General features: G+C 38.5%; 5 protein-coding genes, 1 non-coding gene and 2 pseudogenes across 8 annotated transcripts in view; 4 read left to right on the plus strand and 4 right to left on the minus strand.

The window, feature by feature from the left end:
- Nucleotides 1-317: 317 nt before the first annotated feature.
- On the plus strand, nt 318-2,320 carry LOC121809367 (39S ribosomal protein L47, mitochondrial-like). Its single transcript, XM_042209946.1, has 4 exons — nt 318-476; nt 794-982; nt 1,569-1,726; nt 1,996-2,320. The coding sequence occupies exons 2-4, from the start codon at nt 820-822 to the stop codon at nt 2,101-2,103; spliced, it is 429 nt and encodes a 142-aa protein (XP_042065880.1). The 5' UTR covers nt 318-476; nt 794-819; the 3' UTR covers nt 2,104-2,320.
- A 7,052-nt stretch (nt 2,321-9,372) lies between these two features.
- On the plus strand, nt 9,373-20,058 carry LOC121807143. 3 transcript variants are annotated; one of them, XM_042207339.1, is made up of 4 exons: nt 9,373-9,616; nt 9,713-10,177; nt 15,153-15,524; nt 15,606-20,058. In XM_042207339.1, exons 2-4 carry the CDS (start codon nt 10,004-10,006, stop codon nt 19,878-19,880), a joined length of 4,821 nt encoding a protein of 1,606 aa, XP_042063273.1. In that variant the 5' UTR covers nt 9,373-9,616; nt 9,713-10,003; the 3' UTR covers nt 19,881-20,058. The 3 variants fall into 3 exon arrangements, with proteins under 3 accessions (XP_042063273.1, XP_042063274.1, XP_042063275.1); XM_042207340.1 differs by having other exon boundaries at nt 9,373-9,603; XM_042207341.1 differs by having other exon boundaries at nt 9,373-9,553.
- Nucleotides 20,059-22,602: 2,544 nt separating this feature from the next.
- On the minus strand, nt 22,603-23,967 carry LOC121806756 (annotated as a pseudogene).
- A 3,792-nt stretch (nt 23,968-27,759) lies between these two features.
- LOC121809174 lies at nt 27,760-30,127 on the plus strand (annotated as a pseudogene).
- An 8,945-nt stretch (nt 30,128-39,072) lies between these two features.
- On the minus strand, nt 39,073-39,748 carry LOC121807682 (transcription factor bHLH168-like). Its single transcript, XM_042207949.1, has 2 exons — nt 39,389-39,748; nt 39,073-39,302 (listed from the first exon to the last, which is right to left on the minus strand). The coding sequence occupies exons 1-2, from the start codon at nt 39,659-39,661 to the stop codon at nt 39,225-39,227; spliced, it is 351 nt and encodes a 116-aa protein (XP_042063883.1). The 5' UTR covers nt 39,662-39,748; the 3' UTR covers nt 39,073-39,224.
- A 24,651-nt stretch (nt 39,749-64,399) lies between these two features.
- Nucleotides 64,400-67,551, minus strand: LOC121807126. The gene is made up of 5 exons (XM_042207323.1): nt 67,513-67,551; nt 66,835-67,073; nt 66,641-66,762; nt 65,052-65,204; nt 64,400-64,855 (listed from the first exon to the last, which is right to left on the minus strand). The coding sequence occupies exons 1-5, from the start codon at nt 67,544-67,546 to the stop codon at nt 64,765-64,767; spliced, it is 639 nt and encodes a 212-aa protein (XP_042063257.1). The 5' UTR covers nt 67,547-67,551; the 3' UTR covers nt 64,400-64,764.
- Nucleotides 67,552-68,038: 487 nt separating this feature from the next.
- TRNAD-GUC lies at nt 68,039-68,110 on the plus strand. The gene has a single exon. It is a non-coding gene; the product is annotated as a tRNA-Asp (tRNA).
- Nucleotides 68,111-69,765: 1,655 nt separating this feature from the next.
- LOC121809175 (putative late blight resistance protein homolog R1A-3) overlaps nt 69,766-72,089 on the minus strand; it is a 2,736-nt gene continuing 412 nt past the window's right edge. Inside the window, exon 1 of the mRNA XM_042209715.1 lies at nt 69,766-72,089. This exon is cut by the window's right edge and continues 412 nt beyond it. Coding sequence (XP_042065649.1) covers nt 69,766-72,089 — 2,324 coding nt within the window.

Consider the following 72,089-nt stretch of genomic DNA (forward strand, 5'->3'; position numbering starts at 1 on the left):
AGTGCGTTTTATAACTTGTTTAACCTGGTTTGAATTACTGAACCGTAGTTTGGCCCAACATGAAATCTCACCTAGAAGGGCGGAAAATTAATGTCAATTAGTTGAATTTTTATATGTACGGTTGGGCCTTTTTATTTGATGAATTATAAGTTTTCGACAGCCCAAAATGTAATGGGTCGTTGTGACTTCTAACTCTTGGGTGTCGAAGATGAAGAAATCTTGGTCCAACAAAATATTTAGCATCAATATAGCCGGAGTATTTTTTATTTTTTGTACATTATAAAAAAAAGAGAGAGGAGTAGTATTTTTTAACACCAACAAAAATTGGAAAAAAGGAATAGGAAAAGGAAATAAGCTTCGGAGCTTGCAGCAATCATTTACAAAAAAAAACAACCCTTCACTTTTATACAGTTCTCTCGAATCTGCTTTCCTCCATCTCTCATCGCTGCGCTAAACTCATTCCTAATTCTTTCGAGGTATGTCTTCTGCTACTGGTGTAATCACTATTTTACCTATTGATATGTGAACCTTTGCCTATATATAATAGGCTCTGTGCAAATGGCCTACTCAACTCAGGGGTTTTGGTAGGGTTTAACTTTAATCCCCTTTTCTCTATGGATTTTTTTATTCCAAATCACTCAATCGTTTTGATTTAGTAACTATAAATTGACACAATGGCTATTACTTTGTGTCAATTTTGCCGTGTTATGCAGTGATTTTCAATATCAGTTGTTCAAATTGCTGTCTAGATTTGCGATTTTAGGTTATTTATTGGTTTACTTGTTTCCTGTAGATAGTAGTTAGATTTGTAAAATACCAATGTTCTTGACGAGGGTGTTTGGGAGGGCACTATTTGGTGCTGCAGCCAAATCCGAGGCCACAGCTTCCGCAGCTGCGGCTTATTCTACTGGTGCACGCAACCCGCTTGAGGAATTCTTTGAGGCCGATAGAAAGCCAGATGATGAGAAGCCTGTTGTCTATGGTAGAAATAATACATTTTCTTCATACATGCTTTCATCGCTTTTTTTTCATTTATCTTTTACTGCAAAAGGTATACTCTCTTGGAGTTGAGAAATTACAAGCTGATAATTTTGTTAAGCTGGTTGGTTGATAAGCTTAGTTGAAGATATCCTTTGAACAGTTCTCTTGCTGGATTTTACTATTTTGGTCCGTGTTGTTGATCATTTTCTGCGGTTAACCTGACCAGTGACCTTGGACCGTAGCTTGCTTGAGATAAAAATGGTGAAACCTTTGTTCCTATGAATAAAATGCGAGAGAATAGTGCATACTAGCTCCTTTAAATGAGTTTTGATATCCACTTTTTTGTCTATTACTCGAAGGTTTGTATTTTACAACATAACATCTACATCTCAAGTAGGAGTATTTTGGAAGCTTTAACAGACTCAGTTCAAAGTGAAGAATGTTTTGAAATTGTAATGTCTCTATTTGCACGCAGATTTTATTTAGCAAGATTTCTATTTGTTCATTTGGATATCTAGAAGTCATGTATTACTTCTTTGAACAGACAAATGTTGCAAAAAATGAGTTGCCTTCCAACTTTTTTTCAGGTCGGAGTTGGAAGGCTTCTGAACTTCGTCTCAAGTCTTGGGATGACCTTAATAAGCTCTGGTATGTTCTCCTGAAAGAAAAGAACATGTTAATGACTCAGCGACAAATGCTGAATGCTCAGAACTTGAACTTTCCTAGTCCTGAGCGTATTTCAAAGGTTTACTTTTGCTTCACTATTGACTTTATACACCTTTCTATTCTTGAATCTTGATATAATCTACTGCAATTCTCCACCAACTTCAGCTTTGAAAACTATGTAGTACTATATGATATGTTGGCAATTGACTACGTGCAATTCATGCGTGTTTTTTGTCAGTGTATTAGTTGCATCTGCTGGTAAGATGATAGCTCCATTGCTTGTCCTTATAGGATTTTTTCTTCTCGTCGTTCTATTTCTTGTGCTTAATTATACTTTTGATTAAACAGGTACGCAAGTCAATGTGCCGAATCAAACATGTCCTAACTGAAAGAGCCATCGATGAGCCGGATCCCAGGAGGTCTGCTGAGATGACGAGAATGATCAATGCCTTATAACTTCCAATTTCGTGTTTGGTTTTTAGCTAAATTCGAACTTCTGTCCTTGATTATTTGATAGATCCTTTGTATGAGTGCAAGTTAGTAATCTCTCAACATTATGGATTATTTTGCTGCAGCATATCAGTCATGTTTCGCCTTTGGAGGTGCTTATAAATGGAGAAATTAAGCCCTTTTGAGTTTTGACAGGCATATTAACATGATTTGGATTCTGTTCCATGGCCAATGTATCCATTTCTTACATTTATGTTCATCATTAATCCCTTACTTAAACATGAGACCTTCAAAATCATTTCGTATAGTTAAATGAGAAAATTTATACTACCTCCGTCTCTTAAAAATAAAAAAATATTTCCATTTTGGGCCAGTCTCTTTAGTTTCTATTTTAGGAAGTGGACTCCACAATCCACTAATTCTATTTTTTTTTCTTTTTTTTCTCTTACTTTATCAATTCTTATCTTATTTGACTAATTATGCATTAAAATTCGTATCGTTTCAAATGTTTCTATTTTTTAAAAATGAAGGTAGTAAGTTAGTGTAGTAATTCGAATTAGACTATTAGACTAAAATCCACGGTCATTTATTTATTTATTAGTATTTTGGATCCAATTCAGTGATGTTTGTTTGGCATGAATTTGGCCTAATTTGATTGTTGATTTTTAAAATTTTGTGTTTGTTTTCTTATATAAGAAAGTGAGTAATCAGAATCTCAAAACAAATAGGTAAATGTTACTTTACATGATTTTTATTCCATAATTTTTCTTTATTATTTTCAAGAGTAAATGTCAATTTTGGATCTAAATATATGGCCGATATACGAATTTGGTCTAAAACATTCACTTTTTGAAAAAAGGTTCATAACAAATGAAATTCTTGTCAATCCGGTCCTTTTTTGATGGTCCCGTCAATTTTCGAGGATCAACTTTTAATTAGTGTTTTGTTGACCGGATTAGCCACTTTTTTTTACTATAGCTAATTTTTTATTTTTTTAAAAATTTCTGAAATATTTGTACAATAGAAAACCCTTAAATAAAAACATGAGAAAAATGAATCAAAATCATTTTTTTAATTCTCCCTCTCTCTCATTTCTTCTTTCCCACGCCACAAAGAACCTAATTTTCTTTGTCTGCAACTTGATCCAAACCCGTCGAATATGGAGAGGTTGCACTGTTGCAGGAGTTCCAGCGACAGCGGTGGCCCATAGACGAGATGAAGCCATCACCGTCAACCTCAGTTTCCGTTTCCGATGAAGCAATTGAATTTCGATTTTGAATTTTGAATGTAAGCCTCTGAATCTATGTTTTTGAATTCCGACAATGTTGAAATGCATATTAAGGTTTTGAAGCTGGATTTGAAACATCCACATAGCATTATGGATTACAATGTCGTCGAAGATGAAGCAGAAAAATAGATCAAAATACCGTCAAACTAGTCATTATCAATATCAAATACGTCCTGAACATTTGCAATATGTAGATGACTAATAATCCGAGATTAAGCCTAATTGGGTCAAAATTTTGCTAATCGACGGTTGACCGTAAAAAATTAACGAAACCGTTAAAAATGGACCGGATCGACATGAATTTCATTTGTTATAGACTTGTTTTTTAAAAAATGAATGTTTTGGACCAAATTTGTATATCGGCCATATATTTAGGACCAAAATTGATCTTTACTATATTTTCAATTTCAAGATTCTTACATATTTACTTATTTAGCATTTTTTTCAATTATTATTATTATTATTATTATTATTATTATTATTATTATTATTATTATTATTATTATTATTATTATTATTTCTTCCTAGTTGTGGAGAGAGGTTGATAAGAGTGGGTTGGGTTGGGGGCTTACGATTCCTCCGTTGAAGACGTAGAAAGAGTTAGACCCGTGGTTTCTGAAAGATGGAAGGGAGAATGATTGTATTTAAAAAAAGGAAAAATGAGTTTATTTTAATAAAATAATATCTTTTAAGTTGTTGATTTTCTGTCAGCCACAATAGTCACCTCGATTTTCCTGAAACCGGAGGCTCTGGGCTCAATTTGATAATAAGGTTAAAATTCATGATTTTTTCTATCAATATTTAACGTTGGATATACTGAACCCTGATCAGAACTCATGATATAAAAAATAATTTACCTTCTAATTTAATGCTTTTATAAAATGAATTATTTGAAAATCACACATTATTGCTATAGGATGGATCAATGAACACTTGAAATTTAATGTAGTTAAATTAGAAAACTATCAAATTAATGTTGTAATTTAAGAGAGTTCAGGGTTACTTGCTTATTTTGTACTCCATCCAACTTTTAATGATTCTATATTGTGGATCGATACAATTTGATGATTCAAATTTCAAAATTTATGATTCAGAACCAAAAACACGATTTAAAAGAAAAACTTTTGATAGGCTACATTATTATAATAATAAATTATTATTATTATTATTATTATTATTATTATTATTATTATAAGGTGACAATGACACATACTGGTATGCAATCAATTTACAGCAACACTGGAAGCCGACACAATCTTTGGAAAAGTAAAAGTCTTTAATAAAGCTTGATTACCTAACCTTTGTTTTTTGATAAAGGAATTGTGAATAATAGCGAAAGGGCAAAACCATATTTTAAGGAAAAAGTCCAATTACATGATTGTCCAAAAAATAAAATGAAGGGTGCAGACATGTAAAGTGAAGAGTAATTGGGCCAACAACTTTGTTTTATGCATAGCATAACATAACATTCCGAAAGCAGTTCACGTGACTGTACCTAGAGACAACCTTAATGCCACGTCAGGCGACAGTGTCTACCTGACAAAAAACTTGGTCTACCGAATTTACCCCTGGATATATGACTTTATCGGTTATGGATTGGTGGGCATTTATGACTGCTTGCCAAGCATCCACTCTCTAGTACGCTCCATTATTTAGTACTTGCAATTATATAGTATATTTTTATTATTATAATTAAATTTATTTATGGATGTCAAATAAATGAAAATATAATTTCATTAAAAAATTAAATATTACTAGTATATAATTAAAATATAAGTAAATAATTAAAATAAATCTTTGTACAATTCTATTAATTTCCAAATTCTCTTTGAGATTATGCAAAAATTGACGATAAAATTCCTTTGCATCCTTGTTTTGTAAGACGTATCTTTGCATAAAAGTTTTTTATACAAACTTCATAATGCATTATTCTTCGATTTCTCATTTCCTTCATCATTAGTAGGCGTATTCCTCTTTCTTTCTGCTTATGGTTGGCGTATTCCTCTTTCTCTTGCACTTCGCCAAAGTTGGTCGCATCAAAGACTTTTACTCAATTGTGCATCAGTGCTCCCACTCGTGGCATTGCTCGAAACGAGGTCAACCTCAATGCTTGCCATGAACTTGTCGTCATAGGTCTTTGGTCTCTTATATCTAGCCGATCCTTTGTTGTTTGGCTAATTTCATATGACACATCTTCTCCCACTTCTTGAAATGTTTCTTATTCTCTTCCACATAGATATCTGGTGCATATTTCATAATAGTAGGTTCATTTGCATGCTCCTTAATTGGGACTCGACATTGTTGCATAGGCTCAGAAAACTTTGGATTCTCATATAACTCATTCAAAATGAGCATGATTTGCAGGTAGAGCATCTAATGGGCATATCGTGTTGTAGTACCACTCCGTAATTTTCTATTTTCTTCCAAAAGCTGAAGCATTTTGGGAGTTGACTGTATCATCAGAGATATACATGTGCACTTCGAACAACGCTTAAGTTTAGAGCATCTCCAGTGAGCGGATGTCCCACTCGGACATCCACTAGGACATCCCGAAAACACCTCCCGCCACGTCACTAGGACTTCTCATCCCACTGCCACGTCACTAGGACATCCCCTTCACAATCCGCCCTTCCCATCGCCCTTCCCACTAGGACTTCCCGCAATAAAAAAAATCACAAATTCACAAATAAAACAATTTATGTTTACGGAAATAAAATTTCAACACGAATACGAACGAGAAAAATTAATAACTTCATTTAAAAAAAATATACATGATTTGAAAAAAAAATTACATAGTAATTACATAGAGTTTAAAAAAAATTATAAAAAATTTAAAAATCGGACGTCCGACCTGGACGTCCGACCCACGCCACAATGGCGGACGTCCGCCCGCCCTTCGCACCTACGTCCGAGGACACCCGACGTCCTCACGGGACGTCTGTATCCGACCTCCCCTGCCACAATGGCGGACGTCCCGGTCGCCCGTCGAGCACGTCCGACCAGACGTCCGCCATTGGAGATGCTCTTAGTCAGCAGTATAGAAAACTCGGACATCACGGGTGGAAATATTTACTTTATCTGCAGTCAAATGATTTCTTAATTGTCATATCGTCTGCAGCTTAGTCAGTCGAAAACTCGGATATTACAGGTGGAAATGTTTACTTTACTGGGAGATGGATGCAGTAAAATAATATATTGATTGTCATTATATTTTTTGTGCCCATGAAAAATAGTCTCATTTGTGGATGATACAAGTTTTAATGAAAAAAATGGTAAAATATGAGAGAAGGAAGAAAAAAAAAGAGAGATAAGAGAAAAAGTAAAAGAGAGAATGAGAAAAGGTGAATAAAATATGAGAGAACAATTCTAATTTTAAAATGAGACTATTTTTCGTTGACACCTCAAAATGATAAAATAAGACTATTTTTCATGAACAAAAAGAATAAAATAAATATGAACAAAGTTACTTATTAATCATAGTTATGAATGAATCGGACTTCGAATTTTAAAAATTCATAACTCCCTCCGTCCCAACTAAGTAGAGTTTATTCCTTTTTGGAATATCCAATTAAGTTGAGTTGTTTTGTTTTTTGACAAAAAATAAAACATCTGATCACTGCTACTTTATTTCATCATTTGTTTTACTCACTTTTTATCTCTCCTATATTATTTATCTCTCAAATTTGTTAACATAATTTCTTAATCTCAGTATCCAAAAATTTTGACTCAATTTAATTAATACGAAAAAAATACTTTATTCTATCGTCTACTCTACTTTTTATATTTTATCTTTTCTACTATTTTATTCCTCTATTCTATTTCCCAACCCAATATTTTACTAATAATTTGGCCTCCAAGCCTCCAATTTAAATTAAACACAATATTTTACTAATAATTTGGCCACAGATTTAAATAAGCACACAGGCGACTGATGGTTGGTGGTAGATGGTGATCTTATCTAGGGGTGGGAAATTATACCGAAATACCGTAATACCGGACTTACCGTACCGGAAAAATACAGAAAATACCGAATTTTCGGTATACCGCAGTTTCCGGTACGGTATGATACCGTACCGCAGTGTTTCGGTATGGTAACGGTATCAATTTTTCTATACCGCGGTATACCGCGGTATACCGAATCCACGGTATACCGAAACTTCGGTATATACCAATCCACGGTATACCGGTATACCGATAGATTATTATATATATATTAAAAAAAAATTAATACATCAATTAATACAATAAAATTAAACATTCAAATGATAATTTATTCAAATAAATTCAAAATTAACCTGAATTATTTTTTTATCAACTCATCCTATTAAATATAATAAACACAATAGCACATAACACCGAAAGAAGATTGGAAATACGATATCGGGAATATGTTTCAACAGAGCACATTTGAAAGAATTTGTATTAACTCACACCATTTAGTATATGATTCTTTGTGTAATGTCATATTCCAAATATACAGAGTAATTAAAAATTTTGTTTTATTCTTCGTCCCACTTCATAAAATGTCAATTAAAAATATGTGCAGCTGAAAATGAATCAAATCGTTTGATTAGTGTTTAATTCATTGTATGTTATCTTATTTTATATACTACTTAAATTGAAGGATGAATAAATATGATACTGATCAGTCATTCTTAATTCTTAAAGAGAAATAAATGTCCAATTTAAATTACTAACTAGTGTCACGCCCGTGTGATTCACAGGTCATTTTAATTTCTTCATATTTATTTCATTTTGTGAAATAAAAGTTGTGAAATGATAAACAAAAGAATATTCGACATCCTCTTACTTTGGATTATACTTTTTCAATCACATTAACCCCACATAGACACAAGAGTGTGTTTAAATGCTACCTTTTCTTAAAAATGTCAATACGATCACATTAAAATTTCAACACATATTTGTGTTGACATTTTAGTAAACTGTCTTGACATTTAAATATCAGACTTAAAATTAAAAAGCATTTTAAATATGTGAAAATATGAATTAACCGTTGAGTTATAACTGTAGGAGCAAGTTTACGTTGCAATAATTTAATATTGCACTGGTGAGACACTTTCTAGTCGAGATTCGTTTCATTGCAATATAGCGACCCTATACACTAAAAACCCAAACCTTGAAACCTAAATCCTAAACCCTTAACTTTAAAATATACTCATCATAACCAACAAATGAGCCAAATTTTGATATATGTTGAATTTTAGTATTTTCACATTAAAAAAATATTATTTGCTAGTATTTTAAAAATTTATTCAAATCAAAGGAAGACCGTGCCTTGTTAATATTTTTGAGAATTTGTATGCATGTTTATAATGATAGATTGAAATTAAAGTCTAGGGGGAAAAATTGAATCTTTATTTCATTACATTTGTAAATCTATTTGGAGATTTTATTTATAATACCAATTATTACTACTATTGGTCTAAATAGCCAAAAATAATCAATAAGTACCTTCATTTTATCATTAACCACGATTATGGGATAAAATTCTGAATATATGTAATCAAAATAATCCATAAATATATATTAAAAGACACTTAAAGATCAACATCATCGGCAACAACAAATATGATATGATACTTGATAACATGCTAACCAAAATATAAAATTGAATAGAGTGATGGACGAATTACCGATAGCAAAAAATAATGAACAATCGAGAAACCAATTAGTAAATGAACAAATCAAGAAACCAATTATTTTTCGGTATACCGTTACTGTTACCATACCGTAATAACGGTATGGTAACAGTATCAAAAAATATCATACCGAATTTCCGGTATACCGAAAATTCGGTATGGTATCGGTATTGAATTTTGTCATACCGTACTTTCCGGTACGGTATGCGGTATGGTATACCGTACCGACCCCCCTAATCTTATCAATTATGAATTATCATTACCCAGCACATTGATGATGACACTTCAATTCAGGAAAATAAAAATAGGGAAAAAAACACAAGTGAAATCAGATGAGTCAACTGACGAGGCGGTTTTGCAGTGCAGTCACGATATCCCGCCTCCACTCAAACTCAACACGACGCCGTTCTGCTTTCATTTCTCTCTCTCTCTCTATCTACTCCTCTTTACCCCGCTGCTTTCTCTCTCTAATATCTCACTGCTTTCTCTCTCGATAAAAGTTCCGCAGGTTTTACTCTCCCTCTGGCTCTCCCTCTCTGCGTTCTGTACGCCGCACGTGTGAGTGTGCGATGTGCGATTTCCTTTAATCTTGTGCTGTTTGTTCTGGTTTACTTGTGCTTTATATCGCTGATAGCTTGGCTGATGTAGTTTATTTCTCGATCTGAAGGTTTTATACTCGAATCGCATTTGTTGGAGATTTGAAGAACTTCGTAAATAAGGGTTTCTGTGGAATTAGAGAGATCTGTTTTTCGGTGGCTGAATTGACGATTCGAAGGGTTTCTTTTGCTGGGGCGAATTGACGATTTAGGGAAATGATATAAACTTGTGGAACATGAGTTGGGGGTTTTGATGGATGCTGTTAATCTGGTGAAGAATTGTAATTGAAGGGTTTGATGCTTGAAATTGGGGAATCGCATGGTATAAAAATTGGGGAAAATGCAAGGCACCGTATCTTATTATGCATGGGAGGTTTCAGCTTGACGAGGATAGCTCAAGGAGTTTAAAGAGTAGTAGCAGTCAGCACATGCGGTCAGTCCCTCCATTGGCGACCACCGACAACTCTTTGGGTGATAATCATTCTGCTATTTCTTCTTCTATCACAATCTCCACCACTGGCGATTCGTTCTTCAAGGTATTGATTTGGTGGGTTTTTTTATTACCTCTGTTTGCTGCACTCAGTATGAGAAAATGTTTGTCTGTGATGAGAAATGTTTTCTGTTTAAAAGTGCTTTTGCCAGCATGGTTCTTTCAGTTCTTAATGTTACCTTTTGAAATGTGATGCATACATTTGCCTGACTAATGGGCTGGTTTATCCGGATGAGGAAGCTGAAATTACATAGATATTGGGACAACAAATTTGATACCTGATGCACTATTGTATCCAAGTGGTCGTCACTATTGCCACTTTATTATTTGAAACCTTGTGGACGGTCTCCGTATTGTGGCTGGTGTACTTTACTTGTCATTTTCTCCCTCAGAAGGGATTATGCTAGGTGCATAACATTTTAAAATTTTTTGGTGCAAGGAGTATTTTTATCAATCCATTAGATCACCTATTGATATTTGTAGATTAATAGCACATTTATTTTATCATAGTGCTCTATTGTATTATTATCTGGCACTCATTGGTATCTTGTAAGCATGAAAATTGCATCCCATTTATTGGCAAGAGTTTATGAGATGACATTAGGATTTATAAATATAATTTGCAATTGCTGAAAAGTAGCACACCTTGATGAGCGCAATGTAAAGTTAGTAAGTTGTCTTTCTTTTTCTATTTCTTTGTACTATACAATCGTTTTTTTTAAACAAAATGATAGCATGGTGTTGGGATTCAATACGCACAAGACTTTCACACACTCAGGTGAATCACACACACACTCACAGTTGTATGATAACTCACAATGCAGAAGAACACACACTCACACTTAGAGTATCGAAGATGGTAATCTTGGAGAGAAAACTTGAAAACTCTTTATTGATTTTTCACTACTAACTACGTACATGGTTTTGAGCTATTTAAAGCTCTACAATCAAGTAGCAACTGCTACTAACTAACTACAAGAAGAATCAAGAAAGCAAGAAGAATAACTGTTACATCTCGGCTAACTAACTGCTGCACCAACGGCTAGTTTCTCTAGGCCGAACTTCCTTCTCGGTTCAAGACCGAACTGTTGCTTCTTCTTTTTCGGCTCAAGACGAACTCTATTCTTTTCGGCTCACAACCGAGCACTCTCTTCGGCTCACAACCGAGCTCCCTTCTCGGTTCACAAACCGAACTCCTTTCTCGGTACACAAACCGAACTCCTTTGCTTCTCGGCTCAAGACCAACTGTCTTCTCGGCTCAAAGCCGAACTCAAAGCCGAGCTCAAAGCCGAGCTTCCTTCTTCTTCTGCTAGTTCCAAGCTAGTTCCAGCTCGGTAAGCCGAGCTTACCGAACTCCTTTCTGGCCGAGCTTCTTCCAACTGAAATGAGCACTCCATTATTACAATTCTCCACCTGAGGGCTCATCTCAGTTCTCGCACAAACATTGATCAACTTCTTGCAATGATCAAACTTGTCTCTACTTAGAGATTTAGTTAGCATATCTGCCGGATTGTGCAAGGTGTTAATCTTAACCACCTTCACCCTTCCCCTTTCAATCTCATCTCTAATAAAGTGCAATTTTATGTCTATATGCTTGCTCCTTTCATTTCCATCTGTAGTCAGTCTGGATTTATCCACCAAAATCCATGTTTTGTTCTTGAGTAAAGATTCCATTTCCTCATTCATGGCTTCAATCCACCTTTCTCTGTCTTTACTCTTCATGGCTTCTTTATATGTGAGAGGATCTGCAATATCAATGCCCTCAGCAGCACAAAGTGCATAGTAGACCACATCAGAAAACCTTTCAGGTGGTCTTGTATTTCTTCTGCCTCTATCTCTTGCTATCTGGTACTCTCTGGCAGAATCTGCTGTAGGCTCATCAATTTTTCTACCTCGAGCTAGAGCACCATCATCCTCTGGTTCAGACTCACTTTCTGAGTCAGAGGCTCCACCTGCTCCTTGGCAAAGTCCCACTGGCTCCACCTTGAGGAAATCACTCTCAACTTCATTGGAGTCCAGCTTCCTTTTTAAGTATGGCATCTGATCCTCCAAGAACACAACATCCCTACTCACCACCACCTTCTGCCTACCAGGCTCAATGCACCAGAGCCTATACCCCTTAACACCCCTCTGATACCCCAGCAATATGCATTTTAGAGCCCTAGCCTCAAGCTTACTTTGCCTAGCATGAGCATAGGCTGCACACCCAAACACCTTGTATTTTGAGTAGTCACTATGGGCTCCATACCACATGTAATCAGGAGTCTCAGACTTAAGGGCAGTAGATGGACACTTATTTATGAGATAGGCTGCTGTATACACAGCCTCTCCCCAAAATCTGTTGCTCAGACCAGAACTGAGTAACAAGCACCTTACTCTCTCTAGGATAGTCCTATTCATCCTCTCCACAACACCATTTTGCTGGGGGTTACCAGGAACAGTGCGGTGCCTCTTCATACCCTTCTCTTTGCAAAACAGATCAAACTCAGTAGACAAGAATTCCAAGCCATTGTCAGTTCTTAGGCATTTAACACTCCTTCCCTTCTCTAGCTCCACCTCTTTACACCATATCTTGAATTTTGTGAATGTCTCTGATTTTTCTTTCAGTATATACACCCACAGTTTCCTAGTGTAGTCATCAATAATAGCAAGGTAGTATTTCCCACCACCAATTGAGCTTACAGGTGAAGGGCCCCAGAGATCACTATGTATGTAGTCTAATGGGGCTGTAGAAGAGTGAATACCTGTAGGATAGGGTGCCTTCTTTGCTTTTCCAAGTATACACTGCTCACAGGGGTCCATCTTGTTGAAATCTCCAGAGATCAGGCCCTTCTTGATGAGTTCTTTCAAGCTTCCTTCTGCTGGATGGCCCAATCTCTTGTGCCATAGCATTATGGAATCATCTGACACTGCATTGCTTTCTCCATCAACAGCCTTAGCCTTCAGATAATAGAGAATGTGCTCTCTGTCAGCCTCCATCATCACTGCATTCCCAGATTTCACAAGCATCTTTCCCTGACTCATCAATATGGTGAACCCTTTCTCCTCCAGCATTCCCAATGAGATGAGATTTCTTTTCACTTCCGGAATATACCTCACCCCAGTTAGGATCTTTATAGAGCCATCTTGCAAACTTAGCTTCACTTTCCCTATCCCTTTGATCTGACACACATGGTTATTTCCAAGAACTACAGTCCCTGATGCTTCCTGAAGATCATGAAACCAAGATTTGTTGGGGCACATATGGAAGCTGCACCCTGAGTCCATTATCCACCTGTGACTGATCCCATTATCACTTACATTCATGAGTTGAGCAGGGGGATCAGTACTCTCTACACAATCAGAAGTGTTGTGGCCCTCAGAGGCTAGTTTTCTCTTCCAGGCATGGCAGTCCTTCTTCAAGTGCCCTGGTTTCTTGCACCAAAAACATGCTCTGGTTTCCTTCTGAGCATCAGAACTTGAGGGTTTAGAGCCCTCAAACTTTTTCTTGAAGTTCTGCTTTTTGAACTTCTTCACATTCAAGGCCTCTGCAGTTTGAACATTGGAGCTTGCAGAGCTTCTGCTGGTAGTCTTCTGGAGTTCCTTAGCCATCAAGGCCGAGTAGACTTCTGCATAGGTGATAGCCTTATCTCTGCCATAGATAATTGCATCACTCAACTGGTCATACGAGCTAGGCAAGGCATTCAATGTAAGAATGGCCTTGTCTTCATCTGAAATTTTAACATCCACAGAGCCCAGATCATCAATGATCTTATTGAACTCCTCCAACTGCTCTATGATAGATTTTTCACCAGAAAAACTATAGGCATAGAGCCTCTTCTTGAGATACAGCCGGTTAGCCAAAGATTTTGCCAGGTAAACTTCATCTAACCTGTTCAAGATCTCCACCGCAGTCTTGGCTTCTTGAACTTCCCTCAAGACCTTATCTCCAAGGCACAGAATCACTGCAGAATGTGCCTTGAGCTGCATCTCCTCCATCTTTGCCTGAGCTTTATCATCAAGCATTGGAGCCTTTCCTTTCTCTTCTGTATTTGCAAGAACTGCGGCCAAGCCTTGTTGAATCAAGACCGCCTTCATCTTCATCTTCCACAGGCTATAATCATTCTTGCCTGTGAACTTTTCTGCATCAAGCCTTGCTGCCATCTCTGAAACCGTTTGATCCTCTGCAAATCAGCTTCAATATCCCCTTTCCCACAGACGGCGCCACTTGTTGGGATTCAATACGCACAAGACTTTCACACACTCAGGTGAATCACACACACACTCACAGTTGTATGATAACTCACAATGCAGAAGAACACACACTCACACTTAGAGTATCGAAGATGGTAATCTTGGAGAGAAAACTTGAAAACTCTTTATTGATTTTTCACTACTAACTACGTACATGGTTTTGAGCTATTTAAAGCTCTACAATCAAGTAGCAACTGCTACTAACTAACTACAAGAAGAATCAAGAAAGCAAGAAGAATAACTGTTACATCTCGGCTAACTAACTGCTGCACCAACGGCTAGTTTCTCTAGGCCGAACTTCCTTCTCGGTTCAAGACCGAACTGTTGCTTCTTCTTTTTCGGCTCAAGACGAACTCTATTCTTTTCGGCTCACAACCGAGCACTCTCTTCGGCTCACAACCGAGCTCCCTTCTCGGTTCACAAACCGAACTCCTTTCTCGGTACACAAACCGAACTCCTTTGCTTCTCGGCTCAAGACCAACTGTCTTCTCGGCTCAAAGCCGAACTCAAAGCCGAGCTCAAAGCCGAGCTTCCTTCTTCTTCTGCTAGTTCCAAGCTAGTTCCAGCTCGGTAAGCCGAGCTTACCGAACTCCTTTCTGGCCGAGCTTCTTCCAACTGAAATGAGCACTCCATTATTACACATGGAGTTGTCCTCCCTTTCCAAGCAGAGTCTGAACTTATGCCTTCCCATTCGAAGCAGTTTTATGTCATTCTTTATCTCTTTTAGACTAGGATGCTTATCTTTGGTTCAACTGTACCTCTGTCTTTATTTTAATATTCTTTTGCAGGATGGTCGTAAGATTAGTATTGGCGACTGTGCTCTTTTCAAACCACTTAACAATTCTCCACCCTTCATTGGTTTGATCCGTTGGTTGGCATTGGACAAAGAGTATAACCTGCAGCTGGGGGTTAACTGGCTTTATAGATCATCTGAGCTGAATCTTGGAAAAGGGCCTTTACCTGACAGTGTCCCGAACGAGATATTCTATTCCTTTTACAAAGACGAAACTCCGGCTGCATCACTTCTCCATCCTTGTAAAGTTGCTTTTCTTCCTAGAGGTGCAGATCTTCCTTCCGGGAAATCCTGTTTTGTTTGTCGACGTGCCTATGACATTGGGAAGAAGTGTTTATGGTGGCTAACAGATCAAGACTACATTAATGTTAGTTATCATATTTGAATAACTCCTCTATTTCTTATCCTTATATTCATGTTAAATATTAATAGATGTTTGGTAATGTAGGAGCAACAAGAAGAAGTAGATAAGCTTTTACAACACACTAGAAAAGAGATGCATGTGACATTACACCCTAGTGGTCGTTCTCCAAAGCAGGCCACAACTCCCACTTCAACCTCACAACTGAAACCAGCTTCTGATAGTGGTCAAAATAGTGGGACTTCTATACCTTCTCAAAACAAGGGAAAGAAGAGGGAAAGAATTGATCATGGTGCAGGTCCTGTAAAACGAGAACGATCCTCTAGGACTGATGAAGGTGATTCTGGTCAGTGTAAAAAAGAAAGTAATTTAAGATATGAGATTGCACGAATAACAGAAAATGGTGGAGTTGCGGATGTGGAGGGGGTTGAGAAGCTCGTTCAGTTGATGCAATCAGATCGAATGGACAAAAAAATGGACTTGGTTAGTCGTGTCATGTTCGCAAGTGCGATGGCTTCCACTGATAAAGCTGATTGTCTCAGTCGGTTTGTGGAGCTAAGAGGTGTGACTGTAATGGATGAGTGGCTGCAAGATATTCATAAAGGGAAGATTCCCAATGGTAACCTAAAGGATGGTGATAAATCTGCAGAGGAGTTTCTTTTAATTTTACTTCGTGCACTGGATAAACTCCCAATTAGTCTTCATGCCCTTCAATTGTGCAACATAGGCAGATCTGTGAATCATTTAAGATCACATAAAAATACAGAAATTCAGAGAAATGCCCGAACCCTAGTCGACACATGGAAGAAGCGCGTTGAATCTGAAATGATGAGCATTGATACAAAGTCTGCATGGTCTTCCAAATCACGACTTCCAGAAGCTTCTCATGGTGGAAGCATCACTCCTAGTGGGTCTGATGTTGCCATGAAAAGCTCTATCACAACGAACTCTGCTATGAGACCTACTTCTGTGAAGTCTTCACATGGGGAAACTGCAAAGTATGTCTCGTCCCCTGGGCCTGTGAAGCAAACTTCATCTCTTGCATCTGGAAAGGAGAACCAGTCAAGAACTTCTGTCGGGGGTACTGCTGATACCCATCAAAATAGAGAGGACAGGAGTAGTAGTTCGAACCAGTCGCATAATTGTGGTCGATCTTCCTCATCCAAGGAAGATGTAAGGAGTTCTGCTTCTGGTTCGGGGACGGTTAATAAAGTATCATCTAGCACACGTAATCGAAAAATTAGCAGTTCTCCAGGAAGGTCGGCATCTGGAAGCCAGAAAGAAACAAACTCTAAAAAAAATTCTTCTGCACACAAAAGTACTGCTATACAGAAGTTGACTCACTCGGCATTACCTAGTGAAAGGGTTATTGAGGGGCCTATCAATGAAGGAAGTAGTCATAAGCTAATAGTTAAGATACCGAACAGGATAAGAAGCCCCACTCAAGGTGTCAATGGTGGATCTCTTGAAGTTCCTACAGTTATGAGCAGTCGGGCTTCCTCTCCTGTGCTTAAGCACAAGCAGAATGATGATCCTTCAAAGGGAAAGAGTGATTTACATCAACGTAATGCTGTTGCAGACGTGAAGACGAGTCAATCCATTGATCAGAAAGACACTTCGACTGGATCAGAAGGTGCTGGGTCGCCAGCAGTTCCTCCCAATGAAGAGCAAAGCATGACAATTGAAGACTCCAAGAGAACAATTGAGGGCCCTCCCGCAACTTTATCAAAGTTGGTGAAGTCACATTCTTCTTTCAGTCCCATGAATGCTTTAATTGAGAGCTGTGCTAAATATTCCGAAGAAACTTCTTCTCTGTCCCTTGAAGATGATCTTGGAATGAACTTACTTGCTAGTGTGGCTGCTGGTGAGTTATCCAGATCTGATGTAGTTTCTCCTACTAATTCTTCGGAAAGAAGTATGCCTATTGCAGATGAAGTATGCAATGGCGATGTAGAAAAGTTTTCCATTGAAGATTCTGTTGCTTGTGATGGCAAACAACGTGCTGGTTTAGAAGGTAGCTCCTGGTCAAATGATAGGCCACATTTGTCCAAAAATGCATCACCTGAGTTTTCTGGGGACAGTAAGTGTTCACCATCATATTCTTCCAGAGATGTACCAGCTGGAGAAGGCACAAAAGACTCTGGCAATTCGAGTACAGATTTGACAAGCAATGCTGATCTTAAGTTGGAGGCTGAGGAGAAGCCAAATAAAAAGACTGTCACTGTTCCCCTCTCATTGGAGAAGGTGGGAGATAGTGAATCTGCTCAAGGAAATCCTGAGGAAAAGGCCACTGCCAGCAAGGTGATCTCTGATCTTCCAAAATGCAGAAGTGGTGGAACTGATGTCATGGTTACTGAGGAGAAATGCAGTACTGCTCATGTTACTACTAATGAGTGTAAGCCAATGGTTAAAGATGATGGATTGGATCCTTTGATTCAAGGTGACCGCATCAAGTTTGAGAATGAAGGATTGAGCAAGTGCAATTTCCAGCAGAAAGTAACAGTGGAAAGTCTGCCTGGAGATAGTAATGAAAAGCTGTACCAAATTGGATGGGGCCATAAATCAGTTTCTGAACCTGGTGACACAGTAAAGGTCAGAGAACCAGAAGACATGGATGCTAAGAGTTGCAGGAGCAAATCTGAACAGCTGAACTATGATGAGGATGTTGATATGAATGCAGGCAGGGGGAGTCATAGTGCTGCTGTTGCCTGTTCGATATCACATGATTTGGACAATAATGTTGAAGAGGCCAATGTAGAAAACCAGGTGACTGTGGAACAAATTTCTCCTCAGAGAAAGTCTCCTATTTCTGTGGGCTTTGAAAGCCAGAAAGAAGTTGAGTTAGCTCAGTCTGGGTCTGCTACCACACAGCAAGATGAGACGGACAATTTTGCTTCCACTGGTGATGGCGCTGCTTCTTTTACTGCTGAAGGAGAAGCAGTTCCAGGTGCAAAAATGAAGTTTGACTTAAACGAATTTAGTGCTGAGGATGTGAAATGCAGGGATTCTCTCAATAAATCATCACCTACTTCGTCAACTGATCATATTAACCCTATAATTGATGGAAACTCCCCATCTGTTACTATGGCAGCTGCTGCAAAAGGTCCATTTGTTCCCCCAGATAACGTGTTGAAAAGTAAAGTGGATCTTGGCTGGAAGGGATCTGCTGCTACTAGTGCATTTCGACCTGCTAAACCCAAAAGATGTCTTGAAATGCCGTTGGGTCTATCTACTGTGTCTTGCTCTGATTCCTTAACCAGCAAGCATGGCCGTATTTCACTGGATTTTGATCTGAATGTACCGGATGACAGAGTTCTCGAAGAAATGGCTTCTAGTGGTTCTGCTTTGGCTGTTGGCTCAACAACTGAGTCAGCAAACAATTGGGCTCATGAGGCATCAGATTCTTTGCCTGTTCGTGGTTCTTGCAGTCTGGGTTTTGATTTGAACAGAGTTGATGAAACGGATGATATTGGGATCTGCTCCACTAGCAGCACACGTGATGGGAAGCCTTCTATGTTGCATGAAAAACCAATAGGTGGTTTTCATGTTCAGAGGGATTTTGATCTCAACAATGGACCAGTGGCTGATGATGCTGGCGTGGACCAGTTCATGGGTAATGAACTAGTCAATGGTAGTATAACATCGCAGCTGCCTTCTGCAGGCGGTAGAGTGAACGGTCCAGTGCTGAGCAGTTTCTCATCATGGTTTCCTTCAGGTGGTACTTACTCTACAGTAACAGTCCCATCAATATTACCTGAACGACTGGAACAGCCCTTTCCAATGTTTCCACCTGGTGCACCCCAGCGAATATATGGCTCCGCAGGTGTCAACCCATTTCATACTGATATGTACCGTGGATCAGTGTTGTCATCATCGCATACAGTGCCTTTCGGGACTAATTCTTTCCAGTACCCAGTCTTCCCCTTTGGAACTTCTTATCCTCTCCCTTCAAGTACTTTTTCAGTCGGAGCAACATCATATGCTGATTCTTCTTCTGGTGCAAGGCTTTTTGCTCCTCCAGTAAATACACAATATCTGGGTCCCATTGGCTCTTTTGCATCCCAATATCAAAGGCCATATATGGTCAGCCTTCCTGACATTAGCAATAATGGTGGGCTGGAGAGCAACAGAAAGTGGGGTAGACAGGGTCTTGACCTTAATGCAGGTCCTGGGGTCATAGAAACTGAAGTCAGGAATGAAATATTGCCTTTATCATCTGGTCAACATTCTGTTGCCAGTTCACAGGCACTGCAGGAAGAGCAGGCCGGGATGTTCTGTGTCTCGAGTAGTATTTTGAAGAGGAAGGAGCCTGAAGGGAGCTGGGATGAAACCTTCAGAAATAGGCAGCCCTCTTGGCAGTAGATTGTAACATGGAATATACCAGTTGCCAAAATGCTGTAAGTTTTTCTTAGTGCAGTGCGTAATAAATAATAGCTGGTGTTTGGGAGAAACTAACTTTAATTTTTGTATGATATTAATGTTTATTTTTTCAGCAACACCTTTTTCAGTTTATAATAGTTGAGATGGAAGTTGATCTTCATGCTTTTGACTTGATTTATCTACCGAAGGCAAGGTGTTTTTCAATTTTTGTTTTGGAGGATACATTGTCTCTGGAGTATAAGTCTTATCTTTGAGCACAACAACATGTTTGTATTGTCAGGATTCAGTTGCCTGGGGTCAAAATCACTTTATGACATAGAACCCCTGAAGCAATGTGACATAATCCTCTCTGATTGAATTGTTAAGCACTTCTCATGGAGCATGTAACACCCTACAATTTTACTAATTTTTTTCACGTGACTCTAATCCTGGTTAAGCTATAAGTGAAACTCTCAAGCATTTGAGTTTTTTGTTATACTCTAATTCAACATGGAATTTCATTACCATAAAGCTATGTTGTTGTATGTGGGCTACACCTATTTTGGGGTCATCAGATCATACTACATATGCATAGTCAAGGAATTTATATTTCTACTGAACTATGATTGGATCCTATGTATTATTTTTCTTGTTTTGGCATATATGAAGCTACAATATTGGAAACAACTTGATATTCAGATTTATTATCTACTAGATGTCAGTGTTATCAATCTTGTATGGCGGCTTATGGCGGTTCGCTTAAAAACCGCCACAGGGATATGGCGTATTAGTATGGCGGATATGGCGGTCAATAATTAAATAAATAAAATAATACTTATTATTTATACATAATTCAAAAATTTGAAAATAACAAAAATATAACATCTAAAACTCTTAAAACAATATATAAAGCATAAAATACAGCTCTAACATCTATGTTTCTTGCATAATGCCCCATTCTTAAATGCAGTACACACACAATGTTGTCAAATGGTGGATATGGCGGTGCTATGGCATTTCCACCATAGAACGCCATGCCATAGCGCTATGGCGCCGCCATATCCGCTATTTGATAACATTGCTAGATGTATCGGTGGTTTATCTTATGGCCTCATATGTACCCATGTGAATTGTGGATGGACCATGTGGGTGTTCAGCATTGTCACATCACATGAGGTACTGATTTTCATCATCTACCATTGAATTTGTGGGTAAGTTTATTTTGAAATCTTGTTAGCATTTAGAGGTTTTGAAAGGCGTAATTGTGAGGTAAAGATTTTAATTCTAGGGATGTATGGCTTCTATTTATTGAAAAAGGTTTACTAAAAGTGGATAGGAATACTCTTTCCTATTCAAACTACATTCCAATTGCTGGCAATGATTTTTCTACTTGTTTAATGCATTAGAAATCTTGCAAATTTGTGATTTCTGAGGCATTAGGTAGTGTAGACTATAGGGGAAAGAATCAGTTGAAATTTCGCATTCATGTTTTTATTTTTGTAAGCTCTCTTATGATTTCTCAAATAGTGATTTTATGTCTGTCATGGTGTCATGTAGCGTAGGCTGTTGTAATTCTTTTTACTGGTGAAATATTCCACTGCCATTTCCTGTGTACAATCAATACTGATGTAGACCTTATTTATACTGCTCTAATTTGTGCAACTGTAGTTGTGTGGGACTAGTGATCTCTCTTTAGTGGTTAGTTAACTTGTTCATTTGATTTAATTGATATTTGACCCAATTAAACATCATGTGGTGGTTACTTTTAGAATAGATTGATGACTTGAGTAGATTTCACCTGTTCATAATCGCCTGCACCCCCACAATCCCCTCACCCGCTTGGTAGGTTTATGCTGCAGAGTTTCATGGTTTTTTGCTTTTGTTTATTCCACTTGTATATATTGTTGCTGCTGAAAGCAGTAATTTCACAGCCTAGTTATGGAAGGTTGATATTGAGTAATGAGTAAACATCCTCACTATTCTGAGGCAGCTGGTTTTGGACTAATAGAATGGATTCCGACCCTCCTGAGAAAATGAGCCTTGGTCATGCTCTGTTAGCATTTTTGGCCCGACTTTTTTTTCATGTTTATAACCCATACATATGCTGTGTTAGACCTTGGCATAGTTTTGACATGAAAAAGCTTATGTTCTTGCTCTTGAATTGATGACAGGTTTCATGCCTTATGATTCCATTTTAGCCTTCACATAGTAGTAGTGTTCCGCATTGCTAATATCTTGAGGATGGAAGTCTCATCGTCTCTTTAATAACTCCCCCCCCCACCCCACCCCACCCCACCCCACCCCTAGTCACACAGTGAGCACATTGATGTATTCATGTCATTTAGAATTCTGTTTTGGCTTATTTCTTTTGCTCTGTTCTCGTGCCTGTTATTAGGCTCGGTTCCTTATCTGTAAATCACCAAATTGCAAGGAATTCTTTACACTTGTGCTCAAACCATTTGTGATGAAATCATAGTGTTCAGTTTATCACTTTACACTTTACAGTGTTCTGAAATATTATGCTATTTGATCTACTTATCTAAACACTAATATCCAATTTGATTAAATTTCTCTCAGCCTCGACCCAAATGGCAAAGTTATAAGTTTATCAAAAGCATTTTTCTAAGGTGGATGGCAATTCAAGCTGACATACAAGATTTTTTCATCAACTACCATTTGTGTGTTATACTATAATCTGCACCCAGAATCAGTGTAATAGTTACTACTAGCTTTTCAAATAGCCTACAAACATGACAACAAGACAACAACTAGTAAAAAAGTTACTCGTAGATACGTCGAGAGGATACATACCTTTCATCACCAGGGTGCCTTTAATCCATATTTCCCCTTTCTGAAAAGGAGAAAGGCGTTTCATTGTATCCGAATCGACTATTTGAGCTTCAACACTGGGAGCAAGTGGCCCTACAGAGCCTGGATGAGGTGAAAACATTGATCTGTTTTCTATTGAAATAACACCTGATGCTTCTGTCATGCCATAGCTCTGTCAAAAAGCTCAACTCTATATTATGATTAATAATTTAGTGATATTCAAAAGTACTTACAATTTTGTCAGTGTCCCTTATTTTCATGCAAAAATTATGTCGAAAGTGTGTGTGTTTGTGGATTGAATCATGAAATTAGCTTCTGATTTTGAGGTAAATTTGTACTACCTGATATACAGAAGCTTGTGGAAAAATGTTGGAGCATGCTTCTATCATCTCTTTGCCTAATGGAGGTGCTCCGGACATGATCTCTCTCAATGTCGAAACATCGTACTCCTTCACCTTCTCCTGCTTCTTACTCAGCTCCAAAACGACAAGTGGCACGACGAACAAATGTGTCACCTTGTACTGCTCAATAGCCCTCAGCATAGCATTCATCTCATACCGCGCCATCACCACCACCGCGTTCCCTCTCTGCAGCTGTGCGTAAACCAGAGCCGACAGTCCAAAGATATGACACATTGTTTGCTTCTTGATCTGATGTCATCATCAGCGCTGACGCCATGAAGTTCTTGTGTGTCAGCACAGCTCCTTTGCTAGCTCCCGTTGTCCCCGATGAATACAGTATTGCTGCCGCGTCACTCTGCATCACATCTGGCAGTGATGTGGTTGGTGTCGACTGGATCAATTCCGAATAGCTATGCAGCATTGGATTGTTTGAGGCACTTTGGTTTAGCAGAATGCAAGGAAGGTTGAACTGTTTGATTTTATCATAAAGTTAATGGACTGTGATGATCAGTTTGGGATTGCTGTCTTTGATCTGTTTGGAAATCTCAGCTGCTGTGTACATAGGGTTGGAGGGGATGGCAACGGCCCCAACAGCCACAACCGCCAAGAAAACGACTGGGACACGGATGGAGTTTGGAGACAAGATGAGGACGGGCACATGAGAGCCTTAAAACATGAGCTTTGAGGTTCGAAAAAGTTAAGGTTTGTGCAGAATCGGCATCGATAAGTGCAGGGGAGTTGGAAAAGGATGACAAGTTTGTGAAGAGGAATGGGAGCATTGAAAAATTGGGGTGGTGGGGAAGAGAAATGGAAGGCCTTGGTGATCGGTAGATACAATCTTTGCCTTGTATATTCGACATGGCTTGTTTGTTGTGGCCATGTTTCAATCTCTTCTTATTAAAGGGTTTAGTAGCAAAAACAATCCTAATGTTTATTGTGAAAATTGAATGTCCCTTGGCCAACCAAATTCCAAAATTGAATGAAAAGGTGTCTTGTCTTGGCTTTGCGTACCGAATTGTGATTTCATTGCTAATTGTATCCTAAATCCTCACGCTAATCATATAATGTTAAAAGATGCTACCAATCTATATTTCACTTTATTGTATTGATTGACATTTAGTCACTATAGATATACTTTGAATCTCTTCATTTGCGTTCCTAGATTAATCTCCTCATTTTAAATTTATTGTAAAATAAGACTCCGTATTTATTTATAACTATTTTTATGGGTTAATCTAATAGGCATAAATCACTATCAATTACTACTATATCAATCATATAATTATGACATAAAAGTAATAGATGAATTATCATCGCAAAAGAAAATAATTGATGAACTATTTGCTGGGTTTTGATTTGAGACTTAGGTGTGGTTGTCTTGCTGTTATTGTGCATGATTGTTGGTGTGGTTGTCTTGAAAGGTCCATTCCTTAGAATCTATGTAGCACATGAATTATTTATATCATGAAAAAGATGTGGTTGATATGCAACAGAAAACATTCTTTAATATCATGTACATAGCTGTGCTAATTAATATGCCGTTTAGAGTTTACATCTATTGGTTGATATTTGAGAATTGAGATATACGAATGAAGATTACGCATCCTTAACTTTACATATTAAATGTATTTTTTATTGAATAAAAAATTACACAAACGGGCGAGCAATGGAGTGTCCCCTCGCAAACACCACAGGGAAATCTGGCGTCTCCCTCCGAGACCCTTGCACAAACGGCCGCAACAAGCTTACATGGAACACATTGTGGATCCACTCCCCTCCAGTAATTTTAATCTATAAGCAATCTGTCCAATGCGCTCAAGGACCTCAAAGGGACCATAAAATCGACGAGCAAGCTTCGCCGAGATCGGGCGAGCGACGGAGTGCTGGCAGTACTGTTGCAACTTCAAGAGCACCCGATCCCCCACCTCAAACTCCAAATGCCGCCTATGGCGGTTTGCCGAGGTACGCATACGATTATGAGCTTTGTCCAAATTACGCCTCAACGCCACAATCAACTCTCCCCGCTGACGGATGCCGCGAGCGACGTCTGGTGGTGTCGCAGCCGATGGCAGCGCTGCTATTAAAGCTGGCGGTTCACGACCGTACAGCGCATGAAACGACGAAGTACCCAATCCCTCGTGGTAGAAGCAATTCGAGGCCAATTCTGCCCATGGTAAAAAATTCGCCCATTTCGCCGGCCGATATGCTACAAATGTCCTCAAGTACTGTTCGAGACCTCGATTCCTCACCTCCGTCTGGCCGTTTGATTGGGGATGGTAGGCAGTTGAGAAATGCTGTTCAGTACCACACAATTTCAACATGTGCTCCCACACTTCATTCAAAAATAGAGGATCCCTGTCCGACACCAGCGTCTTCGAAAACCCATGGTGTTTAACCACGGTATCAATAAAAAGGTTGGCCACCCACCACGCATCGAACCTTGCCGGGAGCGGGGCAAAATGCGCATATTTAGACAACCTGTCCACCGCCACCAAGATCGTGGTGTACCCCCGGGATTGAGGCAAACTAGTGATAAAATCCATCGAAACGTCCTCCCACACCTGTGATGGTATCGGCAAAGGTTGCAGTAGACCCGCAGGTTTCTGGGTCGAGTACTTTGTCGTCTGACATTCAAAACAAGCTTCAACGAAGCGTTTCACATCCTTGCGCATGTGCTTCCAGAAGAAGGAAGCTGCCAGCCTTCGCAATGTGCGCTCGACTCCCGGATGGCCCGCTAACGGGGTATTGTGGTGTTCATAAAGGAGCGCCTCCTTCGCCGCGGATGCTGTCGCGACTACTATGCGCCTGCCAAAATAAAGCAAGCCATCCGCCACTGAAAAATGATGGTTCGCTGTGCCCTTCTTCACTGCGATGTGCAACTCCAACAATTCCCCCAAAGTTCGATTCTCCTCTCGCAAAATATCCATGATATCTGGAATTGGATGACTCACGGCGGACAAAACCCACACCTCAGCCTCTGGCTCGTCGACCTCCATATCACTGCGAGACAGTGCATCCGCCGCCTTATTCGACGCGCCGGTTCTGTACTCAATATGGAACTTGTATCCCATCCATTTTCGGACATACAATTGCTGGTCAGGAGTCTGAATCACCTGGTGTAATAACTCCTTTAGGCTCCTCTGGTCACTTCTGATCACAAATTCCCGACCCAGTAAGTACTGTCTCCACTTCTGCACCGCATCAACAATTGCGTACAGTTCTTTGTGGTATGTTGACGTCACACGGCGCCTAGGGCCGAGCTTCTTGCTGAAGAATGCCAAAGGATGGCCGTCTTGAAGTAAAACAGCCCCCACTCCAAAATCTGAGGCGTCGGTCTCCAGGTAGAATGTTTTGGAGAAATCCGGCAACCGTAATACTGGAGCTGACATCATCGCCGCCTTAAGCGTGACAAAGCTCTCCTCTGCTCTGGGGGACCATTCAAACGCATCCTTTCTGAGCAACTCCGTTAACGGGGCTGCGATAGAAGCATAGCCCGCAATAAAGCGCCTGCAATATCCTGTGAGCCCCAAAAACCTGCGCAACTGCTTGATTGTGACGGGAACCGGCCAATCCACCATTGCCTCGATTTTTTTCGGATCCGCTCGCAGCTGTCCATCTTCGATAAAGTGTCCTAGGTAATCCACAGTGGAGCAACAAAAAGTACATTTCGATAACTTCACAAAGAAACTATGCGAAGCAAGGATAGAAAACACCTCTTGCAAGTGAATAGTGTGGCTCTCCATGGACGGGCTGTAGATCAGAATGTCGTCAAAGAATACAATGACTGACTGACGGAGCAGGGGCCGAAAGATGTCATTCATTGTAGCCTGAAATGTCGAGGGTGCATTTGTTAATCCAAACGGCATCACAAGGAATTCACCAATTGTTAAGGAGTGCATCCCCTTAACAGGATTCCGGCGACGACGAGAGGTCGGCGACGAAGAGATAAAAGTGGACGTCTCGGGCTTTCCTCGGGATCAGCTCCAAACTAGGGTTTGCAAAAAAAAAAAATTAAAGAAGACGAAAAAGTAGGAAAATATGTTATTTCTCTCCTTTCAATTCATAACACAACTCCCTTTTATATTCTAAGGATCCTAGATGATTCGACTCTCTTTTGCGATCCGAGAAAGAATCACCAAGAAAACCCGGAAAGGAGCTTATTAGGCTCGACTCTAAAAATGATTAAATCATTCCATAATGTAATTAAAATAACCGAAAATAAATACTATTAAGCTAAGCAAAAATAAGCAAAATAAACAACTCCTCTTCCGCCTTTTCAACGTGAGATGAAGTCTCCATATCTGATCACCGGCTTCGGCTGCCTCCGAGGTCGAACATTGAGCTTAGGAGCCTCCGCTGGTATCTCCTCTTCCTCCGCTGTCGCGAACTCCACTGCCTTCTCCTCTGTTCTTGACTCCCCTGCCTTCCGGTGCGATTCGGCCTCCTCTGCCGGTGTCTCGATGATCGGAGCTGTGGTTGTCTCCGTATCATTTACCTTCATCATACTTTATGGAATTGACTAATTGAATGATTATTGATTTACTTCAAAGAAGAAACGGATTGATCTGCCTGCCTAAGGTGAAGACTAAAACTTAGTGGAGGTGGCCAACTTCTGATAGGGATAGGTGCACTGTTTTGACTAGAAAGTCCCGATGAGCCATCACCGGAGCCACAAAAAGAAAAAGAAAAAAAAAGGCAGCTTTAGTTATCTAGTGGTGATTGTTAAGGTTGAAGACTACGAGCTTCTAGGTTCGGTGGCAACAAAAGTTGGATTCTTGGACTTCCATTTATGTGGTCTATGGTATTGTGAGAAAATGTCACATTCTTATTGCCTGACATAAAATGTTACACCCTGCTACTGATAGAACCATGTTTTTGTGCTTTTGACAAAAGAACTTTAGAGCAAAAGAAAGAAATTAGATACTAATGGAAGATTAATACTAAAATATTATGGAGTAGTATTATATTCTACCAGAAAATCAGTTGAGAACATGGTCACAGTATGTATTGTGTGATCATCAAAGTAATGTAATAAATCAAATGAGGGTGAGAACTGAATTTTTATAACCTTAAAACAAACTCTCTGTAACCTAGTGGAGTTTGTCGAATGTTATCAGTAGATGGATTTTAAATTATTTCCAGTGTGCATTTGTTAGTTAATTTCTTAGTAGATGCTTTGCCACTTGCCACGTTTGATTATTAGTATATTTCGAATTTATTTCCTCATCATTAACATCTTGGTGGCTTCTTTTGAACCTCAGTTAAACTGCTGGACTGGGGAGAAGAGGGCCACAGGGACAGAAGCTGAAATACAAGCGCTGAGGTCCGCTTTTACACAAGAAGTTGTCGTGTGGCACAAACTTGATCATCCTAACGTAACAAAGGTAAATAATTCTACGGTATACTAATTTCCCCCGTTTAGAGTAACTCTGCCTTGCATTGTTTTAACATTTATGTAAACTCGTTTTGCAGTTTATAGGGGCAACTATGGGCACTACAGATCTTAACATTCAAACTGAAAATGGGCATATGGGCATGCCCAGTAATATATGTTGTGTCGTTGTGGAGTATCTTCCGGGAGGAGCCTTGAAATCTTACCTCATAAAAAACCGGAGAAAGAAACTAGCTTTTAAAGTAGTCGTGCAGATGGCACTTGATCTTGCTAGAGGGTACGACTATCCAATTATTTGTACTTCTTCTTGCGTCAATTGGAGAAGCGGCTCGTAGCATGTGTTTTGACATAAGTTGTATTGCTTTTGTGTGTTTTGACCTAAACAATAAGGTTTGTGTTTCCTGGCTTTAATTTGCTGGTTAAACTACCTCCATTCCCAGAAGATTGTTCACAGAGATGTGAAGACAGAAAATATGCTTTTAAACAAGGCACGCACAGTCAAAATTGCAGATTTTGGCGTTGCTCGTGTTGAAGCCTCAAATCCTAATGACATGACAGGGGAGACCGGGACACTAGGCTACATGGCTCCTGAGGTATTCTTTCCATGTTCTTTCATTTCAAAATTCGAGGAAACATCGGAAAGAGAAGTCGGTTTCTCTGATACGATCCTCTATATCTTAAGAAATCACAATTATTTAGTTATCTTTTATTCCTCAAATCTTTTCCATATCTTTGTTTTCTTATTTAATAAGTTAGGTTAGTAGTATTGTAGTATTATAAATAGAAGAGCTTGTTATCATTTTAGGAAATCAATGAAATACAATATTATTTGAGCCCTAAAAGTCTCACGGTTCCCTCACTTCTGATGCCGCTGCCCGACGGGAAGCCCCGCGTACATCCGCCCAGATTTATCTGAACTTGATCTTGAGCTGCCCGACGGAAAGATTTCCGCGCACAGCCAAATCTTGCCTCCGCCGATCCTACGATTGGACGCCGGAGAGGTTATCGATCACCGAGTATCCTCGTCGATCATAGTTAAGGGAAAAGCTCCTTATCATTCTCTCTTTCGATAGAGCTAAGATTGAGCTAAAAAGACGGTGAATAAATCTATTGATGTTCGTTGCAGGTTCTCAACGGAAATCCTTACAACAGGAAATGTGATGTGTATAGTTTGGGCATTTTTTTATGGGAGATATATTGCTGCGACATGCCATATCCGGACCTTAGTTTCTCGGAGGTGACTTCAGCAGTCGTTCGCCAGGTAAATATCCCCTTCCCGAGAATGATAAAGACATGAGCCACGACTTAAGCTCGTTCTATCCCTAAACGGCGTTCTCTCCCACAGAACTTGAGGCCGGAGATACCCAGATGTTGCCCAAGCTCACTTGCTGGGATGCCAACCTTGACAAGAGACCGGAAATGGACGAGGTGGTAACCATGTTGGAGGCCATCGACACCTCTAAAGGCGGAGGGATGATTCCTAGTGATCAGGCTTAAAGTTGTCTATGTTTTCGAAAGCGTCGAGGCCCTTGATGAACATCCTTTCTCGTGTTGATTATGCACAGAGGGAACAGAAAATTTCTTAATGCAGAGATTTTTTTATAATGGCTGACAGAGATTTGGAGCGTTTCCTCTCGCAATGGTGTTGTAAATTTCATGAAATATTATCATTATTAATCCATTTGATTCTCTTTTTCGTTGAAGAGGGTTTCTTTAGTATGTGCTTATACACACCAATTGGTGTTAAAATGTCACAGTTGGGATTGGCTTAAAATTTGGAATCACCTTTTAAGAATTGTACGCCCACTGCTTAATACTGAAGTATTTTGATTCTTTAGTGTCTTGCAAAAACTATACTCCATTATGATGATTTCTCTCTATGATTCATTTTATTTATGCCATTCCAAATCTGTAATCATACCGTACATTAACCATTCACGTGTCAGATCGTTTTCATATTTTACCATGATCACCAACAACCATTAAATCACACTAAATCACAAACTATATTACCATATCTTTTCATCATACCACCATTAACTTTTTTGATTCATCTTTATTTTGTAATCCCTGGATGTCAGTGTAGCCCGCAACCCGTGGGCTGACCTGAATAGCCTGGTAAATTTACAGGATTATGGCCGAAAATTTCTAACCCAATAAAATTAAAACCCGATAAGCCCGCACCCGATTAACCCGCAACCTATTAGGGCCAGACCCGAAAACCCGATGGATTGGCCCCGAAAACCCGATAAAATTTCGATTATTCTATTTTTTTACTCCTATTTCGACACTTCATTGACTAATTTTATGATATAGATAACTAAAAAAAATATCTTTCACTTTTATATTAAATATACAAATTATATATCAAATTTTTATTAATATTATAATTGTTAAATAAATTAAACTCACTAAAAAATATTTAAATTTCTAAAACATACATTAAAAGTTCACAAAATATCTAAAATATTAGTATTTGATCATATTTATGATGGAGTTTAAGCATATGTCTCAAATTTATCATAACTAAATATTTTATATTTTATAAATATAACTAATTTTCATTATGATTTATTGGATTGTTCGCATCTTAATCTTATCGGTAGAAACCCGATTAACCCACCGGGCTAGCCCGAAACCCGAACTTTTAGGGATAGGGTCGAACTTTTACAACCCGAAAGAAATCACAACTCGGTTAGCCCACACCCGATTGACCCGCAACCCGACTAGGGTTGGCCCGAAACCCGATGGGCCACCCGATTGACATCCCTACCCTCTATCTGCGAATAGGAGTCTCGTTTTTCCATTTTAGTCCATCCGCGAATAGGTTTCCCGGTTCACTTTTACCATAAATGGTAATAGGGTCCCACCTTCCACTAACACATTCCACTCACACGGGCAGATGACACATCTTGCCAAACACTAGTCTGTAGGGTGACATCCCAATAGGAGTTTTATATGCAGTCCTGTAAGCCCACAATGCATCGCCGAGCCTCTTGCTCAAATCCTTCCTTGACGAGTTCACCGTCTTCTCCAATATTACCTTGATCTCCATATTCGAGATCTCTGCCTGCCCATTAGACTGAGGATGGTACGGAGTAGAAAGCCTGTGGTGGATTCCGTATTTCCTCATCAGAGCTTCTATGGTTCGGTTACGGAAATGCGTCCCGTGGTCAGATATAATAGCTCGGGGCACACCGTACCTGTTAAAAATGTTAGCTCTAAGAAACTTAGCCACCTCTTTGGATTCACAAGAAGTGGTTGCTTTGGCTTCTATCCACTTTGAAACATAATCTAAGGCCACAAGGACGTATGTATTCCCGTACGAAGATGGGAATGGACCCATGAAATCCATCCCCCAGACGTCGAAGATTTCGCAGACGATTACTGGACCTGAGGCATCTCATCTCTCTTTGAAATTCCTCCAGTTTGCTGGCATCTCTCACAGTTTTGACAGAATTCAAAAGAGTCCCTGTGTAATGTAGGCCAATAAAATCCACTGTCTAGGACTTTCCTCGCAGTCTTCCTTGGTCCAAAATGACCTCCACACGCCAACGCATGGCAATGATTAAGTACATCCCTCTGCTCCCATTCGGGGATACATCTCCTGATCACCTGGTCAGCTCCCATCCTCCACAAGTAAGGATCGTCCCAGAAATAATACTTAGCTTCGCTCTTAAGCTTCAACTTCTAGGCTTGAGAAATTTCTTGTGAACTAGGCACTTCTCCAGTGACCAAGTAATTTGCTAGGTTTGCGAACCATGGTTCAGCGTTCAGCCAACACTCCCCTTTTACAGCATCTCCTGGACCTGCTATCGCCATTATTTCCTCCCAACTGATAGGTCTAGGAGATTCTCTTATGTAGTACAGATGTTCCCCTGGGAACGCGTCTCGTATAGCTTCCTCGGTCTCTCCCTGGAAGATCCGACTCAGATGGTCAGCCACTTTGTTCTCCGTCCCTTTCTTGTCTCTCACCTCCCAGTCAAACTCTTGCAGAAGTAACACCCACCGGATCAACCTTGGCTTCGACTCTTTCTTCGCCAGTAAGTACTTGATAGCCGCGTGGTCGGTAAAAACTATCACCCTCGACCCCAGTAAGTATGGTCGAAATTCTTGAATGAATACACGACTGCTAACATTTCATTTTCCGTGGTGTCATATTTTTTCTGGGCATGGTTGAGTGTCTTCGAGGCATAGAAGATCACGTAACTTTTTCCATCAATCCTTTGACCTAGTACCGCCCCACTGCGAAGTCGCTTGCATCACACATTATTTCAAGCGGCTGACTCCAGTCGGGTGCCTGGGTGATAGGGAAAGATACTAGTTTATCTTTCAATAATTGAAAAGCCTTCTTACACTCTTCGTTGAAGACGAAATCAACATCATTGTGCAACAGATGGGTGACCGGCTGAGCAATCTTCGCGAAGTCCTTTATGAATCTTCTATAAAAACCTGCATGCCCTAGGAACTCCCCGACTTCTTTCTGATTCGTAGGGTAAGGCAATTTCGAAATCACATCGACCTTTGCTTGGTCCACCTGTATGCCCTTCTCCGAGACTACATGCCCCAAGACGATTCCCTCAAGTACCATGAAGTGACACTTTTGGAAGTTAAGGACCAAATTCTTTTCCTGGCATTTCCTCAATACTACGTCCAGGCTAGCTAAACAGGAATTGAAAGAGTTCCCAATACGGTGAAGTCATCCATGAAAATCTCGATACAATCCTCCAGTAGATCCGAGAAGATACTCATAATGCAGCGTTGAAAATTTCCTGGCGCATTGCACAGCCCAAACGACATCCTTCTATAAGCATATGTGCCAAAGGGGCACGTAAACGTAGTCTTCTCTTGGTCTTCGGGATCTACATAGATCTGGAAGTATCCACTGTATCCGTCAAGGAAGCAAATATATTACTTTCCAGCCAGCCTCTTTAGCATCTGATCAATGAAGGGTAGAGGGAAATGATCCTTTCTGGTTGCTTCATTCAGCTTCCTGTAATCGATGCATATCCTCCACCCAGTAACAAGTCGAGTGGGCACCAATTCATTCTTGTCATTCTTAACTACCTGAATTCCTGACTTTTTGGGTACCATGTGAACCGGACTGACCCATTCACTATCTGGTATGGAATAGTGAATGCCTAAGGCATGCAAATTCTCTACATCTAATGGTTTCTTCATTGCTTCATCTATGCTAAATGTATATTTCTCCCCATTATAGTCCATGCATATTGTTCCATCGAAGACATCGATAATGGTCTTAGTGGTACGCAGAAAAGGTCGTCCTAAAAGAACGCCGCTAGACTTAGCAGATTCATTATCAATCATTTTAATAACATGGAAATCGGCCGGATACAGAAAATCATGCACTTTGACTATAACATTTTCCAAAACTCCCTCTGGACAAATGCACGACCTGTCCGCCAATTGGATCACCACTTTTGTATCTGCCATTCCTACTCCTACCAACTTTTTGTATATGGAAAGCGGTAAAACATTTATCGATGCCCCTAAATCACACATAGCATGCTCAATTCTGACATCACCAATGGAAATGGGTAAGGTGAACATACCCGGTTCAGTGCATTTCGAAGGCATCCTGCGTTTCTGAATCACTGCTGACAAGTTCTTGCCAATCAGGATCTTCCCACTGGGTCTTGTCTTTCCAGCTATGAACTCATTGATGAATTTGATGAAGACCGGCAATTTCAAAGCCTGTAAGAACGGTAAGATGATCTCCAACTTTCTAAAGATATCCATAAAATCCACCAGTTAATCATTCTTCTTCTTAGCCTCTCCTCGGTGCGGAAATAGTTTCAATTGTTTCCCAGCACTTGTAGATCCTCCGGCTAATTCATTCTCTGCTTCTGGCTCTAGGTCTAGGAAAAATGGTTCAGCTTCTCTAGGTAGCGGTTTCTCCCAATCACCTTCCCGAAGGTCATCTCCTCTTACGGCGCTGCCCTTCTTCGAGTTTCCAAGTTCAGAAACTGAATTCTTCCCTTCCTTGCCTTCCGTGGGGTTGTCTCTTCATTAATCCTCATCACTGGACCATCATAACCTCGCCCAGATCTTAAAGTAATCTGACTGATGTTAGCTCTATCTGATGGCCTTATTGAGGCATGAATCTTTCCTCCATTCCCTCGCATCTCGCTCAAGGAGGTAGCGATTTGGGACAATTGCTTGGCCAACATGTCCATTGCTACCTTCTGCTCCAACTGAGTGTCTTGAAGCTTATGCACCACGTCATTGTTGGATTGCAAATTGTTCTACATATGTTGTTGAGAACTGACTAGATCATGCACCATATCATCAAGATTCCTTGGTGGTTTAGAATTAGGTTGGTTGGGAGTCGGTCCCAAACCTAGGTTTGGTCCACTCCCTTGGTTCTAGCGAAAGTTTCCCTGACCCCCTGAACTGTTGTTGTACTGATTTCCTGGCCCTTGGTCCCCTGGTAAGTAGGTTGGGAATTCTGATAATTTCCTGGGTAATTCCTTTGGTGTGACGGTACATAAGAGCTCCCCTGGTGGCTCTGATTCCTGTTCCCCCAATTAGAATGACCGCCCTGGTTCCGGTTGTTTCAGTTGTTTTGCACCTCGTGATTTCTCCCAGACCAGTTAGTCTGCCTTTCTGGTTGATGTGTAAACTGGGTGTTCTGTTGTGGAGGTTGCTGGCTCGGGTCGTTGTCACACCATCTAAAATTGAGATGGTTTCTCCATGGTGCATCCCTCTGTTTCCCTTGATTCCAACTTCCATCTGGATTCCAACTCCCCATCGAATTAACCTGGGCCTGGTAATCTCCCTCTTGAGGGCCATAGTATTGCTGGGGTGAAGCTTCTCCTGGATCCGGAGGCTTCTCTTTCTCTTGTGAGGCTGGTGGGTTGGTCTTCTCGATTGCACTCAAGAGTGTTTTCTCAAGCCTATCTATCCTCGCCTTGACCCTTTTATCATCTTGCTCTCTCAGCGCATTTGCTGACCCTCTCCTCATAATATTCCTCGGGTTGTCGTACGCCTTTTTGGCCTCTATCAACTTTCTCAAGATCTCTCTCGCTTCACTTCCCTTTTTCTTCGTAAAATTTCCTCCACTCGAGGAATTCATCAGATCCTTTGATTCAGGGTTTGCTCCTTCATAAAACAGGTAGTAAATCTCTGCCTCGATCATTCTATAATTCGGGCAAGCATCTAGCAATCCTTTGAATTGCGACCAATATTGACTCAGAGATTCGTCATACTCCTGCTTACATTCCACGATTTCCTTCTTAAGAGCGTTTGTCTTGTTTGAAGGGAAAAAGTAATCCAGAAATTCCAGCTTGAAATCTCTCCATGTACGGATGGAATCCGGAGGCAACCTCAGTAGCCATGTGTTGGCCTCTCCCTTAAAGGCGAATGGAATTGCACGTAGACGATAATCTTCATTTGTTGTGTCGTTGGGCCTCTTCTGAATAGTGCACAACTTGCTAAACTCATTTAAGAACTCGTATGGACACTTGTTCCTACGCCCGGAGAATGTCGGTAGAATGCCTAGCACATTTGTTTTAATATCGATGGATCTCTAACGCTGATTCAAGACTATAGCCTGGGCTGGCTCACCATCTAGATGGGCAGTGAGCGAACCGATCTCTGGATCCGGATCGACTACCTGTGCCATGTCTCTGACCTCTTCCTCCTCTGTTTCTGTTTCTGAAGACGACTTGGGATCCTCCCTTCCTGACGAACTCCAATCGTCGTCACTTCCTGAACCAAACGGAAATGGATCTCCTGTAGATAATCCCGACCTGGTGGTGACCGTAGATGCTGTGTCCCTGACCTGCCAAATAAACCGATCGTTCATCCACCCAGATGAGTTACCCAGTGTCCAAACCGTGAGCCTCTGCTCATAAACTGAAAATAAAGGAAAAAGAAAAATAAAAAATATGTACGCCAAAATCTTCTAAACACAATTGTAAACTACACCATCCATCCCCGGCAGCGGCGCCATTTGAATATTGTGCGTAAGAACTGTGTGTACTTTTGTGCTAGGTCAAGTTTCTCAAATCCAGAGAATCCGCTAGATCACAAGGTCTAGGAACTAGGAGGATCCTGGAAGTCTCAGTCGTCGGACACACAAATTCCGCATTCAAAACCCTCAACCCGCTATACTATAAATTAGTACAGGGAAGTAGGGATCGATCCCACGAAGATGGATGCGTATTTAGGTGATTCTGGAAAAGTGATTGGGTGCTGCCACGCAAAATTGGGTTGTGGAAAGCTATTACTAGACTTAGGAATAAAATCTAACACTAAACCTAGGAAACAGAGAACATCATGCAAACATCGAACACATTCTTAACTTCAATACCTCAAACAAACTTTCTTGACCTAGTAAACGACTACCTAATTTGGCTAAACAGAAAGTAAACATGCAGTGGGGACCATTTTCCAGAAGCAGTAAAGTACAGATCAAAAGCTGCAGAAAACAAACTATGAATTTAACTAACAACAACCTGCATCACGTTACCTGATTCAAATACGAACATGGAGAAAACAGAGCAAATAACTAGATTCAAACAGAATATAATAATTCGGACGTCGGAAACTGGCGATTAACCGGAAACAGAAAAGATCTACATATACTAGACGAAGGGAAACAAAAACACAGAAACGAGTCATCAAATTCACGCAGAATCAAACAACTTTGCTTCAGATCCACACGTCGGACGCTCAATCCACTCCGGATCCAAGCAATCCGGACTCAACTACAACCAAAAACAACTCCATAAACACCGATTCAACAAATCTGCTCCGATCAACGACAAACCAACCACGATTCTACTCCAATTCAACAGATCAAGTGCGAAAAGCATCCATTCAAGTAAACAACTACAAACTCAGAAACAAACATCATCATAACGGAAAATAGAAATTGCATAGAAGGATCAATAGTATTTCAACAGTCAACAAAAGTCGAGCTTCGAACAGCGAAGACTCGGTGAAATTCACAGCAGAAACTGAAATGAAAACAGTAAATTGTTTCTTCGCCCTACGTGAGGACGGTGGTACGCAACATTAAACCGAAAGTGAAACCCGAACCCCTCTCAAATTTCGAAACCCAAGTGTGTAGAAGTATGTGCGAGTGAGCTGAGAGCCAAAAGAAAAATTTCTAGAACCAAAAACAAACTCATATTCGACTCCAAAACGATATAATTGAAGAAGTATGACAACGAAGGGGTCATCGTGGATGAAATTTTTATTTGTTGAAATGTACTTTTTTAGTTTTTTTTAAATGTACCTTTCTTTTTTTTATTTAATGAAAATTTTATTTCGTAATCGTTCCGTAAATTTTAATTCTGTAAATTGTTTATTCCGTAAATTATTTAATTTGATGAATTTGTGAATTTTTATTAATATGGGAAGTCCGTCGGGATGTCCGTCACTGTACAGTGAGAAGTCCTTATGGCAGTATAGTGGGAAATCCTTATGATGTGGCATGAGGTGTTTTTAGATATCTGTGGGGATATCCGCCGGGACATACGCACCGCTGTGGATGCCCTTAGACAAGCATATAGTGTGTAGAAACAGTCTGCCAGTCTGAATTTAGAAAACGGTAATATTAAGCTGTCCTCAGTTGACGTCGTTAACGACAAATTAAAGGAGGAGTCGGGAGCCTGATGGTTCTCATTTAACAACTTTTGTTTGGACTCTTGCTACATACATTGCACTTTCATGCCTATATAACTAAGTTACTATTTCCCTAAAAAATAAACCAAGTTACGACTACTATTTTGGTAATTTTTATAAGAAACATAATCTACAGTGCTAGGTAAGTAAGAGTTCTTATTGACGCCATCTTGATGACCACATTACATACACAATATATTGTAATGAAATCTTCTTTTTATTGTTTTATAAGTACTAAAGTTTTGATAGCTCAAAATGTTATTTACAATTTTCTGTAAATTAAATATCAAGCTTGTTTCACTTAAAATATCCAATAAAAACATGGTACTACTATTATTTTAAGATTTTATAATGCTGCAGATGACTACTATATATTTCCAACATATTGAAGGCCGAGCATGTGATGTGGAGTATTTCTTTTAGGCATGCATGTTAGATTCAATTTGAACTACACACAATGACTTATCGGTCTGGCACATCTAATGTGTATTTGTGCCCAGCAACAGTAAAAAGTACATAGAGTAAGTCGATCCGCATGCATTTCTCACACCTCTTCAGTTTCAGCATTTTTCTACATTTTCACGTGGACTTCAACGTCTTCATCATGGATGCAAACGTTAATTCTGCCAAAGTCTTCATCATCGCCACAAAGGTTAATTCCACCAACGTCTTCATCATTGGTATTTAACTTTAAGAGACCAGAGTTTCATTATTTTCTTTTTCTGACTCGGTCATTCTTGTGGCAAGTTTGTATCACAAAAATTTATAGATGAGATGGCAATATTACCCATACTAAATTACTTAAAGATTAAGATTAACTAATTCCTCCAACATCTTCAATAAACACCATTCATAATCTCAAGAAGCGAATACAGATATTTAAAATGATATTACAATAAAAACTGAAATTCGATGGATCTAACAGTATCCTGCATTTCTCTATTCTAAGACAAATGTTGAGGAACAAACTTGGAAGAGAAATTAAGGTTGAGCTCCTTGTACTCTTATTATCACTTACCATGGCCTTATTGTAGAACTTTATATATATATATAATATTCCAACAAGAAATTTCACAAGTTTGAGGAAATGATCTCATGTATCCGATCACTTATTCTTGAGGTGTCCACCCCAACCCTATAAATTTTAACCTGCCATAAAAAATGTGAGACTTCAATAACATTTTCATAAAATTGTATCACAGTTAGTAATATAAATGACTTGATTCAATGATCACCTGAGCATGGATAGTGTGGATGATGCTTTCGCCAACACTGGACATGTTAATGCTGAGAACTTGAGCTGCTTCTTGTTCGATTACGCTAATTACTTGGCTTAGCATGAAATTCTTGTTTAGGCCACTAATCAACATCACCTCTACACCAAAACCTAACTCCTTCACTGTCACAATCGGATACTTGTGCCCGGCTCCGCCATCACCAGTTCTTGTTACGTAGGAAGTTATGAGCAGTGCCTTTCTTCCATTCAGTACTTCAAGTCTCTGTTTCATGTTCTTGATGTAAGCAGATGCTTCATCTATCTGATCTGGATGTGACAACAATTCCTACATATGTATATTGTATAGTATAGTATTTGTTGAGTGAAAAACAACTTTCTCTCCTAGCAAGATATGGTTTTGATACTCTTATGATAATTCAATGCTTGAATGTAGATTTTTCCAACTAAATTAAACAGGTACTAGTATTTACTTTTTCAACAGTCAACAAAAACAATCATAAATACTACTCAACTAACGGATATATATTGTCGCTTAAATGGAACCATACATTAAATTTGTGTCACAATTTTGAATTACTACAATTTATGGGATTGTGATTTCTTTTAATTGTTTACTTTCTTTGAAAATATACTACTATGGTGTAATTCCAGATCAAGTACACTATATTCCGACTTATATTTCTTGATGGAAACCCTAAACATGTTTTGTTTCTGATTGCAATCTAAATCTGTAGAAAGTAAACATTATGATTCTGAATGAAAGACATATACACACAACATACCTTGGGTTGGGTGAATGGTGATCTGGAATGATGGAAACAAGCTTATAACAAAGAGCTTTCATTCGAATCCTTCGATTTTTTTCAATGGTCTTTCTCAATAATTTGTTCTGCGAACTTGTCTCGTTCCGCTTCATTGCAAACCCTAGATTGATGAAAAATGATCTAAAAGTAAATTAATAAGCTGCTATGACTTATGAGCGAAGACTTACATGTGTGTATTTATATATATATATAGAGAGAGAGAATACTTCCACCGTTTCAAAGATGAGTTAGGACACAAATTTTGAATAAGTAAGAAAAATAAAGTGAGTTTTGAATTTGCATATTCTTGCGCCTTACGATTGTTTTCATAAGAGCATCCACTCTAGGCTGACGTCCCCAATAGCCCCGCCTTCTTTTTTATCTACAGCCCCAATTTTTTTGTCCAGAGCCCCAAATTTTTGCTTCCGCCATTATAGGTGGACACTTCCAATAGCCCCGAAATTTTATAACCAATTTTCATTTTAATTTTTTCGTTGAGTTTTAAAATTAGCTGAATTTAAATTATTATAAAACGAGGTAATTGAGACCGAATATTCGTTGTATTGGCAAAGGTAAAATTATACAACGAATATTTAAAACAAAATACAAATAAAAACGTCGCCACCGTCTAATCGGTGGCAGAGTCTGATTCCTCGTCGTCTTCTCCGTCTCCCTCGTTGCCGCCGGCCGCCGCTGCCCCGGGACCCTCATCAGCCAAGCGTAGACGGTGCTGGATCCGACGTATGAGGTCGGAGTAAATATCTTTGATGTACGGGTACGTTGTGGCCTCGTATTTGCTGCAGACTTCATGTATTTCTTGCATCAGCTGCACGTATATGTTATCCCTCAAGACCTCGCTGGCAATAGGAACCCTTGTCGGCGGTATAGGCGTGGGGTGCGCGATCTAGACGCGGCCGGCGATCGGCGGGAGGACATTCCAGCTTCTCTAGCGCGTCGAATAGAGGCACGTTGTCCCGGAGGACGGGCGCGCCTAGAGTGTGTAGCGGAGGGCTCTTCGGTTTGCTCGTCGTTCAGGTCGAACGATTGCGAGCCGCTGCCGCTGCTGTAGTCCCCGGCAATGTTGTGTCTTGTCCGCTTCGGTGCCGGAGCCTGCTCTTGCGCACAGATGGCCTTGAATTTCGGGCAGTCCTCGAGAACTAGATACTCCTCCCACATTGTGAACCTCGGCAAGCCATCCGTGTTGTATTGGCCCATCGACAGTGCTTTCACGTCAGCTTCGCTTCGGCCACTCTCCGCATGGAGCAGGTTGTTCTGGTATATGCCCGCGAACCGCCTGGTGGCCGGCAGAATCCTAGACCACTTCTTGCGGAGCTGTTCCGCGTCATGCGGTTTGGCGCCGCGAGGTTTGAAATCGTTGTACGCCAACAGGACGCGCTTCCAAAAGCTCACCTCGGTCTGATCGGTGCCCACTATGGGGTCGGATGTAGCGGCATCCTACGCCCTCGCCACAGCAATGGACTCCGCTTTGGTGTAGTGGACACCCCGTCTGTTTCCGGGTTCCACTGAGCCGCTGCCCGATCCGCTGGCGCCGCTGACATTGCCTGAGCCGCCACCACAACTGAGACGGCCACCTCTTCCGCCGCCGCCACCGCCACTGCGTGAGCCAGCCCCATCGGACCCCCGAGTCTCGTCGCAACGGGCGTATCCGGTACGCCGGAACTGAGCAGACCGAACATCGTATCCAGTGCGTCTTGATCTGCGTCAGTGAAAGGAGAGCTGCTGGATTGGAAAGGGGTCTCCGGACGCGGTTGGTTAAGGGCGTCGAGGTTGGGTCTGTAATCTCCAAACGCCGAGCGGCTGAGATTCCTCGGCAAAGGTTGAGATGGTGGAGGAGTTGGACTCGATGCCCACGGCGGGGAGATTGACTCCAACTCCATGGCTGGGCCGTAGAGCCGCCATATCCCGACGGCTGAGAAGGATAGCCGCCATATCCCGACGGCTGAGAAGAATAGCCGCCATATCCCGACGGCTTGGAAGGATTGCCGCCATATCCCGATTCGTGCGAGCCGGGTGATTCGTCGTCTCCACCGTGCATTTTTAGAGAGTGAAAGTGTAGAGTGTGAATGAAGGGAAAGTGTGTGAAAATGGATGGTGGAGAAGTGGTATTTATAGGGGAAATTTTTGGGAAAAAAAAATTCGAAGGGGGCTATAGGCCCGCCGACCGCCGCCCCACTATAGACCGCCACGCCTATAGGCGCGGCTATACGCGACCGCCGCGTCCTTGCCCCGTAATCGCCGGTGCTCCGTCCGCCCCACTTTTTCTCATCCGCCCCGAGGCAGACGTCCCTCCCACTATAGGGCGCCCCGCCGTCGCCCCCTCCGGGGCTATAGTGGATGCTCTAAGGCTTCATTCCTATATGTAACAATTATGTGCACAAGTGAAAGTGACGGGTAGTGAAGTCCACGCCCACTTGCGCGTTAAGATTTATTTCTGTATCTCTTTTCAACAATAAATTAATGTTTTACTATTCTAAGAGAATTTCGCTCGAATTAAATCTCACATGTTCATTTTTCTTAGTGGAATGGCAAAAAAAGTTACGGTTACCATGAACTTCAAATATAGATTTGGATAAAATTGGTTGATAAAAATGAAATATTTTTTCCGTTGTACCATTAAAATTTAAACAATTTTTAAAATAGAAACGACATTATGGAAAATTTTGAGGATATCAAAAGGTGGACAAGGGGAACGAGCCCACGTAGAAGATGATTTGTTGGAGAAGTGCTTATTTCTTCTCATGTTTGGTGTCTGCTGTGATTTCGAGCGGTTCTTGGACGCTAGCTGCTTTGGTGATACCGTTAGTGGTTGGTTTTTTCTCCTCTGTCTATGTCTCTTGTTGTCTTCTCTTTTTGTCAGCTTTCTGGGTGTTGTCATGTCGTTTATGTTTATATTTATGCTTCTCTTGTTGTAGTTATTAGATTGTTTCTTTCTTGTACTCTCTCTCCTTTTATGGTTTGAGATTTTGATTTATCAAAAAATAAATAAATAATATAATCTCTCTTCATTACCTCATTAAAAAAATGTTTTGGAAAAATCTCTATGAGCAAGAGGTGTGACTCGTTTATAGTACTATTAATTTGCGTGTGTATGATTGTATTGAGATGTACTATTGCCGATCTTAGCATTACCCAGTTGTTCATTTATCACGTGCTACAATCAATCAAGAAAAAAAAAAGGAAAGGCATATGATTTTGTTACGGAATTTGTACGTGCTACAAATCAATCAAGAAAAAAAAATCGGAAAGGCATATGATTTTGATACAGAATTTGTACAATCACCCAGTTGTTATAATTCATTATATGCAACTATTAATAACACCTATTCCCTCGGTCCGGAAGAAGACTCACTTTCCTTTTTTCGTCCGTCCCAACCAAGAAGACCCATTTCTTATTTAAGAAATATTTACAATACTCAATTATCTTTTCCCTTCTTACTTTATTCATCTCTAAAACTTTTAAACACCCAACAATTTTTTCTCTCTTACTTTTTGCATCTCTCATACTTTTAAATATCAACAACCTTTTGTCTCTCTCTTACTTTATTCAGCACTCCTACTTTTAAACACCCAACAACTTTATCTCTTTCATTTTAAACACTTCAAAATTAGTATGCATAAAATCTCATGCCGTGTCCCAATAAGGGGTCATCTTCCTTGGGACGGTGGAGTACTCCATTTCTATCATGCAGGGATAGCTATGGTATCCATCTATTTATATTCAATTTAATTGATTTGGATGCAGAATTTAATTATATATATTTGCGTCTATACTTTGAAAATCATATGGACAGCTGGAAAAACTCGAGTGTGATATATGTATACAGTTCGAGCTGGCTTGGAATTTAGGTGAGGACAATGTCTATTTTACCCTTTCATTTTATGTTGCATGCCCGCATAAATTATTGATTTTACATATGAATTAATTTTCAGGTAGACGCTTGAAATGTCTTCACCGGTCCTTATTAATCATGTCTATTTCACTTTTAAGAGTGATTCATGAATAAAATAATAACGTGTTCCAAATAAAAATGACACTAGTCATTAAGTGTTAATAGCATCCAGAGGTACCTAGTATATCAAACATAATAGTAGTAAAATCTTTCATCAGATAGTTGTGTTATTAATTTTTACCTAATACTCCATCCGTTTAATAGTAATACGAGCCATTTTTCTATTTTGATATGTTTCGTAGTAGATGAAGTCATTTTCTTTTTAGTAAAAATCAACACATTTTTTTCACTTACTTTTCTCTCTCTCTTACTTTCTTCTCTCTACTATTTTCTCTCTCATACTTTAGTATCTTTTTTATTTATACATTATACATTTTTTTTTCTTAATTTGCTTGCCGAAAAGAAATGTCTCCACTACTATGAAACGGAGGGAATACAAATTTGGAAATGACATTTACCAAATACCTTTTGAGTAGGTCATTCACCTTAGGATTATGATATTTGAACTTCAAACTAGGAGTTTTTATGTCTTATTTTGTTGATGTTCCTTGGAAAAAAAAACTAGGAGTAGAATATTTTGAATGTTCATAAATCTCTAATAAATTTAGACACTTTTTCTTTTCATCGTACAACAATTTATTTAGTTTGTTTTAATTAATTCAAACATTATTGAAAATCCGTCGTGAATAAACTTGAAAATATCAAAACTTCTCTGAACATATCCCGGTTAAAACTGCTCTTCTATAATACGCATTCAAATTTGTTTTAGTTTTATTAGCAAAACCCTTAGAAAAATATAATTGTACCATTTGTTATTCCGTCGTCACTATTTAGAAGCATCTATAAGTCTATGAGGTCATGTTAATTTGCTAAATCTTAACCGGTTTATGATAATTTTTACTTTGTCAAATAAACACACGTCTTCCGATGGACGGTTGGACCAATATTCAACATTCCAAGTCAAATATTGATTGATGTCGTGAAAAAGGACGCAGAAACAAATTTATTCATAAGCATAACTTTATTAATTTAATTAGTATCTCGAATGAATTAAGATGAAATTACTGTAGCCATTATAATGTAAAGTGAAAATGAATAATTTATTTATCATCTTACCGTGACAATTCCCCATCTTTTACAGATGCGATTATGTTGACACTAAAAATAGAATTTAGCAAGCAAACATTATTGTGATTTGTGAACCATAATTCTCACTAATTACTAAGCATCTTTCAAACATCAACTAAATACTTGTCCACATCAACAAGTATAGCGCATGAGTGGAAAATATGGGATCGGTTGAACTACACGTGTCATTACATACGGATTAGAGCACCCACAACCGTGCTCTTGCCAACAAGCACAGTTGTGGGCCCGGCGAACTATTTCTGCCTGCTCTTAGGCAAGAGCACAACACTGATGCACTATTTATTAGCACTAAAAATACCTGCAAGCATACAGGGTAGATCTAGTATAGCTAAAGGTCAGTACCGGATATCGAACACAGGGAATAAGATTGCAACTGGCTATCATATACTAAGCGTCATATACTATTTAGAGACACGGAGAATTTTGGGTTTTGATTTTATAAACTTGACATAAATATGAACAAATATAAAAATAAAATAAAATAGACAAAGCAGGCTAAAGAATGTAGAGTTTTAGGATACGACTACTACGACCTAGTGATGATTGATCTCACAAAACCTTTACCTATAAGTGTCTCCAGGATTATTAGGAAAGTCGTGATTCTAAGATAAGCCCTCTCTCGAGTGCACTTATCCAGTAGATTAGACTCTAACTATCAAAGTCTCCTTCCAATAGATTAGATTCTAACTCCTTATGGTTCCTAAGACTCAAGCCCTCACAAAGGGTCCCCTCTCTCGAGTGCAGACAAACCTATGTGTTGTACTCGTTCCTTTTACCACGTAAAACTAGCTATCTCTCGATTAATCTAGTTAACGAACATAGTTCTAAAGTTGGCCAGACAAAAGAACAATAAAAGCACAAGAACAAGCAAAATAATCACAAGAGCTAGGAAAAGGTTCAATTCAATCAATCAAAACATATTCATAATAATTTTCACCAAACAAATCTACAAATGATGTTTAACTACTCATAGACAAGTAGTAAAAACAAGAATAATAGCACTAGATATGAAAGAAATCGATAGAACCCAAGGTTGAATCTTCAATCTTCAATCGTTTCTTGCCTGGATCTGCAGAGCTCCGCTCCAATGGAAGATGGATGGGTTATGTGTGAGAGATGGAGTGGAAGAATGTGTAGAGGGGGAAGGATTGGAGGCTCTGAGATGTGGGAGACGAAAACCCTCGGTCTCTTTTATACCCGGGGCGGAAATACAGACGTAAAGCCTCGCAGAACACATCGCCCGGTCGGGCGATTTTAAGTCGCCAAAACGCCCGGTCGGGCGAACTTCCTGGAGTTCGCGACTAAAACGCCCGGTCGGGCGTTTTCCCCATAAAAATCGCCCGGTCGGGCGTTTCCTCTGAAATCCTCTAAAAGCATTGTCTTCGTCTTCGAAAGGGCTTCGCGTGAGTATCTTGCACGCCCCCATCGGAGTCCGGATGAGAGAGTTATGACTATTATACGAAAGTCGCGCATTGAAGCGCGAATGACTTGAATAATATAGTGGGCGATTCTTCCTTCAAGCTCGTTTTCAAGTCATTTTCACCTGTTTTAGCTCCAAACACTCGACAAACTCGTCAAAACACTAATTAGTGTATGTGTGGATAAAAACCTAAATTAAACACCTTAAATCATCAAAATCACCATCTCATTACCCACAACACCATCCTAAATTATGAGTTTGTCAACTCCCCCAAACTTGCATATTTGTTTGTCCTCAAACAAAACAAGAGAAAAACTAATAAAGAAATACGGATGCTAAGAACTAGACTTCATAGTTGCCTCAAAAATTGTAACAAGAAATAAAGAGTTTGACAAGAATACAAATCAAATCAAGCAAAGCTTATTAGTGCATTTTCATTACTAGCTCGTTGATCACCTTGAAGTACATGCGCTCACAAGTGTTTAGAAGTGTGTTTATCACTCACTCACAAAGTGTATATTGGAAAAAGTATATGCTCTCAGATCATGCAACATGCAAAGTTTACCATAGGCTTGCTCGAAGTCTAATCTCTCCTCTACTTTATGTGATTAAAATCAAAAATCCGAAAGGTCTTTATTTAAGGTTATAATGTAGGCTTTTTGGTAAGGTGAGGAAATATGGCTAAAAAGTGACTAAACCCAAACATAGCAAAAGTGATCAATTTCTACTACATCAAACTTAGCACCCCACCAACAATTCATATCTCAGTAAATTCTAGACTTAGTCTAAATTTCTTCTCACTTCCCAAATTCCTTTGATTTTTTTTATTTTCCCTTTTTTTTCTTTTGCACGTCCTCTCTTTTTTTTTTCTTGTGCACGACCAATTATCTTATTCAAACCACAGATGTCTATGCACTTTTCACAAGTAAGCACACTACTTTTCTTTCTACCTTATCTCTCCGACTCTTTTCACTAGATATGAACTAACTTTCTTCAAGAGTGTATGAATATTCCCCTTTATTTAGCTTTCAAAGAAAAAGGCTTTAAAGGCTCAAAATGGTTAGCTAGGAAAAATATTTTGAGTAAGGTCAATAATTTGGATATATAAAGTAGCTAAGAAGGATGGCCTAACGTCCTCTTTTATCATTTAAACACTTTGCAGACTTAAGCAGACTAGGAGCAAGTTCTAGAAACAAATACATGAATACAGATAAATCACACAAGGAAGAAATCTATGGCTCAAGTCTCACAAGGTTTATGCAAGATTCAAGGCAAACAAGCAATTCATTATTTATGCACATTTTCACTAAACCTTGAAATCAATGCATCAAGTCAACTCAATCAACACAAACATTTAATCGTAGGCAACTCGGTCTGATGTTCCTAAACATGAGTATTTCTAAATTTTCTTTGATATGCTCATGACAAGATTCACCCCGGGATTATTAAAAAAAATTAACAAAAACAAGCAAAAACAACTAAACTCAAGGTCCACCACTTCATCCCCCCAAACTTATTCAAAATTAAATTAAGAATAAGTTTGTAAAGTCGGTATGGACATGAGTAAACTAAGAAAACACATTAAACTAAAACAAAAAAGAGAAAAATGATACCGATGTTGGGTTGCCTCCCAACAAGCGCTTGGTTAACGTCTTTAGCTTGACGTTCTTTGAAGCTCAAAAGTTAACCCCCATTCTCGGGATTTCCTTTGGGATGCCTTTTGTGCAGGAGCGGAGGGTAATCCATTATTGTGCTCCGTGCTCTCCTCAAATAGCAACCCTTGTAAAAACAGATAAAGAGAAAAAATCACAATAAAACTATGCAAGATATTAAACTCTAAATTAGTATTATCAACCGTTCTACAATATCAGCTTAATGCAATAATATTCCCCGGCAACGGCGCCAAAAACTTGACTCGTGCTAATTTAGTATTCAAAAGCGTCACCCGCAAGTGTACGAGTTAAGTAGCACGTGGTAAGCTAAATTATCGATCCACGGAGACTAAAAGCCGGTTTGAATACTATGATGTAACTTTGAACACTATCTAGACTAATAAAAGGGGTTTTGGTTTTCTTAACTAAGATCAAAGAACAAATAAGCTAGTAAGACAATTAACTAAGAAAAACAAACAAACAAAGATAGGTTTTCACACAAATCGGGAAAGTATAGGGAAATGGATCCGTTAGAATGGATCAAGGATTTCATCTATGGGTCATGCTCATCTATTGGGCCTCAAATGCGGTTAGGAAAGTCGGGATAATCGGTTAGACCCCCTCTCGGGTGCATCTAACACGTGGGTCAATCTCTAGTGTAGGAGTCTCGTCCATACAATTCGAGATTGACTCCAAAGCACAACGGACCCAAGCCCTCTCTCTAGCTTATGCATCTCTCGATTACATATAATGCACGGAGTTGTTGATTACACATCTATCCTAATCTTGTATTTCTCAATAACATCAATTAGGTACAAGATTTATCTAATTGGTAGCTAAGCAATTAGATATTAAAAGACCAAGGTTCAACAAAACCAACAAAAGAGATAGATACGCATTCAACCATAGATTCAATCCATACAATCCATTCAAACTTCACCAAATCCCTACTAAAAGCTTAGCTACTCATTGTCAAAGCTAACATAAAAGCAAAAACAAGGAAAACAAAGCTACACATAATAGAAATGATACTAGAACTCCCTATGGTGGAATTGATGGTGGGGGGTCTCCTTCCTCCAATCTCTTGGAAATGGGAAGCTCCTTGACTTCAAATCCTCTCAAAACCTTACTTTCTTGCTAAGATTCGTGGTGTGGGAGTTAGGGTTTGGAAAATGAGTGAGAACCCTTTTATATCCGGAGTAAGAAAGAGGCAAAGTTGGCAACAGCGACAAATCGCCCGGTCGGGCGATCTGTAAGTCGGAATATGCCCGGTCGGGCGATCTGGGTAAATCGCGATGAGGCTTCAAACGCCCGGTCGGGCGTTTTGTTGGATGAAAAACGCCCGGTCGGGCGAACTTTCTGTTTTCTTCGGCTTGCGCCCGACCGGGCGTTTTTTATATGAAATTCGCCCGGTCGGGCGAACATTCTGTGGTCAGCCCGTTCGCTCCGTTTTGCCCGTTTTAGACCTGTTCTTGCATCAAAACTCCGACAAACTTGTTAACTCTAAAAAATAGCTGAAAAGTGGGTGAAACATATACTTTATACCTCAAAAGATTCAACAACATGTGTTAATCACCCATCTAAACATCCTAAACTATGAGTTTGTCAACTCCCCCAAACTTAAACATTTGTTAGTCCTCGAACAAGAAGAAAGAAACAAGACATACAAACTCATGCAAGGATGTGGAGTGTCATCATTGCCTCAATAGAAATAAAATACGACAAGTATCAACGGCCTCGGATGCATGTAAAGTATTATGAAATATAGCTTCAAGTTACTATCATGTACTCAACCTTGCCAATTTGCCCTCTCAAGGAGAAAATGCAATGTGCAACTTGATGCACTATTTATTAGCACTAAAAATACCTGCAAGCATACAGGGTAGATTTAGTATAGCTAAAGGTCAGTACCGGATATCGAACACAGGGAATAAGATTGCAACTGGCTATCATATACTAAGCGTCATATACTATTTAGAGACACGGAGAATTTTGGGTTTTGATTTTATAAACTTGACATAAATATGAACAAATATAAAAATAAAATAAAATAGACAAAGCAGGCTAAAGAATGTAGAGTTTTAGGATACGACTACTACGACCTAGTGATGATTGATCTCACAAAACCTTTACCTATAAGTGTCTCCAGGATTATTAGGAAAGTCGTGATTCTAAGATAAGCCCTCTCTCGAGTGCACTTATCCAGTAGATTAGACTCTAACTATCAAAGTCTCCTTCCAATAGATTAGATTCTAACTCCTTATGGTTCCTAAGACTCAAGCCCTCACAAAGGGTCCCCTCTCTCGAGTGCAGACAAACCTATGTGTTGTACTCGTTCCTTTTACCACGTAAAACTAGCTATCTCTCGATTAATCTAGTTAACGAACATAGTTCTAAAGTTGGCCAGACAAAAGAACAATAAAAGCACAAGAACAAGCAAAATAATCACAAGAGCTAGGAAAAGGTTCAATTCAATCAATCAAAACATATTCATAATAATTTTCACCAAACAAATCTACAAATGATGTTTAACTACTCATAGACAAGTAGTAAAAACAAGAATAATAGCACTAGATATGAAAGAAATCGATAGAACCCAAGGTTGAATCTTCAATCTTCAATCGTTTCTTGCCTGGATCTGCAGAGCTCCGCTCCAATGGAAGATGGATGGGTTATGTGTGAGAGATGGAGTGGAAGAATGTGTAGAGGGGGAAGGATTGGAGGCTCTGAGATGTGGGAGATGAAAACCCTCGGTCTCTTTTATACCCGGGGCGGAAATACAGACGTAAAGCCTCGCAGAACACATCGCCCGGTCGGGCGATTTTAAGTCGCCAAAACGCCCGGTCGGGCGAACTTTCTGGAGTTCGCGACTAAAACGCCCGGTCGGGCGTTTTCCCCATAAAAATCGCCCGGTCGGGCGTTTCCTCTGAAATCCTCTAAAAGCATTGTCTTCGTCTTCGAAAGGGCTTCGCGTGAGTATCTTGCACGCCCCCATCGGAGTCCGGATGAGAGAGTTATGACTATTATACGAAAGTCGCGCATTGAAGCGCGGATGACTTGAATAATATAGTGGGCGATTCTTCCTTCAAGCTCGTTTTCAAGTCATTTTCACCTGTTTTAGCTCCAAACACTCGACAAACTCGTCAAAACACTAATTAGTGTATGTGTGGATAAAAACCTAAATTAAACACCTTAAATCATCAAAATCACCATCTCATTACCCACAACACCATCCTAAATTATGAGTTTGTCAAACACTCACAGCTGTGCTTTTCCGCAAGAACGAGCACAAAGATCCCACCATTCTATTATTCAATTTAAATAAAAACATTTCCATAATATTAAAATTCATTAAAAAAACTGAAATAATATTACAATTACAAATAAAATAAAAAAGACATAATTAAAATCCTAAAAAATAAAAATTACATAATTAAAATCCTAAAAATTAAAAATTACATAATTAAAATACTAAAAATTAAAAATTACATAATTAAAATACTAAAAATTAAAAATTACATAATTAAAGCTAAAAATATCTCCGTGGAATACTATTCATCCGGCGGCACTACCCCCAATTATTTTTGGAGGCCCAATATCATGGCCTCGTGCGATTGAAGTTGTGAGGGTGTCATAGTTGACCTATCGGCCATATTGAGTTGGGCCAAAATAACCCACAACGAGTTGGTGGGGGTGGAGGTGGCGCATAGGGCATGGGAACGGTAGTGGGTCGGGAGCATCGCCGGATGGAGTCGCGGCGCGACGGCGGTTGGCCGCCGCCTTCTTCATTCCTTGCGGTCGGCTTTGGGAATTGCTCGGGCCGGTGTCGGGGCTACCCAAGTTAGCTGCGGCGAGTTGGCTAACCACGTCTTCGGATCCGGCGTCGGATAGGGATACCGACCTTGACCGTTTGGAGGAGCCGCTAGAGGAGGATGTTACGCCTCCCCTATACTTCGGATGCGACCGCATTTCCTGCCAAATGTTGAGGTACTTGAACGCCTTGTAGTTCATGGATTGGAAGGTGTTCATCGCGGCAGAGATGACGTCGACCTCGCTCCGGCCGCTTCCTTCCGACCGCTCTTTCTGGAGGTAATACCCCTGGAGCTTGCTAATTTCTTCGTTGGCTCGGTAGATGGCGTTGCGCACCATACTCTCGTTGCGCTCGATTATTCCCTCCGACCGGTTTTCATTGTACCGGCGACAGGATGCGCCACCAAAAGTGATTGCCGAATTGGTTCATGCCAACCTCCGGATCTTCAGAGATTGACAAATATGCCTTGAACAATTGTTCCATCTCCGCCGGCGAGTACGGTGTGCGGACACCGCGAGTAGGAGGAGTCGGAGTTTGGGATGGGGCGGTCGACCTCGCTCTAGGCCCGCTCGGGTGTCCACCCGTATCGCCCTTCGGGGACATCTTGGTCGTCGATTGTGTATGGCCGGTAGCCACCCGGAACGCCCGAACTTTGGGGTTGAGGAGGGGCCGAATATTCCGTTTCCGGACTAGGAAACGGTTGTGAACCGAACCAATCAGGGTTCCAACCGTGGGAGCCAGGAGGGTGATCGCCTTGGCCGGACATTGTTATGTTGTATGTGTGGAAGAAAGATTGAGAATGGAGATGAGAGAATGTAGATGAGAATGGAGATGAGAGAATGTAGATGAGAATGGAAATGAGAGAATGTAGATGAGAATTGTGTAGTGTGGTGTGAATTTTTTGGTATGAAAGTGGGGGTATTTATAGATGAAAATGTGTATTTTTGGGGGGGAAAAATAAAAAAATAATAAAAAGTGGGTAGAAAACGGTAAAAAACTGATATATTTTTTTGGGAAGTGGAAAAATATTTTTTTTATATTTTTAATCATTTTTTTTAATTAAAACCCCAATTTTTTTTAAAAAATAATAATTCAAAGGCAACGGCTATGTCGTTGCCCAATCACAGCACGACACGTCACCTGCTCGCTGGCACGAACGTGTTCGATGCATCGAGCAGCGCCGTGCCAGCGGCGGACGAGGTCTTCCGTGCCGCTGGCACGGATAGACGGACGCTGTCCGTCCACCGTTGCAGATGCTCTTATACGATATTCTAGTGAGTTCCATACGGATTATGCGACTATCATGATTATATAATAAAATATACTCCTTTCCTACAATATTTAATAGGTATAAATTTTAATAAATAGTTGATGAAAATAACTAGGAGTATATGTTTTTAGTTGATAAGTAGTTATATATAATTATGAGTTTCACTGTGCCGAATAAGGGTAGTTTTGGTTAATAAGATTAAAAATAAAAATAGAATTTGAAACTATGCCCTAAAACGGCTAAAAGAAAATGTGCTAATAAATTATTATTTTTTTTATGTTTGCCACGAATAAATATTCAAGATGATTAATTTGTGGTAACCCTTAGATAATTAACAGAACAAATAGGTCCAATTTAAAATTGTTACGATAACTGTTCTAGAACTGATTCGGGGCCGTAGTTTAATATAATGGGCCTTTTCCATACACAATATTCATTGGACCAGTGATAATAGTTATACATAACATTGTCTGAATAAGTTATGGAGCTTGTTGATTAATTTGAATTACCAATATTTTTGTGTTATGGAGTATGAGTTAAAATGCAGCTTTTATTAATGAATTAAAATGTTAAATCTTACACCACCAAACGTTTTGGAATTTTCATCATGAATCTTCATTTTGGGCCGAGCCAAACACGAAAGAGAAAGTTGATTATTATTGTAAGAGAGGGACAAGAACATAACTAGTTAACTACGAATAAAGATGGAAAAAGCAAAGGAATTTGCATATTAGTATAACATAACCTTAAAAGAAGGAATGTAGACAATGGTGACTCTCTACTCACTTTCTCTGTGTTAAATTCCCACAAATTTATTTAATCACTTTTAATAGGAAAAAGGGCTTATATAATTTTTTATTATCAGCAAATTAATTGGGACGAAGGTAGCTTATTGTATTGATGGTTCTCATTTAACAACTTTTGTATGAGTTTGCTACATTGCACTTTCATGCCTAAGTTATTATTACCGTATCTAATTAAGTTATTTTGGTAATTTTTTACGACAGACCTAATCTACACGATTGTTACGAGTTCTTATTGACGCCATTTGATGACCTCATTACGTACAATATATTGTAATGAAATCTTTCTTTTCTTGTTTTATAAGTTAAAAGTTTTGATAGCTCAAATTTTTTTTACCAATTTTCTGTAAATTATACTCTCACAGTCCACAAATAGAATTCTCATTTCTTTTCAGCACGAGTTTTACAAATATTAAGAAAATTAGTAGAATATGAGTTTCACTTGTATATAAATTTTAAATGATATGATTGGAATGAATTAGTGGAATGTGGATCATTTTTACCATTTATGGTAATAATGAACCATGACACCTATTCGCGGACATACCAAAGTTGAAAAATGGGACTCCTATACATGGACGGATGGATTGTAATAAAGGAGGCTTGTTTTACTTAAAAGTTAAAATATCCGATAGCAACATACTCCGTAGAATATTTTCAAATTTTATAATGTCATAGATAACTATTTTTCCAGCGTTGATTAAGTGAAATCACAATATCATATGATGAAATTTCATCAACATTTTCTAGATCGAGGTAATATCTTATACTCCAGTCCTCCGTCCCACAAGAATATGCACTCTTTCCTTTTTAGTCCGTCCCACAAGAATATGCATTTTTCAATTTTAGAAACTATTTTCATTCTAATGAGATGAGACTCATTCCCCACTAGCAATATTGTAATTACTTTTTCTCTTTATCTCTCTCTTACTTTATCAATTTTCATTAAAACACATGCCGAAACGAAAGTGCATATTCTTTAGGGACGGAGGGAGTATTAGGCATGTCATGCGTATACTGACATATAGATGTTTAATTTGAACTATTACAGGCTAGGAATCCGCATGTCACATCCAATATTGATTAATTCGTTTGCAACAATATAATATTGACAATTTGTAGCGTTGCATGACAGTTATGATAACAATACCTAAGTAAGATTATTTCGTGATTACAGTTACACTGCCCTTATTGTGCAAATTAAACATGACTATTCTAGATTTCTAGTTACCAAAATTGAAATTCACGAGATAAGATGATTTACAATTCTGATTTCATGTTCATACTACAAAAATAACAACATAAATATCGGCATGAACTGATAGGCAAGTTACCTTGAACTTTTGTAATCTATATAGCAACTCTTCACAAATAATTTTTTGGAGTATATGAGAATGCTACAATAAAAATTATATAGATTAAAAATTAAAATTTACTACAACAAAATCTACTTAGATTACGTCGGCATGCATTTGGTTTCTACATTTTCATCGTGGACTTCAACATCTTCACCATCGAGACAAAGGTTAATTCCGCCAAAGTCATCATTATCAATGTAGAGGTTAATACTGCCAACTTTTTCATCGTGGTATTTAAAGATAAAAAGGATAATAAAAATAAATATAAATAATAAAAAAAAATGATCCCATCGCAAACAAGAGCGGCTGGCAGCCTAGGTTGCGGTTGCAAATAGGGTGGCCGGAAAAGGTCGAGACCTGCTCTCGCGAATGCTCTTAGTAAAAATTGGCTATAATTTTAGGACAAATACAAAAAAAAAGAACATTGAAATAATTTATTGCAATGCGATCTGACACAGTTTCATCATTTGACGCCAAAAACACTGGAAACGTCAACTTTGTCAGAATGAGACAAAATTCGCCAACGCCTGTGAAATGGGATGACGAGTGAAAGCCATCGCTTTTGCCATGGTGTACGGTGGATTTTCGGGCATCTTGCAAATTCACTAGTTTGGCCTAATAGGAAATATGACATTATTCGTCCGATCATAACTGTAAAAAATTAACTAAGTACTCCACCAACATCTAAAATTATATTACAATGAAACTGAAATCAGATGGAGCTAACAGTATCCTGCATTTCTCTATTAAAAGGTAAATGTACAATAGGAAAAAACTTGGAAGATAAAATAAGGTTGAGCTCCTTGTACTCTTATTATCACTTACCATGGCCTTATTGTAGAACTTTATATATATATAATATTCCAACAAGAAATTTCACAAGTTTGAGGAAATGATCTCATGTATCCGATCACTTATTCTTGAGGTGTCCACCCCAACCCTATAAATTTTAACCTGCCATAAAAAATGTGAGACTTCAATAACATTTTCATAAAATTGTATCACAGTTAGTAATATAAATGACTTGATTCAATGATCACCTGAGCATGGATAGTGTGGATGATGCTTTCGCCAACACGGGACATGTTAACGCTGAGAACTTGAGCTGCTTCTTGTTCGATTACGCTAATTACTTGGCTTATCATGAAATTCTTGTTTAGGCCACTAATCAACGTCACCTCTACACCAAACCTAACTCCTTCACTGTCACAATCGGACACTTCCGTCCACCACCGCCGTCACTGGCTGAAGTTCTGGTTAGGCTGGAATTTATGAGTTGTGCCTTTCTTCTATTTAGTACTTCAATTCTCTCTCTCATGTTCTTGATGTAAGCAGATGCTGCCTCTACCTGATCTTTATGTGACAACATTAATTCCTACAGCATATGAAATAAAGAACTTTCTCTTAGCAAGAGCATGATCATTCAATGCTTAAATGCAGCTTTTCAACTAAAATAGGTAGTCAACAAAAACAATCATAAATGGCAACGGAATATATATTGTCGGTTAAAAGGGACCAAAGCATTAAATTTGTGTGCATATTTGGATAGATTCAATTTGATTCACAATTTTGAATTAAAATTTACCAATTTGGCCACATTCACAATACATCGAATTTACGGAACTGTGATTTCTTTTATTTGTTTTCTTTTCTTGGAAAATATATTAGTGCTGTTATTTGTGTGTGATTCCAGATCAAGTACATTATTATCCGACCTAATTGAATGTCTTGATGGAAAATTAGCTCATTTCTATGATAAAACCCTAAAACCCAAAACAATTTTCTTTCATTCGAATCCTTCGATTCTTTTCAATGGTCTTCCTCAATAACTTGTTCTGGGAACTTGTCTCATTCCGCTTCATTGCAAACCCTAGATCGATCGATGATATATTATCAAGAAATTCAAATATGAAAATTAGTTAGCTGTTATGAGTGAAGACTTATTATGTGTGTATATATCGAGAGAGAGAGTCCTTTGAAGGGTGGAATAGCAGTGGCATATATGATTCTAATACTACCACCATATCAAAGAGGAGTAGGACCACAAGGTTTGAATAACTATTAATTGATCAGCCTCTATAATTGAATTAAATTAAATAATTAGAATAACATAGTCTGTTTGGAATTTGCATTCTTGTGCCTTAATTTCGATAGATCTCGACTCCATTAATGCATCACAATTGACAAACCAAAAAAGGAACTATACATAGCTTGTGTAACATCTTTTTATGTTTTTGTTTTTATCTTCACTTTTAATATTTTTACTCTATGCTCAAAATTCTATACATATTTCTAAAATAATCGTCTTAAATTGTTCTTCTAATTCCACCACCTTTCAAATTTTATATCTAAATTGTTGTAAATCTTTTATTTCACCATCTCATATTGTAGAATTTATATTAAAAATTTTATGTAAAATATTTCTTTAAAATCTCTCCCCAAACTTTTGGAATGAAAGTGTCATTTCCACTCAAAAAACTGTTCTTTCTATATATCTAGAATTTTTGTCATCCATTTTTCCACTATATTCTATACATATTTTATGTTAAAAGATGCATTCATTTTGAATATCGAAGTCACTATAATTCGTTATCGCACACTCATACCGAAAATCCTGAATATGCCACTGTATCTCGTATTTGCATTATGCATAGACACAGTAGATAAACGATATCTCCAAAAAAATCATTGCCTCTTCATCTTTCTCATTCCTTCTTTGTCTCATCTACCTATCCGGGAACGATCAGTCCTACATAATATTGTGCCTCCCTCTAATGCGTCGACTTCTCCAATCTCCAGCGAGTTACTACAAAACACAAACCCTGGTCAAATTAATCATTGTTAATTGATCCTTTCTTCATTTAATTCTTTCTTCCATGCTCATCTTTTATTTTGAATTATGAAACTAGAACGGAACTAGCAATCAAAAAAGTGAAAATATGGATCAAGTGTATATTTTTTGTATGACTTAATTAAAGAGCATAAGAAATCTGGACCATAAAAGCGATGAGATGCAAAAATGAGACTTAAGTACATGTACATCTCATTATCTAGGATTAGGATAGTAGTATATGTTACTCACTCTGTGAAGTCTGAAATCATATCATTCTTCTAAATTTGCCTAAACAAAGATTTGCTTCTCGCTTCATTAAAAAGCTATGACATAAGTAGATAATCATGTTGGAATCTAGTCCGGTCAACCCAGTTTAACCGCGTCGTACGAGTGAAATTTTTTTTTGTGAAATTAAATATTACTAGTAATATAAAATCGATCTACATTTTGACAATGTAGTCGTGGTATATTATTTTTCTAAACTGATTCTCAGTGAGTGAAATATAATAAATTAAAATTTGTTACTTAAATATAGAGTTATGAGATTAATTCATGTGTTAATTAATCCCACATCAAAGTATGAGTCTTTACTAATCTTGGGAGTAGTTAAAAGACTTCATTACTACTTGTAATAATTATGTGCACAAGTGATAGGCTGTGAAGCCCACACGAACGTGCTGACACCCCATGCCTTGTGGACTTAAATCTGGACAATTGATATTTGGATGCTCTTTGGGCATGGTCGCTCGTCTTGATTTTGAACCAACTTAATCATTTTTTACCAATAGGGTAAGTCTCTCGAACGACCATTGCGCTGCCCAATTGACACGACGAATGTCACAACGTTGAATGCATGTTGAGATACATCGAGGATGTTCCCCGATATGCCACGACATGACGTCTAGATACATCACGTTTGTCAGATGATAGAATTGGGTAAAATCAATCGATACCTAATTGGGAAAATCAAACATACTAGGAAAATTAGAGTAGAATATGAACACCAGGGTGTGACTCATTAATAAATAAATAAATAGCGTGTGTATGATTGACTTGAGATGGACTATTGCCGATCCCCACTTGTCATTTTATCACGTGTTTGAGAAAAAAATGAAAAGGCTTGTGTGTTATATGCAACCTTTTGCCTATCATGCAAAGATAGATCAGATGGTCTCCTAAATTTGAACTACTAGTAATTATTTGTATATGGGAATATGCTATACAAATTAACTTTATATATATATTTGGAAGTGATCGTTAAAGCATCGACAATAATTGCCTAATTTCTGGCATGCTTATACTTTTTTTTGGATAAATCGAGATTTGTTTTGAAAAGGCGTGTTAATTATAATATGCAACTACTAGCTAGATTTAATTAAATAAATTTGCGGCTATACTTTGAAAAATCACTCGAAAAACATGCGTGTGATATATACAGTTAGAGCTGACTTGGAATAATTTGGGCAATTTACCCTTTCATTTTATGTACATCCACGTGCACCCTCACAAATCTTGTCGTCAGGCAGGGGCGGAGCCAGGATTTGATGTAAGGAGCGGCAAAAATATATTTATAAATGAATTTTGTAGTAATAAGAAAGGGGCATTTACAGGAAAATATAAAATAAATTTTTAAATTTGAAGAGAATTACCATTGGTATAAATTTTTGAGGAGGGGCAAATGCCCCACCAAAACTCTATGTACATCCGCCCATGTCGTCAGGCATGGTAGATCCGAGAGAACAAAGAGAGCAGAGAGAAACGAAAGAGAGAACTCAACAAAAATTATAGAGAGGGGGGCTGACCTCTGAAATATAGAGATTCTCGCATCTATGGAGACAGAATTTAGGGTTCCAACATTGGAATGAGAGACTTGGAGAGAATGAATGAGGAATGTTGAATGAGGAATGAACTACGAAGATGGTGTGAAATGAATGTAACGGGTGAGTGGCAGTGGGTGTGATAGATTAATTTCTTAAACAAATCAGTTTGTTAATAAATACAAGGGATAAATTAATTAGAGCTAATTGTTTATTTGATTTATTAATTTTTACCCAAAAAGTAAATAATTCAAATAATGTGGGATAATAGGAATATCTCTTTTCAATTTTATTTACAATTTCAATTAATTTTTCGCGTGGGCTTTGGACTGTCGATCGTATTTCGTAAACCAATTACTAAGATTTAGGGGCCCTAATTAAATTATCTAGTAGCTCCATTTTCAGGCTTAAAATTACACCGTTTTGAATTGAACCCACGTGGATAAAAATTCAAAACAAAGTAGGGGAGGTTTGCAGGAGTGGGTGGGAGGATATCGAATTTTAATTTTTTTATTTATTTTGAATTTAGAGCTTTATCAGTGCAATTATATACTACTCCCTCCGTCCCATTCTAAATGATTCATTTTCCTTTTTGGGACATCACACTCATTAAATAATTCATTTTAATAACACATTTCTAAAAATAGAAACATCACTCTTTCTACTTTTTCTCTCTCTTACTCTATTCTCTGAACATAACTCACAAAAAAACATTACATAAAATCTCATGTCGAAATAAAAATGTTTCACTTAGAGTGGGACGGAGGGAGCATTTACGTTCCATTTCATTCATTCTCTCACCTTATTTTAAAATGGATTTGAAAATCGACGTTTTTCCGTTCAAGATGAATGAGCAACGACAAAGAGATTTGATTGTTCGTTCAAAGGGTTGGGTTCAAACGACGCCATCAAACTGGAAAATATAGGTGGATCATACTCCCTCTCATCTGTTGACGGGGTCGAACGACAATCCTTGTCAACAGTCGGCAAGTGAGAAACCGATGACTCCGAGGTTAGTAATATGGAGCTGATGCCAAGCTGGAGAGAGCCAAGAGCAAGAAACTGACTTCTGCAGATTGGCTAAAGAGGTACTCTCCGAATGAATTTTTATATTTGGCCCGCAACCATCCTCGATAACAACCAAATGTTCAAGATGTTTTGGGACCAGATTGTCGTGTTGCCGAGAGGTGCACCCGACATGATTTTTAATTTGCAATTTTATTTTGTTAGGACTTGTAATTTTAATGTTTTAATGAAGTAATTTAGTTATTTATAGTGTTAGGTATTTTAATTTTATAAATTAGCATCAAAGAAATTAAAAATTTTAAATTAAATGTGTGAAGATCTGGATAACCCGATACTCAATAATCCAAAGTTCTCACTACCCGATCTCGATCCCGACCTGAACCCGAAAAATCGGGTTTCAAGTATCCAATACCTGCTATCTATTTTGACAGGCCTAGTAACACACAACAAAAGAGGCCATGAGGTCATGTTAGACACTTCTCTATGTATACTTAATCTTATCCGGTTTATGAACTTTTTTAAGCTAGTCAAATAAATACATGTCATCCCAATCAATCGTGGAACCAATATTCAATATTCCAATTTCCAAGTTAAGATATTGCGTTGAATGGATTTTAACGTGTCGTGAAAAAATTGCGGAAGCTACTTTATTTAAGCAAAATTAATTTATAAGCAAAAATTGCGGAGTACTTTCTTTATAGGAGTAGTATTAGCCACCATATTCCATATATAGTAACGCACAGTGACAATGCAATAAAATACTTGTTTTCGAGTGTTTTCATTTCATTTTGTGTTATGGATGCTGTTGGAAGGAAATCACACAAATTAGGAAATTGATATATTCCTTGATTTTGTATATTTATTGATTCCATGTTTAGGGAAAATCTTGCCATCTATAGGGATTCCTTAGCCTATTTAAAGGCATATATATTGTGCCAAAAACATAGAAGTTGAATGAATACAATACTGATTTTCAACATGGTACCAGAGCAAAGACTCAGAAAAATATCATCATAGCTTAGAAACCTTTCCCGGCCAAGAAGGCGAACCTGCAATCTACACCAAAAATGTTAGACAGCGAGGAGGAGCGAAAACCAGACAACATTGAGGATGGGCGATTAAAGATGAGCAAGAATGTTACTCTAGCCGTTAAACTTAACGGAACAAATTACTCCCTGTGGAAACGGTTGATGAGAGTAGCAATTGTAGGGAGGCGGGCAAACCGATATATCACCGGTACACCGCCTCCACCGGAACCATGGCTGCGAGGCTACTCAAGTTGGGAGGAAGCCGATATGATCGTATTCTCATGGATCATTGACAACGTTGAGACCGAAATTGTTGTCGATTTCGCACACCACCAGACTGCACAGGCTCTATGGGAGAGCCTACAAACCACTTTTGAAAAGCACGCAGATCCATATTTGCTGTATGATTTGGAGGAGAAGGCAGGCAAGGTAGTCCAAGGAGAACATAGGCTCGAGACATACTGGCGACAACTTCACGGAGTCTGGATCGAGATCGACCGGTGCCAATATCAACCGGTCGACTGCTGCGACAAGGGAATCAACCAACTCCGAACATATGTAGGAACCAGACGACTATTCAAATTTCTGACAGGACTCAACCCGATATACGACGGAATCCGGAGGGACATTCTCAAAGAGATCCCATTGCCCTCAGCTGAGACCGCGTACGGGATGGTGAAAAGAGAAGCCGCCCGACGCAAGATAATGCCGGCAACAGACCCTGACCACCAGACCGGCGCAATCAACGGCGACTCATCATCGGGCCAAATTGGACTCGGGTTCGCTGTCCGAAACCAACCTCAACAACGGCCAAACCAGCCACCACCGCGAGCAGCCGCACAACCACCCAACCGCCGAGGATTCAAACCCGATAAATTAAAGATGTGGTGCTCACACTGTGGAAAGAACAAACATACCAGAGAAACGTGTTTTCTTCTCGTCGGATTCCCGGAGTGGTGGGATGAGAATCAAAAGGCAAAGGCACGATTGGCAATCGGGATGGAGGATGGTGGCGGTGGACTATTTCCGCAAGGGGCGGGCAACCGGGAGGTCACCGTCACCCGTGGGAAAGCAGGGGACACCGACCAGCAGCAGGGCGGAGGCGGCAGAGCCGGTGAGGCAGCCGGAATTGGGGAGGTGGCTTTTGCCGAGAGAAAATGAGGCGGCTCAATTGGAGGTATGGGATTAGGGTTGACAAATCCTAATCCTAATTGTGAGCATTTAATTTATAGTTGTGTGGGAGTCCACTTTTAATTTACCTTTACTTTTTTTGTATATTTAAGTTTTTTGAAGAATACGTATATACTTATTAATCCAATTGATTTGGGAATAAATTGCAGATTTACAATACACTCATATAACCAAATTTGCGTCCTATTTACATGTGGAATACTACTACTACTACTATATGCTATTTTTTACATTTAAATGATAAAAAGTTAGTCAAAATCTAGTTAATTTATTTTAAAATAGAACATTAAATTATGCTTTTAATTTTTTATTAGAATATATTTTTTTCTTTTTCTCTTATTTTAATAAAACATACTATCATTTTAAATATCATCAAAAGACAACATTAAATTGAAAGTTTGTAATTTAATATTCTGATTTCAAACTTTATGAGATTGACCAAAATTTTATTGAGTCATTATTCTTTAATGAAAATTCAACATATCTCCAAATAAAAAAAGAAAATTCAATATTTTAATGTTTGTTGGAGTAAATATCAATAGTCAGAAAAGTAAATTATAATGAATTCAATTACTACAATAATATTGTAAGTATTAATTTGCCTGCCATTGCACTATATATACCCAGAAAATAAATCATGTGTACTGAATGAAATGTTAGTGATGATATTTAATTGATAAATTGTAGTAATTGAATTGATTATATAAACACAGAAAATTTAAACAACAATGACAAATCAAAAGAGAAATTAGAAAAGTGATCAGAAGAAGGTAAGAAACTTTTAGGCCGTCAAATCATGCCAAGGCTGCAGCAGCAACTGCAGAGTACAGGCTGCCACTGCAGAATATCATGTGGTCCGAAAAAACCCGAATTGTGATTATAATAAACGCCAGAGACTTGTGGCGATATTTTTAAACGTCAGGGGTGTGGAGTAAAACAAATGGAAACGTCAGGGATGGTTTATGTAGTTCACTCATAAAGAAAAACAGGTCGAGGTACAAGTTGGTAAACTTATTATGTAGGGGAAGAAAAATGCATGTAATTCTATTTGGATCATAAGCAGCTACTACTAAACATGCTTGACTCTTTCCTTGAATAGCCGCAACACAAGATTCTTTTGTTCAATACGGAATATATCTCCTATCCTCGTCCAAGATGCATGTATTTTTAACTACCAATTAAAACTGAAAATGACATCTACATGTAACATGCCCATAGTCTTCAAGTGGGTCGAATTCTCCTTTACTTCCTTGTAGGCCTTGATCTCCAAATTATAGCATTTGGATCTGGACAAATTTGGTATGGGGCTTTTTTAGGAGGAATTTGAGGCACACTGCAATACAATTCAATAATCGATTAAATTGAAATTTTCTATATTCCGTACAATACAACTATGTTTTCTATCATACTCGCAAAGAAAATGATCGTGTTCTTTGCATTTTATCTGTTTTTAATCCCAACTTACCAACCTAACAAGTAGAACTAACTCTGCAACGTAAAATTCTTAAAAAAACGACAAATGGTCTCACCTAAGTTCCGATATTTCAATCTGTGACAAGTCCATCATAGTCGAATGCCCTTCTATAGAGATAGTTGAGGATGTCGGACTTGTTGTTGGGTCCTTGATGGCAAGGACCTTACAATTCAAATGCCTTATGCTATTGTTTTGGAGTGATAGATCCCTACATGAATATATATAGCATGATTATAAAAAAAACAGTGTTAGCATACAAAGCATATATATATTGACATTTTAGATTAAGTAAAATGTTTAGTTACAATTCACCAATTGCATAATTTTTACTGGCGTACCATACATACACTTCATAGTGCCTCATTTCACTTACATGTAAAATAGGTCCTTGCTTCTTCTCCTTCTACGATTTATTTGTGATTAAATAAAAGAAAATACCTATACCTATATATATATATATACTGCCATACCATAATCTTCATAATGCATTGCACATATTAGAATATAGTAGTGATAAAATATAATGCACATGATGTGACTGAGCAGAATGTCTAATTAAGATATGTGAAATTGTTTTTTACTCGTTGGCTGAACCTCCAACCAATTGAATGTTGGCATTAATTTAAATCAAATATTTTGGTTATATTGCAATAGTTTTGTTTTAATAGCTTAAGAGAGTAGTTGTAAGTTTTTAAAAAGAAAAGTGTTTTCTTCCTTTAGCAACAATAAGAGTGAATTCTAGTATCCAGATTATGTCATCTTCCACTCTCCCACTCAAATTAAGGGACGAATGTTGTTTTTGTCATTTTTAGCTTTTGGCCAAAAAAAACAGTTTTTTTATTACGATAAGTAATTGGAATGCACGAAACACAAAACTCAGTATTTTCTTGTTCTGTTTTTAGGTTTTTGTTCCCTTTTTCATTTGAAGCAGAGGAATAAACAAGAAAAGTGATCGTTTAGCAGTTTAAACTTATATACAAAGGCGATTAAAGAAAACTCAAAGAAATATTATAAGAAAAACGATTATCTAAGTGGCAAACCCACACCTTAAAGTGAAATGTGCAGTGCACTCATATTGCATTTCACATTTCATTTTGAAAGTCAAAATAGTTTCGTTTAAAAATATTTATCATATTATAATCAATGACATTTGTAAGTAATATACAAATTTTAAAAAGTATATGGATTTCGGCTCACGTCATAAACAATTTCCTTCTAAGTAGAAAGAAATTAGACATAAAAAAAAACAACAATTTCCTTCAAATAGAAAGAAATTAGACATAAAAAATAAATCAAAGTTAAAATATAATATGCTAGTGTTTATTAAAATTACGGAATTGACCAGACCAAACGTTCATGATTTTACCCCAATTTGCCATTAAATTATAATGACCCAATCTATTAAATTTGAAAGAAGGAACATATCCACCAATAGTAATTAGTAAACGAAAGGCGAGAAAACTCCGGCAAGCAAAGGCCCCACTCTTTTACTCCAATATACGTTGGCACGCTCATTACTCATTAGTCATTACCCACAATTATACATTTATTTCAAACTAAACTTTTCAGTTTTCACCTTCTTTTTTTAACGTGCCACATAGTAATAAAGTTAAAAAGAAAATAAATAATAAAAAAATAACATACCTGTATAGAAAGCTCCGATCATGAAGCCCCACCACAAGCGTGGAGGCGCCGATTTCCCTCACGACGGCCGCGATTCTCCGCCCTTCCTCGTCTCCTTCCGTCACAACGATCTCTGTCTTCGTCTGCAGTTGATTCGCATAATTCAATCAATCGAGAGAGAGAGAGAAGGTAATTGGTAAATAAAAGATAGGTACGTTGGGAAAGGCGGTGCAGATTTCTGTAAAGGAGAGAGCTAATTGGAAGCCTTTGAGGCGAAATCGCCGGAGCTTTTTCTTGCTTTTGGATGGGTACACGTGGAGGAGCGTGAGCACATCGCCGCAGCGGAGGATGTTGTGGAGAGCCCATTTGAGGGCTGTAATCGCCACCTCCACCTCCTCCACCACCACCACTATTTTCTCCATTCCGCCGCCCTCTAATTTACTTCTATTTTTGCCTAAATAGTAAATACCTTCTTTTAAATTAAGAATAATGGAGTAATGAAGATATGACCCCACTGTTTGAAGGAGCCAAAATATTGAATAATAGAAAGAAAAAAAAAACAAATAGTAGTAGTAGTATTTTTTTTTCTACATAATGGGGTGCTTCATTTTTCATTCACATACTTCAATCGTTTTCTCTAACTTTCTAATTCTTATAATTTCAAAACTTATTTTGTAATTAATCGAATATTTGAATCTAAGACTTCCCGTAAATGAAGAATTTTTATATCGGTGTTTCATTTCGCAATTTATTAAGCAAGCTATGCATGAATGTGATTGATTTTCAAAGTTGGGTCTTAATTAGGTAACACGCGTGCTTTTCAGTCTCCCATTAAATCACTCTAATCTCTATTTAAAATAATAGTAATACAATAAAGTAATGAATTTACTTACTTTGAGAGTAGCTGAAGAAAAATGTTGTCGACATCTGAAGATGAGTGGAGGCTGGGGATTTCGGTGCTAAAGTGGGATCAATATTTGTAGTTCTGTGACATGACATATTCAGAAAGTCACATTAGTATAGTCAAATTTGACAGAAGTTCGAATTTGTTAAGAGTTATTAAGATTTAAGTGTATGACTTTCATAATCTTCAAATATCATAGACTGCATTCCGGGGGTTGAAATTAAAGTTTGGGAATGACCTTAGCAATCAAAATAATCACTCTAACTTGTGGGCTATGGACTATATAATTAACAAATAAAATCATAATTACTTTTTATTATTTTTTTTAAAACGGAAGCTATATACGTAGTTAATAAAACGGAAGCTACAAATAGAATCACCCGATATACAGTAGAGTAGGATCCAAATTTACATCATTTTTTCGTTTCCCAAGAGTGCCAAGCGTAATATTATTAGAAAGACACTAAATTACAATTCAATTAAGTATAAAAACCGCAATTTATCAGCATCAAAGAGTCGTTGTAGTATAGTGGTAAGTATTCCCGCCTGTCACGCGGGTGACCCGGGTTCGATCCCCGGCAACGGCGTCGATTTTTGGTATTTTTCATTTGGTTTTTTCTGTATTTTTCTAATTCGCATACTTTAGTTTTTTGGTATTTTTCATTTGGTTTTTTCTGTAGCAAATAGCAACATATCGTCTCCACACCTAACTGATTAAGTCATCACCGATCATCACCAGGAATTTTTAATTCATTTATTAACATCAATTGGCATTTATATCAGTGATGGCAAAACGAAATAGTCCCTCCGTTTTTTTAAAATAGCAACTATTTTTATTTTGGACCGTTTCTTAAAAATAGAAATTTTAGAATTTTTCTATTTTAGAACATGAACCCCACTAACTCTACTTTTACTATTTTTTTCTTAATCTCTCTTACTTTACTCATTTTTCTTTTCTTCTCTCTTACTTTACAAAATTTTCACACTTACTTTATAAATTGTACATTAAAACATATGCCGTTTCAAATGTTTCTATTTTTTGAAATACGAAGTAATCTTGATCACAACCCATTAACTGATTAATTAAAATATCTGCTTCCGATCACCATCTCACTCTATCTTCATATCCAGTACATGCCATGGCCATTGCAATGTCAATTAGGCGAACCATTCGGATTCGGACAAACTCTATCAGTTACAAGCCATTCATGTTTAAAAAAAAATTAAAGTCAAACTTAAGTTACCAATCTTAACCCTAAGCTATCAATTTGGGCCAACTCGTGAGGCAATCGGACTCAAAAATCTATTCTTTTTTAACTTATATATATTTATTTATTTTATATCTTAAAATTATACAAAACACTATAAGTGGACTCGATGCATCTTATATGCACGTATAGGATATTGTATTTCCTAACATTTGGTCTCAGTTTTCAATATATATTCACAAACGCCTGAATCATGACTCCACCCTTATTTATGGATTGGGTAGTTATGTTGTTATTGATGTTTGCGGCGGTCGCAGGAGGATCCCCATCGCCTGTTCCGCTGCCTTCCACCTATGTCCGGCAAAAGGTGGTGGCAAAGGATCAACCGCCATGGCCAAAGGCTATGACGGCTCAGCCTGTAAATGAGGACGAGGAAGAAGATGAAGACGATAAATTAAGACTATGCTATATGGAGGATATGGAGCTCCTATACCTCATCCAAAGGATGTCCGATGTTAATTGTAACATTTCTAATTTTATTTAATTTCATTTAGTATGTTCAACAGAGCTAGAGAAATACTATCAAATATGTTAATGAAATGCACGCTTTTATATTAACTTTAGGGTGATGTTGATAATCAGTGTTTTGTAATGTGTATACTTCTATATTTTGCTCGAATTATTATTTTATGCACGCAGCATACTCCTGCTATTTCTGTTGATATCGAACACAAAATCGAAAGAGAAATGAAGAATACGATTGAGGTGATTTAATGGTTCGATCAATAATCTACATCCACTGATCCACGGGCCAAGAGAAATTTCACTACTGATTTCAAAGCTCTCTTCAACTAACACTCAAGATATCAAAGTTATTTAAGAATTTTAATCATCTAATAAGTCTATATAAACCAAATCTTGGAGATACGCATTCTATAGTCTATACACAGTAATTATACCCCTTACATTGAACTGAAAACTGAAAATGATCTATCCTAGAGAAAAAAGTAAAAACTAAGAAAATATTGAGTAATTTAAGTTATAAGATGAAAATTATTGGTGGTTAATCCCTCTTCTTTCATCATTTCCCTGAACATCTCGCTCTCCTTCTGCTCCCAAAACTCAACTTCAACTCGAAGCTCTTCATTCCCATACTCCTCTTGCTCCTCTATTATTCTCACTGCTGAAATGGCGGCCGGCAAGCTACAATATTTCAGATATATATATCTAAGTGTTGGTATTTCTCCAATGCCTGAAGGGATTTCACACAATTTCGATAAGCCTATCACAACAAGACTTTCCAAAACTGGAAAATGAGAGCTGTGTGCATCCCACTCTATCAAATCATAGTATTTGATCTGCAGGTATTTCAGTCGGGCAAACATCCCTTCATCCGGAGTCCACTCAGCTTCTCCGACCATATGACCACCAGTCAGTTTGAGGACTTCAAGATTCGGCAACGAACCAATGGTTGTCAAATCTCCCCAACGCAGGCAGGAGTTCCTCAAGGACAACTTCCTGAGTGAGCTCGGGTAGCTGAGGATTAACGCAAAATCACGCCAATCTTGCCTCCACTTGAAAAGGCAATCGAGCGAATCCAATTGATTGAAGCAGCCAATATTGTGCTGAAAACACTCTGAGCTAAACGCCTCTCTATTATAACTTATTACCAACTTACTTATATTAGGCATCCTCTTACATACCTCTTCACTTGTCTTGAAATTCTCCACTTTGGAAAGTGTTTGCAGGTTTGATAAAACAACTGCATCATCTCGGCTGCGACTCACAGGAGGATCGGGAAGACAAACCAGCTCCAACTCAATATGCCTAAGCTGCAGCATCTCCCAAATTTCAGAGGGTGCAATGATCTTTACGAGGTGACCTTTTATAATCAGTGTTTGCAAAGTCCAGAGCTTTATTATTGAGGGACCCAGACACAGAGGCGGTAGAGGATCACGACGCATGTAGTCATCTATATCCGTCATCAAATTCAGTTCACGCGAGAGGTACCGCAGGTTAACTTGCTCAAACTTGGCTTTCAGACAATCTACATCCAACCTAACAACTTCTTCACGACCCATTTTTAGTATTTTCAACAATTTGAAGTGAAAGGGAAGCAGTCCAGGTTTGCACATCACAGCACGGACGAGATTTGCTGATTTCAGAGCATAAAACACTTCATAGTGAAAATAATCACCTCTGAATTCTCCTTCAATCGCGAGGCGACGCTCTCCTTCAAGAGGCATCGGCCTAAGTTTCAAGACACAAAGGAACTTCTCCTTTTCAGCCATCCTTAAGCAGAGCTCTCTTAACAGATCATGAATGTTGCAAGATTTGATTTTTCCATTTCTTTTCCATCTTTGAACTGAAATGAGATTCCTGTCCACCAAGTCCTTTAAGTGAGCCTCCGCAATTTCTTCCAATCTTTGTTCCTTATTTGGTTTAAGGAATCCCTCCGCAACCCAAAGTTTAACAAGTGTTGAAGCATCTATAACTTCGTCTTCCGGGAACATCCCCATATACAGAAAACATGGTTTCAGATAAACAGGCAAGTGTGAATAACTCAAATGTAATATATTCAAGCATTGTTCATCCTCTGCACTAGTCAAGATCGAGTTCATATTATCAGCAACGAACTCCCAATAATCCTCCATCCTAGCTGATTTCCTAAGATGGCCTCCAATCACCACAATTGATAGAGGAAGTCCTCTACATTGTTGAGCAATCTCCTTTCCAGCTTTCTCCAACTCAAAAGGACAATCAACATCTTCTCCAAATGCATTTTGACAGAATAGCTTCCAACTTCTATCCTCATCCAACAAATCAATCACAAAAGGGAAACCGCAACCCAAGTTTGATAGCCTAGTCGTTATAACAACACGACTCCTACTCCCATTATCCGGAAAGAAAACTTTAATCTCATCCCAGACTTCAGTACTCCACATATCATCTAGAACAATCAAATATCTATTGCACAACAACTTCTTGTATAATTTATCACCTAATTGATCAACAGTTGTTCTACTACTGCTTTCCTCTTTGGAAGAAAGAATTTGTTTTAGAATTTGTACGACATCATATTGTTGAGAAATGGTAGCCCAAGCACGAAAGTCAAAATGTTGAGTAATGAGAGGATGTTCATAAACATTTGTGGCTAAAGTAGTCTTACCAATGCCGCCCATACCTACAATTGAGATGATTTGGCGGCTGCATTGCTGTCCAGTAAGCACATCCATGAGTTGAATCAAGTAGTCATCAAATCCCATCATGGTAGTTTTTCTGGTGAGAAATGAATCAGCAGGAATGGAATATTTGGGCTGCTCATCTTTAAATCTTCTTCCGCCTTTTACTTTCACAA

This window comes from Salvia splendens, chromosome 6 (genome assembly GCF_004379255.2).
Source record: "Salvia splendens isolate huo1 chromosome 6, SspV2, whole genome shotgun sequence".
Classification (NCBI taxonomy): domain Eukaryota; kingdom Viridiplantae; phylum Streptophyta; class Magnoliopsida; order Lamiales; family Lamiaceae; genus Salvia; species Salvia splendens.

Excerpts from the sequence above, each read along its gene's own strand:
- LOC121809367 (XM_042209946.1), top strand. The coding sequence starts at position 820 with ATGTTCTTGACGAGGGTGTTTGGGAGGGCACTATTTGGTGCTGCAGCC. Across the intron at positions 983-1,568 it reads TGAGAAGCCTGTTGTCTATG|GTCGGAGTTGGAAGGCTTCT; the intron begins GTAGAAATAATA and ends ACTTTTTTTCAG. Across the intron at positions 1,727-1,995 it reads GTCCTGAGCGTATTTCAAAG|GTACGCAAGTCAATGTGCCG; the intron begins GTTTACTTTTGC and ends TTGATTAAACAG.
- LOC121807143 (XM_042207339.1), top strand. The coding sequence starts at position 10,004 with ATGCATGGGAGGTTTCAGCTTGACGAGGATAGCTCAAGGAGTTTAAAG. Across the intron at positions 10,178-15,152 it reads CTGGCGATTCGTTCTTCAAG|GATGGTCGTAAGATTAGTAT; the intron begins GTATTGATTTGG and ends ATTCTTTTGCAG. Across the intron at positions 15,525-15,605 it reads CAGATCAAGACTACATTAAT|GAGCAACAAGAAGAAGTAGA; the intron begins GTTAGTTATCAT and ends TTGGTAATGTAG.
- LOC121807682 (XM_042207949.1), bottom strand. The coding sequence starts at position 39,661 with ATGAAACAGAGACTTGAAGTACTGAATGGAAGAAAGGCACTGCTCATA. Across the intron at positions 39,303-39,388 it reads TCCACACTATCCATGCTCAG|GTTAAAATTTATAGGGTTGG; the intron begins GTGATCATTGAA and ends TTTTTATGGCAG.
- LOC121807126 (XM_042207323.1), bottom strand. The coding sequence starts at position 67,546 with ATGTCGACAACATTTTTCTTCAGCTACTCTCAAA. Across the intron at positions 66,763-66,834 it reads TCTGCACCGCCTTTCCCAAC|ACGAAGACAGAGATCGTTGT; the intron begins GTACCTATCTTT and ends AATCAACTGCAG. Across the intron at positions 64,856-65,051 it reads ATTGAAATATCGGAACTTAG|TGTGCCTCAAATTCCTCCTA; the intron begins GTGAGACCATTT and ends ATTGTATTGCAG.